This window comes from Alosa sapidissima, chromosome 3 (assembly GCF_018492685.1).
Source record: "Alosa sapidissima isolate fAloSap1 chromosome 3, fAloSap1.pri, whole genome shotgun sequence".
In the NCBI taxonomy this organism is placed as follows: Eukaryota; Metazoa; Chordata; class Actinopteri; order Clupeiformes; family Clupeidae; genus Alosa; species Alosa sapidissima.
This window is the reverse complement of record NC_055959.1, coordinates 18,487,563-18,559,651: the sequence shown is the minus strand read 5'-3', so window position 1 is coordinate 18,559,651 and position 72,089 is coordinate 18,487,563. Positions and strand designations below refer to the sequence as shown.

Genomic DNA, 72,089 nt, shown 5'->3' with positions numbered 1-72,089 from the left:
TATCAGGAATAGACCTAGATTTCATTTGATCAAGAGCCACTTGTGATGCGACACAAACACGCTTTTCATCTAGACAGCACTCACCTTGATCCTCTTTTGTGCGACGTGATCTGTGGCTTGTTCTGTTTTTGAACTGAATGTTGGTTACTATAGAAACAGACGGAGTGGCAGCGGTACTTGCGTCAGAGTTTGGAGGTGGTCGCCAAGGTGATGGAGCTACTTCCCTCTCAGACTTTCTCCACTCTGGTGAGTTCCCATCCTCATCAGTGTATTGTGTCTCGGTCTATGCTTTTGTCAATGTCTTGGTGATGTATTGAAAATACACTTCCCTCATGTGCATGCAGAATTTAAGGCACTTAAAATCAGCACAAGAAAACTTAAATTAAGTGCATCTTTATTTTTTAAGTTAAGTGTCTTGACATTTAGGGCTTAATGTGAATATGTGGGTAGATCTGAGTATTACAATAAATGTTTGCATTTAGTCAAATCTGGTTGTTAGGTCTGACGTCATGGGCCTAATAGCTTTTTCATACAAAAACTTTTACTAGTGCAGCCAGTTTTCACCACCTGTAAAACTTTCACACCTGTCAACATCGCCTCTGTTTAGTGGCGGGGTGGGGGGGTCGCTTAACTCTAACAGAGTAATTAGTGTAGCTATGCAGCCAGATGATATAATCAAGGGTAACATCTAGGCCTCCAAAAAATAGGATTTTGTTAGGTTGAGGGAGCAAGTAATAGATTACAATTTACAATTGTAATAGATGACAATTTTCGTATCAGCTACTCTGAATACTCACATTATTGCATGACAACTTAAAAACTGGAAGTCGCAAAGTGTTGGTTTCCATGAAGAACAGGATGCTCACCAATATGCTAAATCATAAATTATAAAGCCCAGAGCCAACTGCTGTGACTATACTCCTACCTGTTTGATGTAATGATGATGCTATTGCTCTAATGCTGGCATGCACTTTTGTGGTGACCCTCATACATAAGTGTGTCATCACTGTTCTATTTGCATGTGAATAAATATGTTTGTGTTAATTTTTGTGTCTGCAATTTTTTTCTGTGTTAATGGACAGTTCCCAGTGCTTCAAGAAGATTTAGATATCTACCTTGGTCTGCAACAGTTCATTGTGACCAATGGATCAAGTGAGTTAAAACCTTTACAACTGTCATTTCACCATTCATTTTCTTAATTGTGTATTTGTGTTGGTCATCATGAGCATTATTTGTGTGTGTGTGTGTGTGTGTGTTGCGTCACCTCTCCTTCAGGTCGCCGGTTGAACATCACGGCGGAGGCAGACTGCAGGAAGCTGCACTGCGCCCTACGGGACTTGAGCTCTCTGCTGCAGGCCGTGGGGCGACTCGCTGAGTTCTTCACTGGAGATGTTTTCACTGCCCGCTTCTCTGATGCCCTGGCCATTGTGCAGAGGTGTGTGATCTGCACCAGCACTGTTTATGTAGAATACCGTACCACAGCATGTTATCATTGATCTCAATTATGAATTGTATGAAAAGAATCCAGAGCAGCTATTTATCATGTTTTCATCAAAGTTTGTTAGCATATTTTGACCTAAATAATAACCTACCCTGTGTCTTGGTACATGTGCAATGTTGATTTGACTTGTTATACAAAGCGTGTTGATGTTTGTCCTTTTAGGCTGGTGGAGGTCACATGCTATGGTTCCCAGATCAGTTTGTATGATGTGGAGACAGCTGTTCCCTCTGTGTTAAAACCAGACCTCATCGATGTGTAAGTAACAAACTCTCACATCTATGCAAATCAGCATGTACTCACATATACCTTTCTTTGTCTGTCCACTGCCTACACACACCTCTGCAACCCACACAAAGTGTGAGTGTGAGAGAGACTGGGTGCTGTCACTATAGTTGGGTATGCACTCTGACTGTCTAACGCTGCTATAGGTGTGTTACTCTGTAGACTCGGGGTTGAGGGCCAGTTGGGGTGCCTATTCTCTCCCGTCTCTATAGTGCATCTGTTTGCTTCTTTATATAGCCATGCCCAGTCCTTGGCGGCTCTGCAGGCCTATTCCCATTGGCTGGCTCAGTTCTGCAGTGAAGTGCAGCGACAGCAGGACCAAACACGATTTGCCAACTTGATCACATCCAGCATGGCCGCCACCACTCCCCTCATCAGTGCCAAGGTATTGCCTTGTAGAACTCAACAGGTTTGTGGCTACAGCCTCACTATCATTTTACTTCCGTGCAATCTAGGTTTTATCCAGCTTGTCCAGTAGATGGTGCTGTGGCACAGATGATAGCCTTTCTTTTATTTATTTAATTTTTTAAGGATATTTCAGTCTGAATTTGTCTGTCAATTTCCTCATACTTTTAGGTGCCAGAGAAGCTTTTGCTATCGGCATGCCACCTCCTTGTGTCCATGGCAACCACGGTGCGGCCAGTGTTCTTGGTGTCTCTGCCACCAGTGCAGAACATCTTCAACCTGATCACTGAGAACCACAACCACCAGTTGCCCCATGAGGTAGGCGGATGTGGTGTGTGCGTTTGCCTGCGTGATTTTATATTCTCATGTGACAAAGATAAGTTTGATATGATATAAGTAGTTACTTATGTGCAGTAAATATTGCCTAATGCCTGTTCTATTTTACATTATTACTAGTACATGTTGACTACAGGAACCAATGTTGAAACACAAGTGAATTGAATTTGTTTATTTTAAAAAAGAAAATAGGTTGCTGCCTAGTTATAAACTATAAGCAACTGAGGAAGGGTGTTTAAATGTTTTAGGAGTTGTTTTGGAAGTAATAATTTCCTTTGGTAGTTTTTGTTTTCCTGACCTATCTTTTTTTATACACTTGTCTGTGTGTTTGTTCCCAGGCCCATGTGCTGGTGTGCAGAGCTCTGTCCAACATGCTGCTGCTGCCCTGGCCTTGCCTGCCTGAGTCGGAGCAGCAGTGGCCCAGCCGCTCGTCCAGCCATGGCCGCCTGGTCAGCACACTCACACAGCAGTACCGCCTGCTGCCCCGACCGCCTGCCTACCACCACAACAGTAAGCCCAGAATGCTCTCCTACCACCACACTGTTGCCCTCCATTACACATTAATATATGGGGTTGTGTCCTAGGCTGGTTTGCACAAAATAACCAAAACAAAAGTAAGCAGTACAGGGAATGGAGAGGCAGAAAGTGCAATGGGCTTATTCGAAGCTGCCACCTACATAATAATCCTATCCTATCCTCTCTCTCTCTCCACCATCATTCGCAATTGCCCCCCTAAAACTCGGTGTGTTACAAGCTTTGTTTCTTTGTTTACCCTCTCGCAGACAAAACGGTCATGCAGCAGACCCTGTCAGTATTACGTGACCTGGTCCAAAGTATTTCTGGGGAGTCCACAAAATCTCGACAGATCTGTTACCAGAGTCTGCAGGAGTCCGTGCAGGTCTCCCTGGCGCTGTTTCCCCACTACATCCAGCAACCAGGTCAGAATCTCATCCACATCCACTCAATTCAGTTGCACCTCACACTCATAAAACGAATGTGTTGAAAACAACACAACTTGCGTTGTTTTTAAACACATCTATGTCCAGATAGGAACAACACAGTTTGGGTTTGTTTCCAACACATTGCTTTTGTTTTTTTGTTTCAAGATTGTACACAGTATTAGTTGAAAATAACACAACTTGAGTAGTTTTTAACATATCTCTACATCCAGATAGGGACAAACACAATTTGTTTCAGTATCAATCTGATGGAGAAGCATTGGGCTTCTTCTCTTTTGGGTGGGGGGGGGGGGGGGGGGGTGGGGGGTGGGGGTGTCTTTGAAGTGACCACAGCCATTGTGGGCCAAATAGGAGCCTGATCCTGTGCTTATTTCTAGGACAGTTGTGGGTTTTTATCCACCTCTTGCATATAACTTCCTGCTTCCTGCTTATGTAGTGAGACTATTGCAGAGGATTCAAAATGCAGTGGCACATCTGGTCTTTAATCAGCCAAAGAAGACACATGTAACTCCTCTATTAGTCACTCTTCATTGGCTTCCTACTGCAGACATGATTAAATTCATATCCCTCACCTTGGCTTACAGGACACTTACTGGATGTGCTTGGACCTTGTTATTGTGATTCTATGATCCAGCTTTATTTATGTCCTTTCTTGCCCACTGCAGTCCTTTGATGCGCGTATGTTGTGTCAGCCTTCCATCAACACAATGGTCTGTGCAGATTAAACGAATTCAGGCGGATTTTGTCAAGGATTTGTCAAATTTCCATAGTTGTGTCTGAATATGAATGTCGGGAATGACCCCGAAGGAGGAACGTGTCTTGTAATGTGACATAGCCTGACTTGTCGCTGGTCGTTGTCGCTATCATTAAAGACAGGCTATGATGGGCTACATGATCTTGTAATGTGGTTAGGGGTCAAAGGACTTAGTGAAAAGAAATGTTTTGAGGTGCTTTTTGAACATGGGCAGGGACGGGGCAGAGCAGACATGGAGTGGTAGAGTATTCCAGAGTGTGGGAGCATTGACAGAGAAAGCCCGGTCCCCAAAAGTCCGCAACCTGGTGCGGGGGGTGGCCAGCAGGTCCTTGTCAGAGGACCGCAGGGAACGCGACTGAGTCTAGGGGTGGAGGAGGTCTGTGAGAGCAAAGAAGAACAAAATTGAATCCGCACACTGAGCACACCAAAAAGTAACGTTTCGGGCTTCTGCCCTTCTTTAGACTTGAAGGGGCAGTAGAAGAAGGGCAGAAGCCCGAAACGTTACTTCTTGGTGATTTAAATAGTCAACGTGGAGCTCAGTGTGTGGATTCAATTTTGTTCTTCTATGTTCTAAACCTTTGGAATTCGGCACCTGCCAGTTTTCGGATGTGCACGCCTCCTAACTTAGTATTGTGGTGAGAGTACATGGAGAGATTTGTAGGTGAGCAGGAGGATCTTGTAGGCGATGCGTGACTTGACTGGCAACCAGTGGAGCTGTTGGAGGATGGGAGTGATATGCTGCCAGGGCTTTGTGTGGGTTAAAACCCTGGCAGCTGAGTTCTGGACATACTGGAGTCTGCTAAGGGCCTTAGTGGGCAGTCCAGATAGGACACCATTGCAGTAGTCCAGACGGAAGGTGATTAAGGCATGGATGAGTGTTTCAGTTACTGAATGTGTGAGTGAAGGCCGGAGTCGTGAGATGTTTCTGAGGTGGTAGATGGTGGACTTGGTGACCTTGATGTGAGATCGGTAGGAGAGAGTGGAGTCCAGGATAACACCCAGGTTACGCACCTCACGAGATGGGGAAATGGAGCAGTGCTATGGTGGGTTCTGAAACCAGATTGGAGAGGTTCAAAGAGCTCATGGTGGGACATGTGATGTTGAAGCTGGGCAGCCACTGCTCTTTCCAGGATTTTGCTGATGAAAGGGAGGTTGGAAATTGGACGATAGTTGTTTGGGTCATCTGGGTCTGAGCCTGGCTTTTTGAGAGTGGGGATGACTGCTGCCATTTTGAAGCTGGATGGTACCACACAAGAGGCAAGAGATGCATTTATGATGTTTTCCACTGGATGGCAGCGAATGGGAAGACAGGCCTTGACCAGGGTGGTAGGCATTGGGTCAAGACTGCTGGTTGAAGTCTTAGGTAAGGTGACCAGTTTTTTTACTTGGTCGGCATCCAGTGGAGAGAAGGCGGATAGGCAGCACTGAGGTGAGCGGGCAGCTAAAAATCTTGTTGGGACAGTGTGGGGCAGGGGGAGAGCCCAGGAGACTGGAGCTGCCGGTGGATGTGTCCACTTTCTGCTGGAAGAAATCCAGGATCCAGCAGAGCTCAGCTGCATCTGAGGGTTTAGCGGCATCAGGAGGGTGAAGGAAGACGGTTGATGGTGGAGAAGAGCAATGTGGGGTGTTTTTTTGGTTACTGATTAGTGTGGAGTAATACCTTGTTTTTGCCTGAGAAAGGGCTTCTTTGTAGTTTGACCAAGAATAGGATGGCATAGTGGTCAAAGACAGCCAGGTCAGTGCACTGCAGGTTGGAGGGGGTTATGCCAGCACAGCACACCAGGTCCAGGGTGTGCCCTTTGTCATGCGTGGGGCCATGTACATGAAAAATTGAAGCAGTCAAGCAGTGATAGAAAATCAGTAGCAAGAGAACAATTACTGAAATCCACATGAATGTTAATCACCCAGCAGGATGGTAGACGGGGATTTCGGGCAAACAGTGGCAAGCAGTTCAGTGAGCTCAGATAGGAAGCAGGCAGAGGTTTTGGGGGGGCAGTAGATTAGGACGACCTGTAGCTGTGTGGACCTAGTCAACATAAAGTGAACACATTCAAAGGAGGTAGTATTCACTGGGATCTCTTTGACCAAGATGTCAGCACGATGGATAACCACAAGCCCGCCACCACGGCCAAGACTGCGAGGCTTCTGAATATATTCATAACCGGGGGGAGTGGCTTGGTTGAGAGTTATGAACTCTTGCTGGTTCTGCCATGTCTCAGTAAGACATACAAAATCCAGTGATTTTTCTGAGATGAGGTCCTGGATAAGGAGGGCTTACATATAGTGTGTGTGTGTGTGTGTGTGTGTGTATGTATGTATGTATGTATGTATATATATGTATGTATATATATGTGTGTATGTATGTATGTATGTATATATATGTGTGTATATATGTGTGTATGTGTATATATATATATATATATATATATGTGTGTGTGTATATACTCTTTTGATCCTGTGAGTGAAATTCGGTCTGCATTTATCCCAATCCGTGAATTAGTGAAACACACTCAGCACACAGTGAACACACAGAACTCTTGCTGTGTTAATGCAGTGTCAGGGGTGACCGTGTTGTCCACACAGACCAAGTATCACAGATTTACATGTGATGGGTGTGGAAGCTTGGCACCAAACAGCTGGGACAGACAACGTTTCGTGAGCGTAAACAAACTTATGACGGGCAGCCCTATGGACATATGGGGGAACGACGCAGGAGCTGGAGAGATTTTATCACCTCAAGGCAACTCTGACATGTTTTTGAGCTGAGTGAGTTCCACTGCGGTGTATTTGATGAAAGTTGTGGCCGAGGGGCAGCAAGTAGTTGCTAGCATCCTTGCTCGGTTTGCTAATTCCATAACGGTGACAGGAGGACAGGAAGACCACAGCGAAGCGATTTATGCTCAACATCAAAAAACGGAGTATGGATAGAAGGCTCCAACTTTATCTGTGTTCATTTCATTTTTGTATGAAATGGCGCATACACTAGCCTTTATACAGAATTCTACAGTGTAGAGATGCTGCTGTGCTCTTGACTGCTGTTCATTTGTACTGACTTCTCTCTTCCTTTCTCCCTTTGTCCCCCTCAGAGATCACAGATGAGATGCTGAGTTTCTTCCTCACGCTCTTCCAGGCTCTGCGTGTGCAGATGGGGGTGGCCTTCACGGAGCAGATCATACAGACCTTCCTCAACATGTTCACAAGGTTAGACACACACACACACACACACACACACACACACACACACTTACTCACATGTACAATTCTATTTACTTTTTAGTTAAATTAGTGTTCAGAACTAATTGACCACTTGATGTATGACATGCATTAAGGTATCCAGTACTGAGACCCTGTGTCCAGGCAACCAGTCATTCACTACACCGAGCACTATATTTTGAGTAGCCACTATATAGTTTTTCACTATAGAGTGCACTGTGTAGTTAATAAGTTGATGTTCAAAACAGAATCAGTCTCTATGACTACACTATAAAAGAATAATTGTCTTTGAATTTAGGGGGTTTAAAGAACCATGCATTGTAAGATCTGATTACCACTCTTAGATGATACTGTTAGAGTCAGTTTCATATTAAATTGGATGAAATGTGACTGACTAACTGACTGGGGTCACATGTCCCGGTAAGGGAAGTCATGTGATTGGTCGTTGGTGGTGGTTATTGATGTGGTTTGTTGTGTCATGTGATGCAGGGAGCAGCTGGCCATCAGCATCCTACAGGAGGGCAGCGCTGGGTCAAAAGTGGTCCAGAAGTTTCTCAAGATTTTACAGGTACAATATACTGTAACCACACATTCCTGATGTTCAACATTTAATATCATGTTGTCGTGTCAGCTTTTATGCAGTTCCCCACAAAGTCATAAAGTAGCTTGTACTACCAGTATCAGTTCAAGAGGGTGTATGCATTTTGTTTCCCTGTAGGTGGTGGTTCAGGAGCCTGGACAGACGTTTAAACCACTGCTGCCCAGCATTCTCAGCCTCTGCATGGAGCAAGTCTATCCTATTGTGGCAGAGGTGAGACCTGCCAAGATACTCACTGAAAATCAGAATTATTGAATTGGAGCTGTATGTGTGGGGGGGTGGGAGTTTTTTTGTTTGTATCCTGTACATTTCTTATACAATTGTGTTTTTGTGTGCGTATTTTGTAGCGCTCCTGCCCTGATGTGAAGGCAGAGATGTTTGAGCTGCTGTTCCAGATTCTCCATCAGAACTGGAGGTTCTTCTTCAAGAGCTCAGTCCTGAGCAGCGTGCAGCGGGATGGAGCCGGGGAGCTGATGGAGAACGAGGCCCAGTTCACCGCCGCCATGCAGGTACACTGACTGCACACGGTGTTTACAGCTTGGTTTCCATCCAGCTTTTCGATGCGTATTTTGACCATTCTCAAATAAGACACTCCAGTGATGCCATTATTTTCTGAATGGTTGCTCTCCAGCTGGATGACTCATTAGGACTATTTTAAAAGTTGGGCAAAGTGCAAAATCTATCAACAAGCACATTTTTTTTTATGGACTAGATGGCACATTTTATGGACTAGATGGCACATTTGTTATTTGTTAGATTTTTTATGGATTATAAATGTGGTAGCAATTGAGCTGCCTCCTCAGTCAGGTCTTGCCCATGGTGTTAAATTACCCCATGCCTCTGATCGTCCATATGTACCTGTTGCAGATACTCCTCTATGTCACTCCTTTAAACCCTCAAACTTCCTGTTTTCTTCTTAGTGAATAATGACTTCCACTGCTTCTTCGGTTGCCTCCTCTCCCAAACCAATCTTTTTAGTTCAACCTGATGTTGTCATTTGAGTTAACTTTGCCTCATTGCATGCAGTGTGTACTCCGCTGTCCCTTTCAATCCTTTCAAAACTCTTTTTGCACATTGATGAAAATCTATTTCTTGTACTCCAGAGTTATTGTATTCAAACACAAAGTAAAGACTGATACTAAATTTGTATCAAAAATGTTTATAAGACCTTCAATGTCACTCTTTTTGCGTTTTTTTACTCCAATCTAGGGCTGTATAGAAAATCAATGAGCATGTCGTACAAACTTTTTGTGATTTCAGTCATACTGACAACATATTTGTCTTCCAACTTGCAAACTTTGGGCTGGCTATGAAAAATACTTTTCAACATATTAATGGCCAAACATGGCTTCCCAGATCATGTGTTTTTCAGGCTGTAAAGGCTAAATGAAGACATAAGATTTGAACAGGAATATTTTACACTCTTTGGTTTTGGGACCTATTCATGATTTAGACAAGGTTTGAACAGAATCTGAATCATGTCACATGTATGATCGCTTTGAGAAGTTAAATATCAAGGCACCCATTTTTAGAACTACCTAACAGGTGGTAAATGCAGCTAATTTGCATTCAGCTGTACACAGCTCACATGTGCATGTTTGTAAAGGTTAAGTTACTCCAAAGGCAAGGTAATTTGTCCTGATTTTTTTGTTCTGCCCTTGTATGGTTCAAGGTTTTTTTTTTTTTACATGGATCCCCATGCCAACAGTGCCTTTCTTGGTTTCTCTGTATTTTGTGATATTTCCGTCCATGTGTAATTTGCTTTTCTTTTTTTTTTGTGGTAGGCTTTTGGCCAGTCTTTCCTGCAGCCAGATATCCACATCTTCAAGCAGAACCTGAGCTACCTGGAGGTTCTCAACACCAAGCACAAACTATACCACAAGGTGTGTTTTGAAGGCTTCAGAAACACATACTATTCCATGAAAACAAAACAAAAAATAAAAATCTGTTTAAACATGGACATAAAGGACCTAAACCGAAAACACTCACACATGTTTTTTTCATGTGTGTTTGTGTGTGTGTTGACTTTCCAGAAGCTGTTTCAGAGCTCCATGCTGTTCCATTTCATCAACGTGCTGCTGCAGGTGCTCTTGCACAAAAGCCACGACTTGCTGCAGGACGACATCACGGTGGCTGTCTACAACATGGCCGCTGTCAACTTCCACACCTTCTACTCTTCCTTCCTGCCCGAGTTCCTGAACGGTTGCCAGGGCCTCGACCACCACCAGCGTGCTACTCTCGCCCGCAACTTCACTCCTGAGAGGGTAAGAGATTGTCACTAGCAACATGGCGATAGACTGCATGTCAGTTATGGTATTGGAGGGGGTACTAAATGAAGGCTCTGTGCCAGTCCTCTATATTTGTTTATTAATCAACTGTTTGTCCTTGCAGGATTTGCCATCATTTACACAAAGTGTCTACCGGCTGGTAAATGACCTGCGCTATTACAGACTGTGTAATGGAAGCCTGCCACCAGGCACGCTGAAGCTATAGCAACACGCCCCACCCACGCCACTGAAACTATAGCAACAGCTTGCATAGACTCCGCCTTAAATGTGGCTATGCCCCTCCCCTCCCACAGCCCAGCCCCTCTTAGTGAGCTCAGCGCAGTGGCAGACCAAGAGTAGGAGCTGTCTGGGGAGGGTGTGTCCAAAGAGGGCGTGTCTGGACTGTTTTTATCTGTGAGCCACACCCCTTTTGCTGCAGGGGACTTTGTTTTAGACTTTATTTGTCTCCTGTGTTTTTTCACATGTTGCCAATGATCATGTGGCCAAAGCCCGATGACACTTTGCTGCCCCAAGCTGGACTGGTGTGTTGCTGTGAGACGCGGACTGATAATGGTTCTAGTAGCGGTTCCTGGTCTGCTATTGTGTGATGTGTGGACTGACGCAGGCTCCATGAGGTGTTAAGGGGCTGAGCCATGTTTTTTTAATTTTCAGAAATCACTTCACTTCATCTCCATGGAGACGGGCTCACATGCTTACATATCATTCCATTCCTGATGCATCAGGAAAAATAGGCCCAAATAAAGTTCTTTTGTAAAAGTTGCAAGATTCACTGCGTGATCACTTTGTGCATGAAGGATTTTGAACTATTTTATGTTATAATTTTTATTGGATAATGTTAGTATTTACTCACACTTACTAAACAGTCTTAAAGACCTTACTCCAACCCCAGAGAACCCCTGTTTGTTCCTCAAATTACATATTCATAAAACATTATCATGGCCATTAAATGGCTTGTATGTATCTCTACACCTAAGCCCATCTGCTCACTGGAGCTGCAACTAAGTTGTCAGTGTTTCCTATAACCCAAGATCATTTCCTGAAAAGCCTTGTTATGTCCGCACACCAAAGATATTTAGTTTGCCGGAGAGGAGTAAGTTTAGCGGAACATATTCAAGTTTAAGAAGTTGCAACAGTGCTTTGACAGCACATCAGACTTTGTGCATCCCAAGACTGGCAGTGATATAACATGTCAAATTTGGTAAACTTTCACATCACACAAGATATTGGCACAGGCTTGTTTTGGCTGCTGAATGTATGTTGGCCATTTGGCGGCCTTTTTATTGAGAGAATCAAATTAAACTTTAAGAGATGTGATCAAATTAATATAAACAAACCAAATTCCACAGTTAAGGCTTAAGCGATTCTTCAGATATTGATGGTTTCGCAATCAGGGTAAGTGCTTGACATCGATAAAGCTACATACATGTTTGTGTACCTCAGAATATGTGACTATGTTGGATAATTGTATATTATTAGACTTGGCACCTGAGCGCAGCACCTGACAATTGGAAAAAGGTTTTATGTTAATATGACTTCTCTATTTGGAGTTGCTATGAAACATTCCCATCAGCGTTTTATTGGCAAAACCATGAATTTACTGATTTTAAATGTAGCCTATGACAAACCAAAAACCTGTACTGTGTGTGTGTGTGTGTGTGTGAGAGAGAGAGTGGTTTGTAGTGTGGGACAATCCTGGGTTATTTCCCCATGGTTACCCACTGACCCTATCTAATACTAACACACATGCACGCTGAACTGTCATCCCACTGGTAGTGACATACTGATTGGCTGATTAGCCTGACCCTTGGGGTAAATGACCTGTTGTTTGCACATGTACTATTTGAGATAAATACATGTGGGGACTGCTGATGATTCTGAAGAAATTGACTGATGAACAGGGAGTTCTGTTATTTTCAATCATTTGTTTCAGCTTGTTTTCTGTCTCGTGCCCTTGTCAGTCTGAGTTGGTCAGTCTTTTAGTCACATATACACGGCACAGAATTAGTGTATCCGTGGGGTTAAATACCACGAGCTTGTTACGCCCCTATATAATTTGTGCACGCGACTAAAGTTTGTCAAACTAACGGGAAACTGCGTGCTGTAGTGAAGGCGAAATTCACTTCTAGCAAAAACGTTTAGCTGCTTATAGAGCAACACTTTTATTAAACTATTTTTCTAAATGGCACTATTTCCCAGATGTCTGCTTCACGGTGTCATTTTTCCGGTCAAAAAGATGAATGGACTGCGAGTGATCCCCAAATCCATAACTATACACGAGTACGCTCGCTACAACAGTAATTCTGCAGGTAATTGAGTGCTCTTGTTCTTTTTTCTAATGTATCGACTCCTAAAAGTATTGATGTTAAGTTGTCATGTCCACATTGTATCTTGCAGCATTAACATTTTACTGAGTTTGTGTGGTGGGAACTAGGGCCACGCACTGCTTGAGAGCACTTTCCATGGAACACTTTCCATTTAGGAACTCCGATGCCAATGAGCAAAATATTTGAGCCGTCACAAGCGCTTTTCATTCGGCGTCCACTCATTAAACAGGCCACAATCTGGCTACACTTCGCCTCTGTAGTTAGGTCGGTTGTCCCCAGGTGCTCTCAGTGGGTTGTCTTAAGTTTTTTTTAAGGATTTGTTAAGTCTCCTATTATTGTGTCTGCCTGCGCCTGCATGCGTCTGTGATTGCTTGTTGCCTTGAAATATTGTGAAAATATTCTGTTTACATTTGTTGACCCCGCCCCCCAAGCTGTACAATACAGTTTCTACTACATTCCTGGGATTAATGCTGTGGATAGTTGTAGTGGTACCTTTTTAGTGTGTGGGAATGCCTTAGTTTAATTGTGTTACAGAAAGTGTGGGGAGCACATGCATGTCAGGCCCTTTGGAATTACATCAGTAGATTAGTTTTACTCCAGAGAACATCCAAGTGATGTGTGTGTGTGTGTGTGTGTGTGTGTGTATGTAAGAGTGAAATAGAAACATGCTTAGCAGTATCTATGATTGCTTTGTCTGTGTAATGATTTTTCGTGTTTATTGTAGGTATAAGAGAACGCACCCTTATAGCAGTCAAACCTGATGGAGTCCAGAGGCGTCTCATCGGTCAGATCATCCAGCGCTTTGAGATCCGAGGGTTCCAACTTGTTGGTCTGAAAATGCTGCAGGTAAAAAAAAAAAACGTGCACACCTGAGTGTGGAAAACATGTCCTGCCACATTCTCTCCAACCTGTTTTGTGTCTCTCTCAGGTGTCCGATGAGCTGCTGTCACAGCATTACATGTCCCTGTGCAAGAAATCCTTCTATCCCAGTCTGCTACACTACATGACCTCCGGCCCTGTGGTTGCCATGGTGAGCGATCCTTCACTTGTCTTTCAGCCAATACTGTGTACTCTAGGCTAAAAAAGGTACATTTAATGTTGAGCTTAGGTGGCATGCATTGACATGTCAGTGGAATACAGTGGCATGTTTTGAATGTTATGAAGAGATATTGGTTATCAGCAAATTGCTCACTCCTCACACTTGGGTGCTTGTATAATATGGTACTCTTACTTCTGTTACTACTACTAATAATTACATTTATAGTTACATTTATATAGCACCATACATTCACATACCCAAGGTCACTTTACATTCCACCCAAAAATACATTTGCAATCTCATCTTGTTGAAGACAGTTCAGTACAACAATCTGTGGCAGGTAAACTTGTCTGTCTTTGCTTTGTCATATGCTGCAGCTATGAGCTGTCCCATAATCAAAAAATAAATAATTTTACTAATTGGACCTACCTGAGGAGCAATTGTAGTGCTTGGTACATTCTGATGGTTAAAGAAAGTCCTCTCTAAGTCACCTCTAATAAAACATGGGTCCCTTTCAGACATCACTGGGAAAGGTGAGAACTGATTTATCTTACCACGCTTCAGTTGGCAGTCAGGAGGGACAGTCAATCAGAGCTGCACAGCAGAAACTATGTGGCAAGAATCAAGATAATTGTCAGAATATTTCCTATTCCTACAAACATTATGTGAATGTTACTTCCTATCATGGAATTAGGGAATAACCTTACATTTCACAGTATCTGTTCATCTATTGATTTGATGAATTCAGTCTCTCAGACCGTGTAGCTAAAAGATACAGAATTCAAAACAGACAGTAGGTATAGGCAATACATCTGGGGTGGCTAGACTGTTTTAGCTCACAATAGTTTGTAAACCCTCGATCAAGAATAATTTGGCCTAGTAAATTTTAAACCAGGCCACTTCAATCAGTGACCTATGATGCAGGTGAAAGTTGAAAAGCACTTTCAGTTGACATAATGACATGTGTGAATCACATCAACAACAGACCCGTTTTGTCAGATGATGTGTGGAGACAGAGCAGCTGAGCTAAAAGTGGCATAGGTCTGCCTTGAGGGATGCTTTAACGTGACTCATCTCCTATGTTTGGAGATCCCGTCTTTATTGTCTTCTCGGTCATAAAGAGACAGTTAAAATCTATCAATTTCAACATTCAAGAATTACACCAGCTACAAACTGGTTAAATCACTTTCAATATAAGTTTTGCAAGACATATTAATGACCATACCCCTTTCTTAATCCAATCCAATACGACTAAACAAAATGTGTACAATGGCAGAGTCGGCAATTTTATAAATGAGTTAAATTGGTTACTGTGTCGTGTCCTTTCATTTATACCAAAGTCTTCAAATCAGACTCAGTTTTTGAAAAACCTGATTTTCTGTGGAGCATGTTGTATAAATAAACTATTTTCTGCCTGAGCATAACGATGGCAACTACAACCTAATTAGTCTGATGCCACCAAAACAATAACACTGTCATCAGTCTATGTCAACAATACAATCACACTCTAATTAGTATGCTTGATCAAAAAGCGGAGTGAAGAGCTGGTGGAGAAAGAGCAAACTTACTCTCCAGTTTTCTCTCAAGCAGTGTCAGGAAGCATGAAACATCCAACAAATATTGTAATCTGAGTATAATTGCAAAATAATAGAATGGTGTAAAATTGTCTGGAATGTTGTTCTTTTATTAAAGGAAAACAGTACACTACATAAGTAATGAATTATACAGTTCAGCAATTTCTTTTTTTAAAGGGATTAATGATTTGCAATGGTGCTCTCTCAAAAGCTTAACAAATGGTCACCTCGGACATTTTGGCCTTCCTCGGAACATAACATAACTTCCAGTAGTTGCCACTGCACTACACATGTATTTATTGGAGGTTTGTTACATTACTGAGTGCTTGAATTCACTGCTTGAATCTGTTCATGCATTTGGATGTTTGAGCGTGTCATTTATGTGTGTGTGTAGGTTTGGGAGGGGAATAATGTGGTGAGGTCATCCCGAATGCTGGTTGGAAATACAAACCCAGCTGAGGCTCCTCCCGGAACAATTCGAGGAGACTTCTGCATTCACATCAGCAGGTATGTAAACACACACACACAACTTGCCTGTGTGCAACCAACTTGCCTGTGGCTGTGTCACATTGTGTCTGCCCCATGAGACTGTTAACAGTGGTTTGCATGTGTTTGTTCTAGGAATGTGATCCACGCATCTGACTCGGTTGAGATGGCTCAGAAAGAAATCGCTCTCTGGTTCCAAAGCTCAGAGCTGATTGAATGGGAGTGCTGTGACCATGGCAACTTCTATCAGTTGTGAATGGAAAGGTGATGGACCAAAGCAGAGAGAGAATTCACCTTATTCATGCAGTGGCCATTGTAAACCAAAACGAGGCTATGGGGCACACAAACCATAGGATTGTTGTGTTCTATGCATTCACCAGTAGGTGGCAAGAACGCATTAATGATAGTGTTGGGGAAGTAGTGTTTGCTCGTTACTTCTTTACTTTTAAAGTAAGTAACTTTTTACGTTACTTTTATGTTGCTCGACTTTGGGCAGAACCCAATATCTGTTCCTAAATATGTAGGCCTATATAAAGTTCTGCTATGGAGGACATAAGTATTTATTTTGTGCTCTTTATTATAAAAAATGCCACAAACAGAGCACGAAAACATTGGGCTATTATAGGCTTCAACACCACCACTAAACCCATATGAAACAATATCAAATAGCATAGCCTCGATACATCTTATGGGCATATACAGCAGTACAGTAGTAGACACAAAATACATAAGGGCTTATTTTACAGACTTATATTCTTTTATTAAACTGGCTCCTCTGAAATTGGTGCAAAGCTAGTGCAAATCGTATCAATAGGTTGGCAGTTGTGTTAACGGCAGTGGGCAAAAGTTTCTCACCAGGGCACAGTGTACACCTTACACTCACATTCCTCCACCTAATGGGAATACCGGTACCTCCATCCCTCTAAGGTTAGCGTTGGCTGCTTCTCGCATGATTGCTCTTCATGCTTAAAGCCTCTGTCACATACAGTCCATGGGGAGCTTGTGACTATTGTGCAAGCGCGTAGCTGAGAAAGCAGTGTCGCTCTCAAATCTGTCCCTGGGAAAAGTAACGTTTAGTAGTAGCGTGTTACACTATTTTTTACCCAAAAAGTAGTTATGTTCAATACTTTAACGTGCTACTTTGTAACGCGTTACACACAACACTGATGATGCAGTGTTCAAACATGCTATTCCTGTAGACAACCTTTAGCCCAATTACATGGAAATATAAATCAGGTTTATAGGCCAAGTATACTTGCATATACGAGGAATTTGTGTTCTGCATTTTACCCATCAGGGGGTAGTGTACAACACACCCACATACAGTGTACACCCATTCAAACACACACACCCTCAGAGCAGTGAGCACACATACACACCCGGAGCAGTGGGCAGCCATAATCTTGGCGCCCAGGGAGCAGTTGGGGGTTAGGTGCCTTGCTCAAGGGCACCTCATCCGTGGATGTGGGAGAGTGCTGTTCAATCATTTTTCCTATCACCCTTTGGTCAAAAGTCTGATTCACTAACCAGTAGGCCACAGATGCCCCTACATGCCTGCAGGTTTAAAATGCCTGGTTACATGCCTGGTTTAAAACAGGCGTTTTGAGTTAAGTCTATATTTAGCTTATTGAATAACTTGATGTTAGAGAAGACAAACCATTTTGTGGAATGATGCATCATCGTATGATATTTGCAATGATGTGACTCAAAAACAGTTTCAGGTAGCCTATAAGTGACCTCACGCTCTGTCTGCCACTTGATGTCCGTAGCTCATGCTTTGCATGTGTGACATTCTGAAACGTCCTTAAATTCGGGACCATTATTGCTCGTTTTAATTTGGGACCTTGCAGTCGGAATTGTCGTTTATTTATTCAAAGTCTAAAGACAGTCCAAAGTAGCCTGGAGTATTTGAGGTGTCAGCCAACATCTTGCATCTTGACTTTCTACCCAGATTCAGTGTTGCCAAAGCTCTGCTCACCCTCTGTGGTCCTGCGCTGTGTTGTGTGAGAGGGGGAATGGCCAGCAGCTAGAGTGGCAAAGCCAATGTGTGCTTCTTTTACCAATATATTTAATGATATACTTAGCATTTCTTATCCAAAAAACATCACACTTGGCACTGCACTTAGCAAGACACCTGCCAAGTTTGAAATCAATCGGACGAACGGTTCGACAGATATGCGAATAACACACGAACACAGACAGACAGACGTTCTTGTAATTTATAGATAGATAGTCAGTGTACCCCATCACCTCCTTTTGGTTTACACATTGGCCACCACATGAAAAAGGCGAATAGGTGTACCGGAATGTCAGCACAGTGACACGACTTCTACCTCAAGCATAATCAGCATCCCACTGATGACTGCACATATAATCCTAGCAAACCAGAGTTTTTCAGTGAGAGAATGTTGAAATGAAAGAAAATCCACAATGAGATTGTTTATGGATGATCATATGAAGCCCAAGATTACCATTAAACACCTAATACTGTATTGAAACTGTACATAAAACATACCGCCCTTATAACCTCATAATTATATAATCAATAATGCAGCAAAATGGATAACAGCATCTAATGCAAAGCATGCCATTGGCAATGTAATTGGAACAGTGCAACTGGATTTCTTTTTCATATGAGCTTATCTTAATTACAGTGGAATACCAATACCAAGTATAGTGGGTGTTATTGTATTGTTACCAAATGTATCAGTGTTACAAGAGAATAGATGAATAAACGAATGAATCCAATGCTGGTGAAACCACACTTTAAACTATCATCTATGCAAAATATATGTGGAAGACTACTTAGTTGTTTAAAAGGAAATTATTTGCTATTTATAACCAATTTAGGAAAAACAAAACTTTCAAGTTGCACTTTTTGAAATTGTGTTTTGAAGGTAAGATTATTATAACTGCCGCGCAGCGAAGCGGCGGTCATATAGGTTTAGTCAGAGTTTTTTCTTCCACCCCCCCCCCCCCCCCCCCCCAAATGTGCCATTTTCCGTCAAGGATTGCGGGAAGACCGGGGTGCACGAAACTTGGTGGGCATGTAACCCCACAAGGATAGCATGGAACCATTGTTTTTCGCTTTGATCCGTCGCCCCCCCCCCGCCGGACAGTTTTTTGTGAATATCTCGAGAACTGTAGGGCCTAGGAGGACCATCTTTTTTTGCATGTCAACCCATCCCATAACCACTCATTTCATGTATAGCGCCACCTAGTTAAAAATAAAAAAGCAAAAATGAGATGTTGTAATCGCAGGTATCTCTGACCTGACATGGTCAAAACTGCACGAAATTGAAAGTGTAGGATCATTATGATACCCTCTGAATGCATGCCAAGTTTCATGGACTTTCGTTCATGGGGGGCCATACAATAAATACATTTATGTGTACATTTAGTGACTGTACACCAACAGTTTCTGTGAATATCTTGAGAACTGTAGGGCCTAGGATGAGCAATTTGTTGCGTAGGTTTGCCACCAGGGGCCATGTTAACCAATTCCATATGCACACATGTGCATAAACAGATACACACATGCATTCAAAGTAATCATACGTATGACAAATACACACACAGTAGACATATGTACGCATGCATGCATGCACACACACACATAAACATCAACACGTACACATGCACACAATTCAAGAATTTCTCAGAATTGTAAACAGGCAAGATGGGGGTGGGGTTGTATAAAATGTATTTTACATGTGAAATCTATCAACTAATCATGTTTTGGTACTTGTTGTCTAGCAGATACCAGTGAGAATTGAATGTGCATAATGATAGATAGATAGAATCATATATGCCTTTCACCTTTTGTTTTTAGCCAGCAGCCAGACCAGCAGATACCCTGACATTGCTGAATTACTGAAACTAAGCAGGCTCAGTTAGTACCTGGATAAGAGACCTCCTAGAGTAGGTTCCTTCTGGAAGTGGTGACACTGTACTGCAGGAGATGTTTTCCTGGGCATGAATGTTAAATTGAGGTCCTGACTCACCATGGTTGTTAAAGATCCCATGGCACTTATTGCAAAGAGTAGGTAGGTGCCTGATTTGCTGGCTAAATTCCCAACCTGGTTCATTCAATTTGGCTTTGTAATCATCCTCCCAGTGTGTAATTGGTTAATTCACTCCTTCACTCTCCACCTGAAACTAGTGTGGTGAACATTCTGGCACATAATGGCTGTTGTGCATCACTCAGATGGGTGCTACACATTGGTGGTGCTTAGTAAGATTCCGCCTTTCCTGTGAAGCACTTTGAGTGTCAAGAAAAACATGCACACACACAACACGCACACCCTCACACCTACATACACAAACACACACACAAACACACACAACTAACTAACTTACCTGCAGGCACACACACTCAATAAAGACACACAAAAGTAGTGTCAGTACACATACATCACAAAAACAACCACACACTCAATTACAAACACAAAAAAGGAACAAAGTTAATTTCCTAATGAACACAATTTGACAAACGTGACTTATTTTTGTGGAAAAAATGTGCTGGACTGGGCGGCGGTCATATTTTGTACCGCTCTGCGGTATATCTACAGTAGTTATTGAAGACTTAATGAGTAAACAACATTTCCTCTTTCCACACTGGTTCTCAAAATAAAAGACAAAAAAAAAATGTTGTGGTGTACTGTGATTAGATGAACACACACTGACCCACAAAGCCTTCGTAAGAAGAGGCCATGAAAAGAATGATTGTGCTACCATCTAGTGTCCAAGAGAAACACTTGTCAACAGCACTAACAAACCATATTTGAAAAATGGTAGTCATGGTATGTCATAGAGTATTACATGACAAGTAAAAAGTATGACAGAAGCTCCACATTCATTGTTCTTGTTAAGTGGATCAGGAGTCAAGTTTAAAATGGACATTCTCCTAGGGAAGAGTTCTGATCAGCAGTGGGATCAAACATAAGGTCATCAGGGTCACCGTAACAGAAACAAGCAGATAAATACTCAACAAATGCAAATGATGAGTAAAACGATATATATAAAAAAACAATCAAATCCAACAAATGATTCCAGGCAAAGTGATGGTAGCATTTAGCAACTCCAGCCATTTATACTTGTTTTAGATAACAAGAAAGGCTTTCCCATCTGGCATGCCTTTTTCATAATCTGTTATCATGGAGGTCAAGTCTTTAGACTTGGTGACCGCAAGATGCTTTATCTGTATCTCCATCTGTAATTGTTTGCCTCTATAGAGGCAAGATAGCCATGGGTCCTTTTCCAGGCAAGCTAGTTACAGTTCTTACTCCTAGTTCAGTCCATATTTCCTCCCCAGAACTGTTGACTAAGATTGCTTAAAACTTGACTGACACCTGTGTGCCAGACAGGCGTACTCCAGCGGAAAGGCAAAGTTTGTGACTCACTGTTTTTTTGCACCAGAAAAACTGGTTATACTTATCTTGTATATCTTGTCCAGGACATGGAGATAATCAGCCAGCTCTTTCGGACTGCTGAAGTCACCCACATGAATGAAGGTACCTCTGGAGATTAAGCCTTCATATATTTTCCAAGACAGCCCCGAAACCACTGGCACTGCCCCGGTTTAGAGAATTGTAGAGTTTTTCAGGCAAATATTGTACTGTTTTCTCATCAGAATGTTCTGTGCTCTCCAGTGCAAGGTAGAACTTGCAACTTTTAATTGTTGATGTATGCCTCCACACCCAGCCTATTTTGGGTATGTTGTCCAAATACTAATGTGTGCTGTAAGGTTGTTATAGTACTTCAGTTTTTCAGGACTTTCATCCTGATGGCCGTAATCCAGTCTGCAAACAGATTTGGTCTTTGTTGGTAAAAGGATGCTCTCATCAGTATCTTCAGATTTCAATGCCAACTTTCAATGAAAAACTGTCTGCATATTCTTGGTAGCTAATGGTGTAAAATTACCCTGGAAATCCAGAGTTCTCGCGAGAGCTAAATTTGAATTTGCTCAGTGAGTGACTCTGGCGACGAGTATGATGCTCATTACCTATGCCCATGAAACCGAGCTGCACCAATCACATTGGTGTATCTGATAGGTGGGCCAGAGGCGAGCTAAACGGATGACGACAGCGCTGCAACGTTGATGTCCGGAAACATTGGTCGTAGTGTTATCCAATTGCAAGGAGTGTTATTTTCAAATGCATGCTTGATGCCGCCCCTCAAGTTGGGCCATTTTCATTACTCGTAGCCAGACCCTTAATCTTTGGGATTGGGTCTGGTCCTCCAGGCTAGTGTAAAATGCAAAGAGAATGTGATTATATTCATGTCTCGTAAACCCATATAGCAGCAAAAATGACATAGTTTAGAGATTACACTAGCATTTCTGAATTCAGTATCAAACTGTGCTCATAGACAATGGTTATCAGAGGTTTTCCTGGGCCCATACAATGATTTTCTTTGCAGCTGGTTTTAATGCAGTGCCAATATTGTTTTTCAGCACTATCCCTTGTTTGCAAAGATTTTAAAAAATAATATCTACAGATGATGCCCCTTTTCACCCATAAAACAAGCAAATTGTGTCTTTGATCCTACCCACATTTAACTTCACTTAGGTCATGAAGAACCTGGCCACAACTTCAGAGAATGGCATGCTTAATTGTTACGGACGGTTATGAGGGGGTCCTTGGAAAATGTTCTCCCCCAAAAGGGGTCCTTGGAACCAAAAACATTGAGAACCCCTTCTGTCTAGTACACTCTCTTCACAATTACATGTTAAAAAGCATTATGCGGATCAAACCGAAAATCACTGGTTCCGTGTCATCCTTGTGGGGATACATGCCCACCAAGTTTCGTCCAGCCCGGTCTTTTAGTGTCCAGGAAATCTTTGACAATCAATTTACTGAGGGAAAAAAAATCCGGAAGAAAAGAAGCTGACTAAACCTATGACCACTACGCAGCAGTCATAATATCATGCTTTGATAAATTGGTCAGCCCAGACTTTTCTTGTTGGACCCATGCACTACCCATGTTTGTTAAGCCTAGGGCGGTCCTTATTTTTCAACTTTTGAAAGTTCACGCTCTCACCCCACCAATATGTTTGAATAAATAAAAAAAAATAATTGGGCAAAATGTTATCAATATTTAGAGGTTGCTCAAGACCTTTGAAGTTTAACACATACTGTGCAGTGTGCATATTCAGGATTATTTGCGTATTATGTGATACAGTACATTGTGCTAGCATGTATAATTGTTTAATAATATATGCTTATGGCAGCAATGGACTTATTTGACCATGCAGTCAATGATGATGTGTATTGATTATTGGTGACCACATTATAATGGGAATTCCATATTGTCTATGCAAATTTGCAATGCTGATCTCATCTGCTGATTCTGGTATTTCCCAATAATATGCTGTTGTGAGCAATTAATAGCAACTCCTGTTTTAGTTGTGATATGTCTTTCAAGGCATCAATGTGAATGAAGCACAATAGACAATATACACTGAGACAATGGCTGAAGCAACACGAAGCAAATCCGCTATATGGTTACTTGGATCAGAAGAGACTGAAATAATTGAAACAAAGTTACTCTCCAAGAAGCAGGTTTTATGTTTGTCCCCAACATGCCATAAAACAACTGGAAACACTTCATGACAAGTGGCAGAAGCTGAAGAAAAATGCCAAGAGAACTTCTGAGACTCAGCAGTGCAATGTAGAGGTCTTCATAGACCAGTTGGGAGACCTGTTTGATATCGCACATCAAGATGCACTTATTCCAGAAGATAGACATCCAGAAGATAGAGACTTTCTTCTGGCACAAAGAGAAAAAGGACGTCCCGAGTGTACAACTGTACAATATGATAACACAATTTAAATCTCTCACTTTGGCCTTGGACACTGACTGGATCTGCTCCTTTTATTTTAATTATTTTAATTCTAGTTATTTTAATTCAATGATCAAGATATACATCCCCAACCGCCCACTGCGGTCTTCTGATGAGCGCCTGTTGTGTCGACCAGTCATAAATGCTAGGTCAAATTCAAGACGCTTTTCCTCAGTGGTTCCATGTTGGTGGAATGAGTTGCCCAGTGCTCTCCGTTCCTGTGATAGTTTTGGGTCATTTAAGAGGGGTCTAAAGGCATATCTGTTCAACATGCACTTAGTTCATTAAGCGCTTCTTATGCGTTATGGTTTGTAAAATATTGTTTTATTTCCATTAGGCTGTTGATTAATTTGACATTGTTGTTTACTATTGATATTCTCTTTAATGTAGTCTTACCATGTTATTGTTTTTATATTATTGATTGAATGGACATTATTGTTTATTATTGCTTCCCCCCCCCCCCCCCTCATTTTCATTGTTTATTTCATTAGGCTATTGATTTAATTGACATTGTTTATTATTGCTATTCTTATTATAGTCTGACCAACAAATAATGTTGCATATTATTTTGTTGTGCGTTCTTATATGGTACAATTTCTGCAAAAATGAGCGATTCCGGAAATATTCAAAGAATTGAACATTTCAAAAAACATTTTTTTTACCCCATATAAGGACCACCCTTGCGTTGCCCATGTCGGATCCCTGTAGTACCTATAAAGTACCCATGTTTGTTGAACCCATTTTTAGCCCACGTATACAGGGATTAAAGTGGGGGAAAAAAATCGTTTGACTGAACTTTTTTCAGGCCCTAAGTCATACGTTGTTCAACTCTACCTATAGCACCCCTTTTGAGTTTTCCTGATGAAACAAGTGCAATATGAACCGATTTATTTGACAGAAAGCATGTTGTATCATTTACTTAAAGATTGGTCGACAATGGAGTCACCAGAAAAAAAGGTTTTTATTCGTCTGTGAGGAGTAGCCTACATGTTCGTCTGCTACCAGGCAAATGCCAGTGTCATCGCGTATTTGCAGTCAGCACTGCCCCCTGTCGGTAGAAAATTGCAATATTTAAGGTGGAATCGAAACTTGACTACACCGCATTCTGAATGTGCGGCCAACTTCAGCTTCGTGCAAAAGCAAACCCCTGGCACTTTATTTTTTTACACCATGGCTTGTTAGTTCTCCCCCGTTTCCAACAGCCGCCCATCTCCATTTATTTTTTAACCTTTGACACCTGTGTCTTCCTTTAGCAACAACGCATCCATGACAAGCTAGTGGTCTTGCCAAATAGACGCACACAAATCATGCGCTAATATGCGAGGTTGCGAGGTTCTGGTAGGCCTACTGGTTATGGTTTTGTGCTATACATTAATAATAGCAAAGTTTTAAGTTGACTATTTTAATTGCATGGTTATTTTTTGTCAACATACGCTACAACCTACTGTCGTTAAAAGTTAGGCCTAAGCAAAATAGGCTACAAGGCTGTCTGTGCGTCAAACACGACTGACCCCCTTACTCAACAGTTCGCAATATTTATAGCGGTCATATAGGGATTGTCAAGTCCCCCCCCCCCCCCCCCCCCCCCCGTCATCTACTTCCTGAATTTTGGTCAACGATACCCGGGACACCGAACCACCGGGGAACATGAAATTTGGTGGGTATGTAGCCCCACCAGACTTTTACGGAAAAATTTTGTTTGGTCCCCGGGGGCCACTCCCCCACTGCGCTGGGCCCCCCGAAACCCAAAAAATGCAGTTTTTCCTAAATAACTACCTGAACCGTGGCACCGAGGATGAAGAAATTTGTATGTTCGTGTGTGGATATCTCAATTACAAAATTAAACAATATTTCTATCGGGCGCCTACAATGGACTATAGGCTGGGTGAACTCAGCCTGATCTGCCGGTGATTCCTTTTCGATTTCTTAAAAGATTGAGCTTGGTCTGGCGAAAGCCAGACTAACCATGGACCTCATAGTTCCCGGAAGTTAACAATTAATAACAGCAGTTACAGCAGTATAGACTGTTTGTAGCCAACATTTCAGACTCAGATTTACATTCCTTTGCCTCATCCGAATAATAATAACAGTAATAGTAGGCCATCAATAGCCTAATTATAATAATAAACAATTTATGTATCGACTATGATTTTTCTGCTGCTCAGTCTTTATCAGTTCCTCATCAAATAAATGAAGAGGCTAAAAGCCCAATAAATGTGCCACACTTAATAGCCGAATATAAGATAACCCTTGCCTATCCCATTTCAATTAGGCAGCACTACACCACTAACCTGACCCAAGCCAGATGAATTTTGTTCCGTTTAGCTCCGCCTAGCTTCACTCACATCCATCTGGGACCTCTTCCATTGAGAGTGATTTCTGCAACCGACTTTATGGTTCAGCCAATCAGGACGCAGGGCGGGAGTTTCATAGATGTGACGTAGTGGAGAAGTGACCGTGAGACTGTTATCAGCGTCACGGGTTGGCTTCGATGTGAGTGGTTGAAGTAGCACGTCAATAGATGACGGACAAGTGGCTTATTCAATCATATGCAAGCATTTTTTGATTAGGCCCAGCCTTCTGAAACACCATTCCAATGGATCGGTTCCAGATGGATGAGTGGAGCTAGGCGGAGCGAAATTCATCTGGCGAGGGTCAGGTTATTACACCACCACGAACAAGCTGTCATTACGTTTTTGCGTTATAGGCCTACAACTTTTATGACGTGACATTTCTTGGGCATTTAGCTTCACCATCACGTCAAGTTATAATGCATGCGCAATGCTCATCTAGGCTATGGATTTAAGTGGCTTAAAGGCAGCAAAAGTGGGATATAGTGCAACTGCTTCCCCAAAACAATTCCTCCATAACTGTGTATTTAATCGTTTGATATGTGGATAACTTTCAGTGGACTAAACAAAAGGTAAAGATTGTGTTATCACAAGGCTAGCTGGTTCGTGAAGCATATAGAGTGTCCCAGTGACTTCCGTTTTACTCCCGCTACAAGGGACCTATCTTTCAAAAAAATATGAACGGGAGTTAATGGAGAGATAACAATTATTTTTTGGTCCAGTTTGAATTGTGCCACAAATTTCACATATGATGTGTGTGAATTTAAAAGATAATTTTTCACGTCAAGAAAGTACTGTTGTTCGATAGACTTCAAAAGTTATGTTGGTTTTGTGCGAATTCGCTGAGTGGACTACATCTCTTGTCTCGAACGATGTACAGTACGTCACCAATGTAATTAACGATAAGATTAGCTGTTATGCTAGTTAACGGTTGCATCTTGCTGCCTGCTATGTCACTTAACAGTATCTAATGTACAGTCTATGGACGAATACAACTTACCTGATGTGTTTAATCCTCTGACTCATGGTATTTTCATCGGCAAGGAAAGCCCAATTAAGACCTGTTGCTGATACTTGTACAATCTAGTGTGGCTGTGAATGAGCTAACGTCACTAGCACGACTGATGGGTTTGTAGTCGTTGGAATTACGATCTTTCACAATGTTCTAATTCAATAGTCACGAAACAAACTGCAAATGTCTTTACATGAAAAATTGTCTTTAAAATTGACAAACATCATATGGGTAATTCAAGGCACAAGTCAAACGGGACCAGAAAATAACTTATTTTTCGCCATAGACTGGCGTTCAAATTTTTTTGAAAGATAGGTCCCATGGAGGCAAATGAAGTGGCATCACTGGGACACTCTGTAGACCTCTCCAGAATAAGTCCCGCCTCCGTAACTTCCGTATCCATCCAACTTCCGGGCTTCGATTGTCTATGGGAAATAACATGGCGTTTCGAAATATCATACCGGTAAAACATCTGTAGGTAGCAAAGTAGAAAAAAATGGTGGGCCGATTGGCCGACACATTTCTGCCATCTAGTTTCCACTGGGTTTTTTGATTGTCGGTGCCGTTAAAGTAGAAATATATCAGTAAGAAGCAGACATGTGGACTCGAGTCACATGACTTGGACTCGAGTCATGATTTTAATGACTTCAGACTTGACTTGATAAAATTCGGCATGACTTGCGACTCGACTTGGACTTGAATACTATTCACTCGAGACTTGACTCGGACTTTGCCTCTTTGACTTGTGACGACTTGACATGTCTCGAGTCAAAAACTAAATTTCCTGATCGTGGACCAGTCACCCCAGAGATGCTTTCCCTCCGCGACTAAAAAAATAAAAAATAGCGGAGACAAGCGGCCAGTCCAGAGCACAGTTCAGTGCTGCCGCTACCCCCACATGCGTTACGCACTGTGTGTAGGGCACCAAGAGACAGAGAAACGACCAACATTTAGCTAATAACTAGTAGCTTTACTGCAAACTGATTTGCACTCTTGTTAGAGAACGTTTACAATGTCAAAATGCACCAACAGCATGTTACATAAAGATGATACTTTTCGAGTCCTCTCCATTAAGATCCAACTTGAACTTATGCTAGCCTACTCCATTTAATTGAGAACCCCATCTAAGCACGCACGAGAGGGAGAGAAAACGAGTGGCAGGTTCCAGCTGGCTTGTCATTGTTGATGATGATTGATATTTTCTTTTAAATATAAGAAACGTATAAAAGGAAATCATGAAGGCAACAAATACGAGATTAGGGAAATTGCGGATTTATCCGGTTCTCACTACTGTTATAAACTATGAGATCCAGGTCACTATGACATAGGCTGCACTCACTGTGATTTGGAAAGTGGACAAGAATATGAAGAGTTGTCTTTGCCTTTGTTTAATGGAAATGATGAGTCTTGAAGTAGGCCTATTCAATAATTTGTTTACATGAAGCACATTGATATGCCGATTGAAACGCATTCCACTCAGCTAGCTAGGTGGCTACTGGCTACCAGGCTCATAATTCACATTTAATTGCAAACAGAAAATGTCAAGCAAGCATCATGTCATACATGCATCTATTTCCAAAGGAATGAAAGCTGTTTGTGCCAACTTAATATAATGCTTATCATTGTTAATATTGTGCTATTCATGTGGCACAAACAATGTTTGAGTTTGTGGACTAGCCATAGGAATGGAGCTGGTAAAAAAGATCATTATGAGAATGTGTGGACAGTGGCACACAATGGGCTTAAAGTGACAGTGCACCATTTACAAATGAGATAAACAGCATCACATGTGTAGTATTTCTTAAGAAATGAATACTTTAAAACAAAATTACTGTGTCATTATTATCTTTTAAATAATATAAAAGTGTTGACCTTGGCTTTCCTTATGAGTCGCCACTGGCAGACAGCCTAATAAATTGTTTGCAGGCAAATCTGTGGCCTAGCGCAGTGAAATGCCATCAGTCAAATTATTACTCATCCTTACAGTGGGCTCCGAAATTTGGAAAAACAATATTTTTATTTGTCATGTAGCTATCCGTTTTGTACAGATTACTCAGGTATGCACATGTGTATATTGTATGCGCATGCATATATCGTAAAAGATTTCAAGACAGAAACATTGAACATATTTTAATCTGTATTTATAAAAAAAAATTCTGTGGATTAGATGGAAGTGTTAAAATTATGATCGATAGTCTAATAATGCCATTATTAAGTGAAGAGTACCTGATGACTTGTTCAGGACTTGAAAAAGATTGGGACTTGGACTTGGACTCGACTTGGCTTTGATGAGACTTGGACTTGGACTCGACTTGCCCTTCTCTGTATTTACTTGGGACTTGACTTGGACTTGAGTGCTAAGACTTGGGACTTACTTGTGACTTGCCAAACAGTGACTTGGTCCCACCTCTGGTAAGAAGCACTAAGCTAACGCACGCTTCAGACGCCGCGACTCCCCCAGTCAAGGTTGCATAGCAACGGCAATGTTTCATAGTTTGTCTTCACCAAAATAGAGTTCGTGACACCAGAGCCTGTCTACGGAGGTGGCACTAACCCTGCGTGAAATCATCATGTTTGATAGGTTGTTAATACATTCTGAAAACGTTACTGTTCTGATCAAGGTCATGCAAAATAAAGCTATCGACTCAATACGATTCAGCCTCTGATTCCTAGTCTGCTTATCATTATCTGTTATTTGTGGAAAAAAAATCTCATCTCGTCATGTCTTTAGTGTCTTCGTCGGCAATTTCTTTCTTTTTCAAATATCTCAATAACAAGCCAACAAACTCGCACAGTCAAACCAAAGTTAAGTCATGTTGAAAAGAGGCTGAACCTTGCAAACGATTTACATGTATAGACCACTGAAACCACGCATGAATCACACGTGAAAATGACCATCACGTTAGGTTGTGACTGGTTGGTTGCGAGCAAGATCTAACACCCTCCTCCGCCCGCGTACATCGGAACTAGCTCCCGGTTAGCATTAATAATCGTTTACTACTTAAACGGCACCGACAATCAAAAAATCCAGTGGAAAGTAGATGGCAGAAGTGTGTAGGCCAATTGGCCCACCAGCTTTTTCAGAGTTTGACAGGTACGATCTTTCAAAACGCCATGTTATTTCTCATAGACATTTGACGACCGGAAGTTGGATGGATACGGAAGTTACGGAGGCGGGACTTATTCTGGAGAGGTCTATAGCCAACTTTGTTTGCAGCAGTGAAGCTGAGTTTGTTGTTAACATTGTTGGTAACTGTCAGGGAATTTAACCCAACATATAGATACAAGAACCACAACACGTAGTATGTCTTTGCCCACAAACTCTGGTACTAAGAGGAGAGCCTGCTAATGTAAGGAAGAATTCCTCACACCATCAGTCTCTGACTGCAGCCCAAAAGCTGTGTCATTTATTGTACAGATGCACACAGAAAATAGGAAGCAAGACATAGCGACTTCATTGTGACATACTCTTATCTCACCCACACAGGGTGCAGTTCCTGTCTGTCTGGGTGCACACTTAACTTGTACTCTCTGTTCTTAGAACTCAGCACAACAACATTTAACTTGAACTCTCTGTTCTTAGAACTCAGCACAACAATATTTCTGCTTACACAAATGGTTACAATGATAATAATAATTTCCTTACAGTAACGTACATTTTTCTTCAGTTAGGAGCAGTAGCCTACTGTTATGCATTCATTTTCATTGGCAAAGGCTAGCCTTATATGCATGAGAACCTATATAGATTTGTGGGAGCTGCAGCTGTTAGCATTAGCACGGTCATATTAACACAGCAGGCACTAGCCCAGTGAAGGATCGTGTAAACCCCATCCCCAGAAACCAGTTTCAAACCAAGCTTGCGCTGATGCATGATCACTGATCAAATTGCTATTTTGTGACAGGATGAGCACAACCATGCAGGTTCTCTGAATCTCAAGCTGTTTAGCCTAGCATCTTAATGCTGTATTCACAGCACGGTGAATGACAAACGGTGACAAAATGCTGTTGTTTATGAGTTCATAGCCTGGTTATTTATCAAGGACTATCACGTTTTATATGTTATTATGATCACGCATCGCATTACCATGGGGTTACTGTGTAGGTAATGCTACGGTTAACACATGCCCACCATTACACTGGAGAGATGTTAAACTTTTTTTTTATTCTCCCGAGACGCTAGCTACTTAAGGTAGTTCGCTCATTATCGCAGACCAGTGAAGAACTACCAGAGAAAACGTTGGGGAGAAAACTCAACAAGTTAATGTTAGACTTAGACTAGCTGTGTTACAGTTTCTCGTTGCAAAATTAAAATCTCCATGCGCTTTTGTAGGCTACACGCAGTCTCAAAAACACTGTTTACAGCTCGAGTCACGTACTAGGTCATTTTTTTATAACGATAATTTAGATAGGACTAGGCTACACTTATGGGGTGGGTGCTATTGCGTTTTCTAAAGAATCTCCCGTCTTGGTTTTGTACAGAAACTAATATTAAGTGACACATACATAAAAGGGAGAAGAAAAGGTCACCTTCCGATATTTAGCAGGCTACGGTCTGAATTTAATTTAATATTGTTGTAATGGTAGGATAACTACACAGTTTACACAATAATTATACTGTGTTATACATATTGTATATCAATGCATTTATTGTCTGTCAATTGCCCAAAATTGTGGCTCTGTCTCTCATTGAACAGTAGCTTATTTAATGCATTCTAATCCATTGTCAATCACTCCCGGGAACTTTTTGAAGTTTACATGAACCACGTGACCTTAACGAATTTTGAACACCCATTGTCGCAACTCCACCTTGTAAGTCCCGCCCTTTCCGCTATCCCCGCTGGACCTCTAGATTGAAAAATCGTTAATGCAAGTGAATGTGAGAAAATAATTATTTTCTGGTCCCGTTTGAATTTTGCCATGAATGTGAACATGTTGTCTGTGAATTTTTAATATAAATTTTTGTGTAAAGAATGCTACAATTGAGCGGGTAGAAGTTTGATGCGGTTAAACTTTGTGTGAGAGCACTTTGTGGACTACAACTTTACGCTAGACGACAGCTAACTAGTTTCCCATAACAACCATCAGTTGGTCGAGATGTAGAGGGTTATTAAGAACGACTTTGAACACAGTGAACCATACAACTTTACAATCACACTGTATCATAGTGTAGCGTCGGCGCAAAAAGACAGTGGTAGCGTTCTCCCGCGAAAGGCATGCTGGGATACGAGAGCGAACATTTGGGGGGTTTATGTCGTTATTCTCTTAAGTTATAAGTGTAAAGTTAGTGTCTTTAGTGTAACATGTTTCCCTTTTAGTTTTCCCTCATGTGTGATCCTTCTTGTGGGGGGGGGGGGGGGGGCTGCGACCTCCCCTGTGTGTGTGTGTCTTCTTGACCTGCCCTGTGTGCATTGTGTTCTGTGTGTGTGTCCCTGCCCTCGTTCTCAGCAAATAAAGCAAGGGGGGAAAACAAACAACCCCTCTCATTAACTCCAACGCAAATTAGGGTCAATAAACGTAATTCGTACAGAAATCGCAGGAGTAAATAATAACAAAAAATACCACAAATCAATATGACCACTCCATACATAACCACTTTGCCGGTCGTTGACCGTGAAAGATACCTACAAAAGCTTAATTCAATCAATATAAAAACATGTCCCTTCAGTCTCCCGAGTAGGCTACGAAGTGGTGCAACAACCCCACTCAGTGACCAGAAGTGTCATACGGTCTTCTCTTCTTATGGCTTGTAGCCATAATTTTCTTCTGTCAGGATGTTTTTTGAGGACATGGTAGGCAAAAGAAACTCAGGGAGGGGTTCTTAGCTGTGTGGTTGGTACATGTCTACCGGTTCACTCTGGCTTGTTCTGAGGGAATGTTTTCCCCTCAAAAGGGGCATGGCGCAAACAACCTGCTCTGTGTGACGCGGGTCCGGTTGTAAGTATAGAGCATCACAGTTCCGCCCACAGGAGTTTCCGGAAGTAAGAATTCAATGCAATTTCTCCATTGACAATTCGGGTATAAGATACAAAACTTAACTGCACATGGTAGACTCAAAACCAGCTACGGCTGTACTAAGCGATTGTGTATGCTCATATAGACGCCAAAAGTTCATGGGGCACTAACCTCGTTTTGAGATAAATGTATTTTATTCGCGATGTCTTGGATAAGTACTTCATTACCCACAATCCTGAACAATCCCACAGTGATGCCTCTGATTGGTGGAAAGGCTGTTAAAGGAGAATTCCGGTGTGATATTGACCTAAAGTGTATTGAAACATGATACCGAGTGTGAACGTATGTCTCATAGCCCATCTCGACTTGTCCCCTGCACTCCAAAATCTGGCGCTAGTTAGCCGATGCTACCAACAACTTTTTCAGTAGTGGTGCTTCGGCATCGGGCTAGCCATGCAAATAAATCACTGTTTTACACCCATTTACGAGGCTCAATGTATCTCCACACTTCATTGGTAGACTTCCTAGGGCCCTGACATTTAAAACGAGACATTGAGAACTTTGAAAAAGCACTGGTAGTTTACTTACAAGACGATTTATACAGACAGTATCTTCACGAAGTTTAACGTTTGCAGCCATCTTGAATTTAGTCACGATAAGTCGAGCAATGAGTAAGAATGAACAGGTATGATAAGGGATCAGATTCCAAAAATAATTCAGTGGAAATGCATGGATTCCAGTTTCTTCCAGTAGCAGCAACTGGAATCCATGCATTTCCACTGAATTATTTTTGGAATCTGATCCCTTATCATAGCTGTTCATTCTTACTCGTTGCTCGACTTATCGTGACTAAATTCAAGATGGCTGCAAACGCTAAACTTTGTGAAGATACTGTCTTTATAAATCGTCTTGTAAGTAAACTACCAGTGCTTTTTCAAAGTTCTCAATGTCTCGTTTTAAATGTCAGGGCCCTCGGAAGTCTACCAATGAAGTGTGGAGATACATTGAGCCTCGTAAATGGGTGTAAAACAGTGATTTATTTGCATGGCTAGCCCGATGCCGAAGCACCACTATTGAAAAAGATGTTGGTAGCATCGGCTAACTAGCGCCAGATTTTGGAGTGCAGGGGACAAGCCGAGATGGGCTATGAGACATACGTTCACACTCGGTATCATGTTTCGATACACTTTAGGTCAATATCACACCGGAATTCTCCTTTAAGATCATAGTTTGAAACTTTATCAGCGAAAATTATTGACAAAGATGGCGGAGTCTTTTACTGCCTAGGGCGAAAATCTTAATGTGAATAAAAACTTTCTAGACCAACATTGGTACTTGTTTTAACAAGGATTGTGGTTTATATATCTCACGAACTTAGTCAGGGCCAATACACCATCAAATAGAACACTGTAAATGCTAGTTTGAACACTTAACTTTTCAGGTAGCCGATAGGCTAATTATTAGCCTTTCAGACATTAGAATGTCATTATAATGCTGCTAACATTAGCCTAGCTATATGCTGCAACACAGCCACAGGTATGAAATATATTATGTTTTAGTGACCTTGTTGTTTCTATGAACATGAATTGTTGTTTATAGGAAACATCAACTTAGACGAGGCATAAAAAGCCCTGTATATCCCAATTAAGTACAAACCTTTGAACTAGCTAGCTACAGGGTTCCCGCGGATCCTTAAAAAGTCTTAAATACAACTTTCGGTTTGTAAGGCCTAAAAAATTCTTAAATTGTCTGCATGGGATGTCTTGAATTTTCAAAAGGGAGGTGTTAAATTTGCGTATGGGACCGCCAGCGAGTGAGCGAGTGCAAGAGAGCGAGTAAAATGTTTCCATCAGTTTCGTGTATTTAAAACGCAATTGTATAAGTGACTATAAGGCTACGGGAGGAAGTGTAGTGGCTGCAGAGTGAAGATGTTTTTCACGGGTGTGGTTAAAGGTGTGAAAACGGTAATAATACAGTACGTACAAATACTGTATGCCTGATGTTTTCGTGGTGTAGCCGAGGTCTGAGACATACGCAGGTAGCCTACGTGAGCGGTAGATTGAGCAGGAGAAAGAGTTGGTAAGTCCATAGACTGTATATATAGAACTGGACAGTGTGGCTGCATTCTACAGTGTTCTATGGAATTGAAGCCGCCGAGGCGACGCCATCTTGGAAAATTTGGAGCCAATTTGAAGTGCGGCTGCGCAGCAAAAGTTGAAGCATGCGCAGTGAAGAGGAGTCGCGGTCAGGCACGCCCACTCAGTTGCCACTCAGCGAGTTAAACACGCCCCTTGTCAAGTGAAACCTGCCCCCTTCTCCTTTCCACAACGCAGGTCGACTCGGCGCAGAAGGCTAGCTGGCTGGATGAATTTTGCGGCTGTGAGTTAGCTAAACAGTACAAACAACAATCGGTTTGTTCTTGTCTGGTAAGTGTTGCTTATCAATTGAAAAGTTTTTTTTTGTCTATTGGTGTTCTTAAATACGTCTAAGAGAGCTTATTATGTTGATTATAGACTGTGACAATTTAGTATGGTGAATACTAATGAGCTAACAACAGAAATACGGACAGCGAATTAGATGCTAACGTTAGCAGCTACATTAACGTTACCGTTAACGGGAGGCTAAGTTAGTCGTTGAAGTGAAGATTAGCACACAGCTCCCGTAACAGTCGATGCATGATATACTTGGTTTTATTAGTTGTTGCTGTTTTAATATCTCAATCTTAATGTATGCCATCTCAACATGGAGTAACCATTGACTGTACATGGGGATTAATAACACTAGACAGTCAGTACAGTATATGATGTGATAAAGCAACGGTATGATGTGATAAAGCAACGCAAGTTAACGTAATGTGAAGCATGGACCTCATCAACCCGTCATGTTAATGTAACTACTAGCCAGTTTGCCAGCGTTGCATTTTTTCTAACGTTAACGACAGACACCTGTTAGAGCTACTTCTGTGATGGTAGGTCGGTAGCATAGACTGTAAAAAAAATAGATCGGTAGGTCGGTAGTTGTAGACCGCATAAGTGAATGATCGATAAATGAAACGCCTGCATTAAACACTACGCCAAGAACCAGTCACTTCCCAGGGATATCGGTGAACATTTGAGAAAGACCTTAGTTTGTCATCTAACGTCCATGATCAGTCATACTGATAACGTTATTTTTCAAGCTGACGCAAGTTAATAACATTCACACCGCATATTTAAATGTGTAGTTAACATTAGGTAGGCTGTAAAGTTTATTGCACACACATATTTAATTAATTGGTATTACTAGTGGTGTTGAGTGCCTGATTAGATGCTTTGTAATGTTGTAAAATTGTCTGACTAACTTTATTGTAACTTTCCTTTTTGCAGGTAAGATATGGGTGATGGCTGAATGTACTGGAGGTGGCGGCAAGGTGGTCTCCATGATCTACATTAGTCTGCAAGCAAGGGAATGCCTACGTGAAGTGGTTTGGCTGGAGTGGTCTGAGGTGGCATGTCCTCCCCCTTTCTCCAAGTCCCCTGACATCCATCTCACTGACATCATCACCCACCGTCACTGGATCAACATGAAGCCCCTTGTACATGGGACATGGCACAGCACCACCACGTTCTGAAAACACATGACTTTCAATAACTTGCGTGGCACCAAGAAAAGTCTGCCGCTGCTCTGAACCTTCTGTTAATGTGACATCATTCATACTTGAGTCTGTACACATCCCTTTGTTTCTATTTTCTTTATTCTTCTTCAACTTTCTGTATGCCCCTGAACTCACACAAATTGTAAATTGCAATGCGCCATTTAACCAGTGGTGTAGTCTAGTTAGTTAGTTGTAGTGGTGGGTATACTGTGAGCAACCCCAAATGTTATTAAATACGTATCCTTGCCTATTTTAAATGGGTATACTGAGATGATTATGCTTTTTAAATGGGTTTACTGTGTAGTCCTGTGTATCACATAGACTATACCATACCACGGTCATTTAACTGCCTTGGTATTTAAGTCAGAGGCCATTGCTTAGTATTTAACTGTAGCCTACACAAAGATGTAGACGTTACTAAAATAATAATTATTTGTTGATACTAAATCAATATTGAATGTTTTTTTTTAATTTCTTTTGTGTGATATATCATTCAGAATGCTGTAACATGACTGGTCTTCAATCAGCCAAAGAGGACACATCGTAACTCCTCTCCTAGTTACTCTCCATTGGCTCCCTACAGTAGCCAGAATTAAATTTAAATCTCTCACTTTGGCCTATAGGACACTGACTGGATCTGCTCCTTGTTATTTTAATTCAATGATCAAGATATACATCCCCAACCGCCCACTGCGGTCTTCTGATGAGCTTCAGTCTTAAACGCTAGGTCAAATTCAAGACTCTTTTCCTCAGTGGTTCCATGTTGGTGGAATGAGTTGCCCAGTGCTCTTCGTTCTTGTGATAGTTTTTGGTCTTTTAAGCACTTCTTATACATTATGGTTTGTATGCAGTAGTACTGTTTTATTTTCATTATAGGCTGTTGATTAATTTTACATTTTTTATTATTGATATTCTCAAAAGTGAAGAGGCTTCATGTTGATCCAGTATGAATGATGTCACATTAACAGAAGGTTCAGAGCAGCGGCAGACTTTTCTTGGTGCCACGCAAGTTATTGAAAGTCATGTGTTTTCAGAACGTGGTGGTGCTGTGCCATGTCCCATGTACAAGGGGCTTCATGTTGATCCAGTGACGGTGGGTGATGATGTCAGTGAGATGGATGTCAGGGGACTTGGAGAAAGGGGGAGGACATGCCACCTCAGACCACTCCAGCCAAACCACTTCACGTAGGCATTCCCTTGCTTGCAGACTAATGTAGATCATGGAGACCACCTTGCCGCCACCTCCAGTACATTCAGCCATCACCCATATCTTACCTGCAAAAAGGAAAGTTACAATAAAGTTAGTCAGACAATTTTACAACATTACAAAGCATCTAATCAGGCACTCAACACCACTAGTAATACCAATTAATTAAATATGTGTGTGCAATAAACTTTACAGCCTACCTAATGTTAACTACACATTTAAATATGCGGTGTGAATGTTATTAACTTGCGTCAGCTTGAAAAATAACGTTATCAGTATGACTGATCATGGACGTTAGATGACAAACTAAGGTCTTTCTCAAATGTTCACCGATATCCCTGGGAAGTGACTGGTTCTTGGCGTAGTGTTTAATGCAGGCGTTTCATTTATCGATCATTCACTTATGCGGTCTACAACTACCGACCTACCGATCTATTTTTTTTACAGTCTATGCTACCGACCTACCATCACAGAAGTAGCTCTAACAGGTGTCTGTCGTTAACGTTAGAAAAAATGCAACGCTGGCAAACTGGCTAGTAGTTACATTAACATGACGGGTTGATGAGGTCCATGCTTCACATTACGTTAACTTGCGTTGCTTTATCACATCATACCGTTGCTTTATCACATCATATACTGTACTGACTGTCTAGTGTTATTAATCCCCATGTACAGTCAATGGTTACTCCATGTTGAGATGGCATACATTAAGATTGAGATATTAAAACAGCAACAACTAATAAAACCAAGTATATCATGCATCGACTGTTACGGGAGCTGTGTGCTAATCTTCACTTCAACGACTAACTTAGCCTCCCGTTAACGGTAACGTTAATGTAGCTGCTAACGTTAGCATCTAATTCGCTGTCCGTATTTCTGTTGTTAGCTCATTAGTATTCACCATACTAAATTGTCACAGTCTATAATCAACATAATAAGCTCTCTTAGACGTATTTAAGAACACCAATAGACAAAAAAAAACTTTTCAATTGATAAGCAACACTTACCAGACAAGAACAAACCGATTGTTGTTTGTACTGTTTAGCTAACTCACAGCCGCAAAATTCATCCAGCCAGCTAGCCTTCTCCGCATTAAAGAGAATATCCATGTTTTTGATATTATTGATTGAATGGGCATTATTATTTATTATTGCTTTCCCCCCTCATTGTTTATTTCATTAGGCTATTGATTGATCCCTGTTTTAAGTATTATATTGTTTTGTATTTGTTAAGGGTAACCATAACCATCATCATCATAATGTGGTATTTTCTTATGCACTTGAAACAAAGAATAAAAATGTTTCTTTAAACGTAGTACCACTTTAAACACATCACACACTGAACAGCAAAGTAGCTTCCTGATTATGTGTAAAATGTTTACAGAGTATCCTGATGTAGTAGGTCCATGTTCTCATATTTTTACAGCTGACATGAAGGCTGCAGCATTACATTTTTTATTTATAATGGAGCACCCTCTCTGGTGAAAGACTAGCAAGCCTGTGGTAGAGGCATACGATTACAGACATATTGAGAGAGCCTATCAATGAGTTGTCACAGTTTTCAATTTAGACGTATTATTTTGAAATGGGATACGTCTATGGGAGGATTTACACATCACTGGGAATACCTGATCAAATCATACCAATGCAAAATGCTTCTCCAGCAGTGCAATCGCAGGTAACAACGATACCTTAACTCAGCATTTTCAGATACCGCTGTTATGAGCATTCTAAGCAAATTGTCCATTTGTAACTTTGAATCCTACCTCACGTTAAGCTATGGTCCAATAATGTGTTCACTAAAACACAAGTAAAGTTATTTGTCGGGCTGATTCATAAATGGGCATACCGAGGTTGTCGACCTAGCAGGCTAGGTGGCGTTTATTGCCATTCGCAAAACTAAGCAAGAGTTAACGTTAATGAAACTTAACATCGCCTTCTCCAGTGACAAAGTGTATTCAAATGAAGTTGCAACGATGATGGCGGCAATCACTGGTTACGTTAAACCATTTGAAACAAGTAGGACTGTAAATTATGGGGACTATGGCTAACGTCACTTCGGATCAATATAGCAGAGCCCTTTTACTTTACCTATCAACTGGCTAATGCTAGCATGATGTAGCATGCTATGAGCTAATATACTTAGCATCTACGAAAGAACAGCACATATCTTTTTTCACAAAGAATCTGTAACAACTAACAACGATGTCTCTTACAAACAACTACACAATGTATGACTATCAATATGTATTTAGTCAGACTGTGATAAGATATAGCCTAATGATAATGACAGCAACACTTATTTAGGTTAGATTATGTGTCGAAATCAGGTGTCGTTAAAATAAGTGAGCGATGGCGTGGTAGTGTCTGCAGCCTAGACGGTAAAACATAATGGACAAAGCGTCGTGTCTGCAGCCAGCCAGGTGTCAATCATAGGTGTAAACACGCCCTTTTTAGATTTGTTAATATAACATTAAAAAAAATAATTTCAGCGAGAAAAGAAAAATTGTGTGTATTGAAGCATCTTCAAAACTATTTTTTCGAATAAAAAGTTGTTGATACAAAAATAGTTTTAGGTGAGAAAAGTGACACGGAAAGTTGGCTACTTGGCCATTGAAATACAGGGGGATGGGCGGAGTTACACATTGTACTGCAGCCAGCCACCAGGGGGCTCTGGACTAACGCTCGCATCACTCTTAACAGACGGCACACTGTCCAGTTCTATATATACAGTCTATGGGTAAGTCAGTTAGCAATAGAGTGGCCCAACGTTCGAATTTAGGCCGGACATTTGGATTTTAAAAGTCACGTCCGGCGCAGCTCATTTGTCCTCCTTTTTGGAGTTGCGCTGGCCATCTAGAATCTTTGCTTGGACGCAGCATCGTTGGACGCGAAGACTGCTGGTCAAATTATGCGCAGTGCTTCTGTCACTTGTCTGATAATTTGCTGCGCAATTTATGAAGGAACCACGGACTGACAGAAAAAGAAAACGTTTTCGCAATCAGGAGGAAATACTGTCCATGTTAAGTTGATCTGTTTGCATCTTTCCAGTGTGTGTTGCTGGCCTAGCCTAGGGAAGAAAATATCTGTCTAAGTTATAATACCTGTAATATCTGTCAGCAGCTTGATGGCAGCGTTTCCCAGTAGGCATACTTCGCTAAAGTTGTGAAATATAACCGCATATTTTTTTAATTTTGGCGACTGGCTACATAAAAAAAAAAAACGTGCGTTCATAATATGTGCGTGCTTGAGATGAGCTTTCTGCAGGATCATGCGAGGAGGATCTGTCTCTTAATTAATTTAAAACAAGTCAATGGTTTTACAATGTTTCAGTCAAGCTTTGGTTGGTTTAGATACAACTGCTATGCAAAATGTAAAGCAGTGGATTAACTTTAATTTGCTGTGCTGCATATGGGACAATATATGATCGTAAATTATATAAAGTAGGCCTATTGAAATATTTAAATAGCTTAGTCTAACTTTGAAAAAAATATTGAAGGGAATCCAGTCCAATGCACATGTCTTTGGCAAGTAGCCTAGGCTACTACAGACACAGGTGAAGAACAGTCAGCCTCAGCCAGTAAGCACAACCAAATATGTACAGCCAGCTTCAAAAGCAAGCAGCTCAGACCCTAAAATTGGGCATTCATATTCACACACAATTATTTTTCTTTCGCCAAAATATATTTGGTAACTTCTGTAGACATCTAACATGGGGTGGGGGTTAAAATTAGTAGGAAAAAAAACTATTGCATGAAACAGTTTTAAGGTGTCGCATGTATCTTTTTGCCGTGGTATAGTCTTAATTTTTCCATTTAGATGTCATGAAAAGGTCTTAAAAGTCTTTAAATTTGCACTTGGAAAATGTGCAGATACCCTGTAGCTAGCTGATAGCACCGGCTAGACACTGCAGTAAAATGGTTAGCAAACCGTCCATGCCCCTGTGAACATTTCACTGTTTCAAGGACGAAATCAAGAGTGTCCAAAGGGGTGAAAACTACTTTAAATCGGGTCACATTATTGACTGTTGTGTGTCGAGGGTCAGCTTGTGGGTTTTGTAAGGGCCAGCATGAGGGACAAGACCTATCAAACCTAAGAAGTTGTGTGGTGAGTTTTGCAGGGAGGTTGGTAATGCTAGTTAACATTAGCTAGGCTACTGTAGCCTTAATACTATACGAGTCATATCATCAATCATTAACCTAGAAATACTTCTTCGTACATTTAATGAACATGTGTAATAATTCACAGCAAGTTAATAAACTGAATATGGTGGTCCAAGAGGGTCCATGCATCAGGATGGCAGTCAGATACGAAGCACTGCACAATGTTGCTAACGTTAACGTTAACCGCTTTCACACACACACACGATATAAAATACACGATGGTAAATATAACATTCAATACCAAAACACTATTATTTACACGATTACTCCTGAAATAACTGCTATTAACTATATAATAATCACTGTTTGGAGGAAAGGGTTCGCGTGCTGTTGCCAGTTGGAAATGATTTCGCGCTGGTTCGTGCTGCTTATATATTTTTCAGTGAGGCGTTGGTGGTTTATGGGATGAGTAGTTCCTTCGCTCGGAAATGAAAATATGTACAGTCTTGACTTTTTTTGGACTTTCTCTTCGTTTTTCACTCGAAATGATATGTTGTATGCTTATGAGTTACGCCGTAGCTGATTAGCCTAAGACATGCTCTAAAACTCTTTAGATACGGATTTTTCCAAAACGTCAATGGAAGAAATGAATGGGAAATTTACTTCCGGAAACTAAGCTCTCTTGGAGGAGGGGCGGGACTGTGATGCTCTATATGGCTCTGGTGCTGTCCCATTTCGTGGGCTCCTTCGAATTTGGCCAACAAACCCACCCTTCTTTTCCCCGAAACGAAGTGCGCATCGGGTGTATGCTTCGCGGCCTACCTGTCCCCAACATTCCGAAATACCATTGAACGCGCTTGTGACGTTTCATTCAAGAAGATAATGGCGGGACGCAAATTTTTTTTTGTAGGGTGGTAGCAGAAGACTGTCTGTGATTGGCCAATACCGCCCTACTCTGTCTGTGATTGGCTGGGATATGCATGAGACTACGCTCTACAATGGAGCGTGCCTTGGAATGATGCCTGTTGAAACGCTGAGCTCCCACACCTTGTACCGGCCTTTTGTAGGGAGTGATGAGGGGGAGTGGGTGTTGGAGGCACGGGTACCCACCAGGGATGGAAATTAAATATTTTTTCCACCTGCTACTGTGGCTGATGGATTCCAAAATCTACCAGCCACTTAACTTTTTTACCAGCCACTAGAGAAATGGCATTAAAATGTGATGATATGATTATAGTAGGCTACTTAAAATGATCACGGTTATCGGCATTATTGCGATACGACTAAAATGTGCTGAATTTTGCAACAAAACTAAAAGCCAACAGAACCACAATAATATGCCATAGTGTCATGTCATAAAAGTGGTGTAGCTCCTTTAAGACTCCATTTGTGTGAGTTCTGGAGCATCCTATAATCGACTCTCCAACTTGATCTAACTATACTGTACATCATCTGATTTACAGGCATCAAGGCTATATTTAACATTTAGTATTTATTTTCTGTTTGGCCTGTTATGAAATCATGCACTGAACAATAAATGCACAGCTCAGCTTTAGGAAACTTAATGCTTAGCATTTTGTGAAACTATATTGGAAAAACTCTGGTTTTAATATTTACAGTTATCTAGGCGATATTGTTAACATTTATTTTGTATTTGGCCGTATTGTGTATTACAACAGTCCAAAGTTAGACCTTGTAGACATTTGCTTCAATTTCAAAACCGGATTACTCTGGAACGGCTAATTGCATAACGGAATGTTTTACACCTTTGTGTTCGGTAAGTTCTGCTGTTTATTCTGATATGTTTGTAATTTCTTGAATGAAAAGTTTGTGTGATATTCCACCATGATGAATGGGTGTGGAGATGTCCGCCTGTTTGCCTCATAGGTCTAAATAGTAGCATGTCATCTTGTTTCCGTGAAGGTGTCGCGGGCCGGATTAAAATAGCTACGGGCCACTTCAAAAGACAAATTCGCGTGAGAATATTAGTCTGTTTAGATACAACGCAGATCCACAGATCTCACTAGATTTGTTTATGCAGTCATCCTGAAATAAGCTAGCAGTGGTACATGAAAGCATAGCGACAGTTTCTTAATAGTAATGGCAAAAAGTGAAGCACTGCACCAGTGACTATAGGCTATGCTGCAGGTGGCGGCTCACTGGTAGTTGTTGTAGAACTTCAAATCAGCGCGATTTACGGCTGGTAACGTTTCATGATCCCTACAGACACTTTCTTATTTTAAACCGTCAATAACTATGAAAATTAGATCGGATCTGACTATTTGTGGTAGCCTATGCTAGCTCTATTTATCAAATTCACCCGCCAGCGCACAAAACTACCCGCATTTGGGGGGGGGGGGGGGGTTTAATTTCCATCCCTGGTACCCACCGTCTGGTTTGGGGGGGGGGGGGGGGGTTAATTTCCATCCCTGGTACCCACCGTCAGCCAAAATGAAGTGCCCTGGAGGAGGATACACTGACTGCCTATACAGCGGGCTATACCGGAGCACTCGTGAGTCGTGGACCGACCCCGGCCAGCCCACATAGGTGTCAATGAAGCGGCCCTGATGGTCACACACGGCCTGCAGGATAATGGATGGGAACACTTTCCTGTTCCTGTAGCACTGACCATCACGGCCGCTTGGTGCCTTGATGTGTACATGGCAGCCGTCGATTTTCCAGCAAGCTGCTGGAGCAACTCTGTGTCGAGCCAGCCCTGCAAATCCCCGAGTCACTGCCTCCAGCTCCTCTGGGGTCTTCGGGAGGTGGATGACCTTGTGGCAAATGGCCACCATCTCCTCAGTGACTCGGTGGACGATGCGGTGGACAGTTGATCGTGGCATTGCAAATGCTCTGGCGACCACCCTGTACAATGTCCCACAGGCAATCCAAAACAAAAAAACAAGGGTCTCAATTGTGGCACCCCATCCGTGTCTTCGCTCTTGTTGAAGGAGGTCCAGCAGCACTGCCAGGGCCTCCCTGCTCAGCCGAATGTCTGGTTTGGTGTCTTCCCCATTGAAAAATTTCTGCAGGACAGGGACGCTTCGGTTTATCCTGCAGAACATGATTGGTCCGATCTGTTTTAGGGAACAGAGGGAAAAGTGTTAATCAAACAAGTTTATTAACAACTTGTCTTACACAGGCCTACATCAAACCATCCTGTTGATTACTTTTATTTTACCAGCAAGGTAAGAGTGTTACTGACAATAGGCCAACATTAAATTATGTTGCTTAAATATGTTTCATAGTAGCACTAGGCAGTGCCTGTAGTAGGCTAGGCCTAATGAAGGTGCAGTAAACCTACTTTTTTCCAATAGGCTACTGAATAAGGTTACAGTTTTTAAACATTTGACAGTAGGCCTAGGCAACAGTGGCGTCGTTAGACCTGGGCATTCGGGGCTATAGCCCCGGATCCTCTGGGGATAGCCCCGGATCTATGGGCCGTCAACAACAACAAAAACTCTAATCGTGAATGAAATAAATAGCCCCGTAGAAGAGACTTTTGTGTTTTGTGTCCATTGTGTGCATTAACAGCAGCGCAAGACAATCTGACGTGATCTGGGCAGGTTTAGAATCATTTGTTGCAAAATGTTGCAATTTCAATTCTCCTCTACGCTATTACGCATTGCTGTTTCGTGCTTCTACTAACTAGCCTTAGCGAAATAAGTGTATAAGGACAAATGGATATTAGAAGTTTATTTAGAGAAAAAAAAAGGGCAGAGCAGGGACAAGAAGTGGAAACTCTTCAGTGTGTCATCATCTCCCGCAACCCAGGAGGACATTTCGATCAGCTCAGTTTCAATATATCGTGATTTACTATTGTATCACATGCGCAGTAAATAAACCTGACCTCGTTTGAGGGGGCTTCCAAGCAATGCATGTTGGGCTTGATTTTGACAGAATGGAACTTTTTCTTTGGGCAAAAGTTTGTGATATACAACCCAAATGCATTGCTTTCAAGGCACCCATAGCCCATTAATTGAAGGGGATGACGTCCGAAATGTTTATCCCGAGACGAACGCTCACACCTGTCAAGTGCACGACAGAGGTGCATGACGATGTTTATTCTACAGGCTATTTTAATGTGATATTTGGGGTGTTGTATGTGGTGCACTTTGGCAGAAGAGACGTTCTCCTCAGGGGCGCCTGCAGGAATTAATGCTATGGTACGCACACCCATCCCCCCCCCCGCAAAATAAATAATTCACTCGTGAACAATATTTGTCCGTTTTAGGTCCGTGCATTGGTCAGTCAGCAAAAAAGTAGCCTACATAGCATAACAACATCCACATGCAATAATACAACGACAACGTCTACAATGACCTATTCATTTGGACAACTTGATACAGCCCTATACAGGCTAAAGTTACCTTTAGTTTTGTTCTAGCGTAACGTGACGTCTGGCTTTAGTGCAGTCTAACGTTCTGACAAGCACACCAATTGCCTACCTTGTTCTTGTATAACTCCTAGCGTTGCTGCCTCCACCCTTTCTGTTTTCGTTGTTTAAAACTTGTGATATCCATGATGAGTATTGAGTGAATTAGCTCAACATTGTGTGCTGATAACCATATAGATAGCCGAGTAAAAGAAAACAACAAGTAGCCTATTGCGTGGCTGCATGCGTATTCTCTCTCCTGCTCAAAACATAATGTGTTCACTAACTTTACGTAATAGAAAATGGTAAATAGCCTGATGGCATGCGGCTAATGGGATACTGTACATAGTTGGGAAGGTATGGTAGGCCGATTTGGTGTGAATACACACACACACAAGGGAAATTTTCTCTCGCTGTTGAGTAGCCTGATGGTACGCACAGTGTGTACGGACGTACACCTGCAGGCGCGCCTGGTTCTCCTTACACGGTCTTTAAACATCAAAATATTCAGAATGCCGTGACGTGAGTCATTACGATTGGCCTTCCTTTTCATTCTCAAAGTAGGTTAAAATTGCATGTTCATCAGCACGATTTTCAAAATCTCTAGGGGGAGAAATCCCCGAACCCCCGGACAAAAAAGAACTCTAACTTCTGGGCTCTAGCCCCGAATGTTTTAAATAGCTAGCGACGCCCCTGCTAGGCAACGTTAATAGTTAGGCCTAACGATAACGGTAACCTGCACGTTAGCTTACTATCACTAACTGTAACGTTATACATAACCTTATTCTGATTTCTAGACGTTAACATCGACTGTTACAGTTGGCTATAAGTAGCCTACAGTACATCTTCACCAGTTATTAAGTAGCCTACATACCGTATTTTCCGGACTATAAGTCGCATTTTTTTTCATAGTTTGGCTGGTCCTGCGACTTATAGTCAGGTGCGACTTATAAATGAAAAAAATATATAATTGAACATGTTTTTAAATGTTAATTTATATTAACTGACATGAACCCTACGTGAAACATTACGTCTACAGCCGCGAGAGAGTGCTCTCAAATGCACAAGTCCTGTGCACTTTCAGTCAGAGATTAGTGCTTTTGCACTATGCCTGAAACACACGTGCATACCTAAATCGTCAAATTATGGCCGGGATTCTATTTATAGCCGGGCCTCAGATTTGGACAAATAAAAGCCAGTATAATTTTGTTTCAATTTAACTCATAAAAGAGCTCTTCTTAATATTTTATATTGTTGGTTGGTATTGTTGCCAATGAAAAGTCATTGTCCTACACCATGAGTCTCCAACACGTTGCTCTCAAGCTACCAGTCGCATGCCGCCCCCTTCTGAGCTAAAGGCTGAAGCAGGAACCTACATTTAAACACAATTGTTGCTGCCAGGCATCAGCCAATGAATTTTATAAAAAGTAAATCATGCATAATTTAAAAAATAACTACATTTAGGCAGTCCAAACGTAAATGAAATCTCAAATTGAACATCTGCTTTTGATACCCATGCCGCTCCAAACGAAAAGTAGGCCTATGTCTCACAATAAAACGCAAGAAATAAAGGACTATATAGCTGACTCGAATACAAGCCATGGCCAAATAAAAGTGCTGTGCTTTGCGCAGCCTAAATTTGAGGATTTACGAGTCTCCTAAACATTCCTCACTTGTTATCTAGACATGCATGAAAACATTTGAAAACAAAACGCACTGCCATGTAATATTTGATCGCTGTTTTGCTACTAATTATCTTTCACGTAATGAATACGCACAGAAAGTGAAAGTAGGCCTAATGTGCGCTCCGTGTCTGTAGCTGTCTGTTCACGTCCGCAATCGAACGTCAAATAAAGAAGTCATCCATGTTCTCTCGCGTTATAGGCGGTCATGCTTCGGTGTTTGCAAAATTCCTGATGGTTCCTGATCGCTAAATGTTTGTTTTCCTTTCCTGTCGATAGCGGTTGATGTTGAAGCATCTAGGCTATAATTTGACTTCAGCGGTGACAAATCCTGCTGAGAGAGAGAGAGCAACGAAAGAGAGGCACCCACAAAGTGGTCCTGGTTCAATTGAAGTCAGAGTTGGTCCGTCAATAGTCCCGCATTCAGGCCATTCCATTATTATATTAATGTCAGACAGGCTGTAAAATGTGTGGGAATCTCTCGCATTATGATGGCTAGATTTGCGGGACTTTTATTATTATGCTCAATACTAAGTAATAATTTATTCGCAATACCCGCAATTCCGCACTGGAATTTAGACCCTGGTTTTAAATGTGCATCTTTTTTTCTCTCGCTCTCTCGGAGGTGGCCAGCCAAGCAATTGTTCTGCTGCCAGCTTGTGCCAATATATCATACAAAATGATTGATTGCATTGCATTCTCCACATTTTTAGCTAAATATTCATGTACCACATCAGCATTTGTGTTCAGTGATTTTTTTGTAAATTGCTTTACAATTAGCGTCGGGCCTTGTCAGCAGCCTTCGGCTTGCCTCTTGCCACTATTCACTCCTTCGTCTTCATTAACATTCCCTGTAGAATTCTCAATATTTTTGGCCTCAATGTGTACAGTTACATAGTCTGTCTGTTCTTAGTCTTGGATTTTGTGAAATACATTTCTAAATATCACCTGCTTGCTGCAGCTTCGGTCTGTACGTCAATTTAAACCCGCATCTTTTTCTCTCTCGAGCATTTAATCTGCTGCCAGCTTGTATCTCCACATCGTCCAAAATGCTTGATTGCATTGTATTCTCCACATTTTTAGCTACATTTTGATGATGTACCACATCAGCATTTTTGTTCTGTGAATCTTGTAAATTGCTTTACAAATACCGGCGGGCCTATATAGGCCTATTGCCATGGCTTGCCTCAGCTTCGGTCACGTCCTTTTAAAACCGTCTTTTTCTCTATCGTGAGCATTTAATCTGCTGCCAGCTTATGACTCCACATCGCCCAAAATGCTTGATTGCATTGTATTCTCCACATTTTAGATACATTTTGGTGTACCTCATGGCATTCTTTCAGTGAATCTTTTGCTTTGCAATTACCTTCCTGCCCTCCTCTTGGCTTCCTTCACTCCTTCATCTTCATTAATCTTTTTGGCCTCAATAATCCAGTTACATAGTCTCTGTTTTTGGTTTTGGATTTTGTGAAATACATTTCTAAATACTTATATATTTAATACGACTTATGTTTTTTTCCTGCTCATGACATTTTTTGACTGATGCGACTTATACTCAGGAGCGACTTATAGTCCAGAAAATACGGTATTCACATATTTTACCTGATTATCGTTGTCCTCTCTTAGGCGAAGAAAAATTGTTCTTCGTCTCCGGCGCTGTTCATTCCCCATTTCCTCGATAATTAAATGTAATAAAATAAACAACAGGACAATCTCTGGATCCATGACTACGATATTAAAATAAGTTGGTGCTGGGCTGGTGCCTGGTGGGTGCCTATTTCCAACCTTTCTCATGGCACATCAATGGTAAGACTGAGAATTCTCGTCGCAAATCAAAATTCCACTGGAGCTCCAAGCGGATTTGTACACGCAGCCTTACAACACTGTTCACAGCTCTTCAAGTCACGGTAAAATGTAATTTTTGGTACATAGCTAATTTAGATACACTTGCGGTAGGGTACTAGGGCACTTGCGTTTCTTTAGGAATCCGTCGTCTTGGTTTGTATAGAAATGAATACTAAGTGACACATACACGTAAGAGGTTGGAAATACGGAACGGTTGGTAATAGGTGACGTTCCTATACTTACTTGACAATATCAGTACTCCTTAGCAGTCTTCCTCCACCAATGTACCAAGCCTCAGCACAGCAGCAGAGTGGCGGGTAGCCTATTCATCACGCTGCAGAGTTGAAATTTTCACTGCATGTGATTTTTACACTTACTTTTAGCTTCATTGTTATATCCCGGTTTAGGGCATAACAATGATTTTAAATAGAGAAAAACGGGTAGACAACGGCACGTAACATTAACGTGTATTTATTTGTACAAAAATAGATTAATAGAAAAAGAAATGTGAAAATCAGACTAAGGGTTATACAAAGGAGCAACAAACAAAAACAAGGCTCATTCCTAGTATACCTCACCCTGGTGAGTGCAAAAAGCGAAGGTGGTGGCACGGGCAGGGCCCGAGGCTGGCCCTAGCAGCAGCGGAAAGTGTGATCCAAAGAGAGCAAGAGATCTTGAATGACGTCTGCCACTTTTAAATTGGATCACACCACCAATCAGCTACCAACGTTCCACACAGACACAGCTAAGCTAGCTGGCATCCGTTACACTCATCCCCCTAAACCTCACTCCCGATCCGGGTCACGGCACCAATGTATCTTGGAGCGATTCAGCCCTGCACATGCACAGACTTGAAACTGTGAACAGCAGCATCTCGGATCAGGAGTCGAGCGTGCTGACAATCGAGCTAAAAATCCAGGCTGCTAGCTTTCATGCCAGCACTACTCTTGAGAATGGGGTTTACCAACGTTCCACACGCACAGCTAAGCTAGCTGGCATCCGTTACACTTGTGTGTGTGTGCTTGCATGCATGTATGTATGTATGCCTGTGTGTGCTTGTGTGCGTGCATCTTTATGTGTGTGTGTGTGTGTTTATGTGTGTTTGCTTGTGCAAGAACTAACTCAGAGGACAGGCAAACCCAGAGCCGCAACGTTATATAGTAGCCAAAATTGAAACAAAGACGCAAGGTGCTTGAAAATGGTGAACTTTTGTTTTGTTCTGTGTATGGTTGTTCTAATCGTTCCAGTCGTGATAACAAGAAGTTGCTTTGTTTATCTTCCATTCCTGCAAAACGATTCACCCAGGCAAGGCAAGACTTAAAACGAAGAGGTAAGTGGTTAAGATAAGTCGTGATAAGAGTGTCCTCACTTTTTCTGTTACTAAGCGCTTTCAGATATAACCTCCGGAGTATATGCGGAGGTTTGTCAAACGGAGGTCCTACCCTTCGGATGATTCAGATATGACGCTAACCTGCGGACCTTATACCGACCTATGTGTGAACGACATACATGCACATTACAGAATCTCCGTGTGGTTGAGTGAGGGGTGGGGGCTTGACGTATGACGTAGGGCCCAAGTTCGCAAGAGGCATGTGACGCAGAATATATGCGGCCGCTGTCACAGGAGGGCTAGTAATAGGCTACAGCATGGAGGGTGAATACATCGCGCTCGTTTCGAATGTTGTTGCAACAATGCAGCATGTTTTCCGTTACATCCACAACATCCGCAGCATCGATGAAAGATTGGAGCGTGACCTACAGTCAATTCGAGCAGATTACGACAATGAATGTCGTCGTGAACGAATCCGTTACAGGAGAAAGAGAGCTGCAGTCAGGCATGAATACTCCTCACCTTTCGGCGAAATTCGCCGTTTTGAATCCAAAATAGGGGACTTACGTGGTTCGCGCAGATCCGATGAGAAAATATTGTGGTGGGGGGTATGGGGTTACAACTGAGTTTACAAATCACGCGCAGACGCGAACGCATCTTGATGCGTTGTAAGACAAGAGCCCAATTAAAAACTTGTCTGATCCAGCAACGACTATGTGAATGCAGCCCCTATGCATTTAGCCTATTAAACAGTGGAAGCTAAATTTTGCCGCGGATGCAACGCAAACAGAACGCTTGCACTGGAATAGCCTCCCTGTCTGTGTGACTACAGATTAGAGGTGGGTCGGTCGCGAACTGAACGGGTCTTTAAAATGAACGACCTGAACTGGTTCGCCTTTCCAGTTCTTGTTCGTTCTTTCGTTCGTCACTGAATCACACTGACCTAGTGCTGCTGTGAATGCCTATGGCCCAGCTTCCTAAGGCGAGAGCCAAACCAATCGTATGCTGTTGTCTGTATTGTTTCTAAAACGTTCTCATCGAATTAGCCAATGAGAGGCATGAAAGCATAGCAACCGTTTCCATGAAAAAAAATGGGCTAGTGGGAGAGCATACGATAAAACATAATGATAATGGTTTACATTAACAACTCCATTTTGCATTTCAATATTGGCATTTACATTTAAATATCTGTCTAATGGTAAATGCATGCTGTCTTTGTATTTTCTGTGTCATGCCAGGTTAATAAATGTCTCTTCAATCTGTCTCGTTCGTTCGTTCTCACGCCAAGACCCCCCACCTTGTTTCACTTCGGTCTGTCGTTCTTGTTAGGTCAGTCACTCGTTCTTGGCAGAGTGAAGCAGAAGAAGCAGAGTGATTAGATCTGTAGCCTAGGCAAAATGGGGACTTGAAACCTTTTCATCAATATAATCTTTCTGCCAAACATGTTTGTTGGCATAGCCTACTGGGTCTTTGTTCCTTTATGAATGAACACATTTTTAAAAAAGAAATTAGCTGATCTAGCCGTAGTCTACTCTATTTACCTTCAATATGTAATGTCAAGGTGAATGAACACATTAGCTACTGCTGTTTTGTCTAAAAGTACACATAATCATGAAGTTGCAGCTATATTTGCGCTACAATTACAGTGTTGTGTTGACCGTTTTCACAAACGAGGAGCTGAGAACCTGCATTCCATGATTCACTGCTGAACTACGTTGTAGGCTACCGGAAATGCGAATGAACTAAAGAACGAACGATTCAGAACGAATCATCTTGGCGAACTGAACGACGTGAACTGTGTCATGAGAACGAACGACAAAATCCACCTCTACTACAGATGCCTCTGAAATGTCAGCTGGAATGTGAGCCCGGCGAGGAGAGATGCTTATTGATGTCACAGGTGGGCTAGTTGAAACGTTCAACTTCTGTCAGAAAAAGACGTTGAGATTGGTGTAGCAACGTAGCATAGGCTGTTGTTAAAGTTAGCGATATTGGACAGAAATTATAGACATAACGAGTTAATTTGATGAAGAATATGTGCAGTTTGAGCCATGTAGATCGACAAAAGGCGAAGCAAATAGGCATACTTTATCAGTACAGCAAAGGCTAATGTGAATAACTAATTAGTTTAATTAAATGCTCCTAAACTGGGCTGGTGGCGTTTTGTCGAGTTCAGAGACAAACACAGTGTTTGACATGGTAATGGCGTCTTTTAAGAAACGCTCAGTGGCCTGACACACTAGCACAATGCCGCAATCTGTAAGTAGCCTAGCTGCAGGTTAAAACATTTCAAACCAATTTTACAAATTAAAGCCTAGTCTACCCTACCCAAGTTTATTTATTACCTGGTTTGGTCCAACAAATATTCAGACTTATTCTAATAGTCTACTATGAAGTGTCCATTAGGCCTATGAAATCTTCAGAAATGTCTGATAACTTCAGGCACAAAGAAAGAAAGAAAACTCATGTAGTGAGGAGGAGAGGAGGGCCAGGCTGAAGCATGTTGCCAAACAGCGCAAGTGGGCCCAAGCCAAAAAGAAGAAATAATAAGTATTTTTTTGTAAAAATTAGTCATTTTGTAGTTTGTTTTCTTTATAAATCTCTGGTTTTAGGCAACTTCATACTCTATGGAAGCTATGCACTATTGGCAACAATGTCACTCGCGCCTGTTTTGCTATGAAACGGCCATTTCCCACTTTGCGCGCCCTTCTCACCTTTTTCACCCCTGACCCGTTTTCATGCCTGGTGGTGGATATTCCTTTATTCACCATATTCACACGGCGGCCATCTTGTTTTGACGTCATGCTCAGGGTGGGAAGTTCGAGTTCTGTACGGTTGTGTGTGTTGTGGATTGTATCAGTTACGAATATGTCTGCTGTGTGCCTTGGTGTAATTCCTACTACAAAAGACGGGAAAAAGACAAAACACGTTCGTTCCACCGGTTCCTGACAGACACCAGATTGAAGAGAGAGTGGATTTCAAAAAATAGAAGAGACATCGGTACATTTTTCCAGTTAAGTGCATAATTGTCTAGCTAGCCAACCGGTTAGCTTAACCCCAGGCTAATGTTAATTATAAAGATAGCCACTGTGTAACGTTATCATGCTACTTGTTAGATCAAACGCAAACATGATGTCGTTTTATTTATGTAAGGTAACGTTATGATGATGCCTTGATAGAAATGCTACGTCTCAAGCAGTAAGCTTGTCTTTTGCTGACTTCAGGGAAAGCCCTGGTCACTGTATGTAGGCTAACTGCAGCTAACAGGCAGGCTGTTTGTTGTTCGTGGAGATTAACGTTACGTCCAACACAAAAGTTTGTGCCAAACATTTCACTGAGCAGTGTTTTATGCACCATGATGAGACTGGAAAAACGTGCCTCCTGCCAGGAAGTATCCTGTTCGCTTGAACAAAAACGACTCATAAAAGACCAATGCGAAATAGAGGGAGAGAGGTCAGTTAGTGAAAATTGTTTCACACGTCTCCTAATGTCATGTTTAACCTAGGTCTGTCACAAAGAGTTGATTTATTCAGTTGTGCAAGAACTAATGTTTTATTATTACATACACAGCAATGAACCTGCTGGAGAGACAGAAGATGCCAGTGTACTCCTTAGACCTGGCTGGAGTTGACACTGGGTAAGACACTTATAAAGTATTTCCTATGTCCATCTTGTAAAATATCACACAGCTGCTGCATAAGACATAGGCTATGTGTAGCAGCAGGGTATAACATTTAATCTCCATTAATGAAACAAATTCACTGTAGTAGGTTACATGGTATACTATACAACTTACGTGATACACATGCAGTTGGAACTGAACGTTTTTGATTTGTTATTGTCTCCTATAGTGCAGACCAAGTTGTTAAGCCAGCACCCCACTCTGACCATGACTATGCTGAACTCTCGGTCACTGCAAGAGCAGCTAGAAGCAGCACGGAAGGAGATTGCCCGCCTTACGCAGGAGAATACCATCCTCAAGGCATCCTGTTTCAACTTGAAGCAAAAATATTTTTGAGATACATCAATAGGCTCTCAAAACAATTGGCCTGTCGCTAAGCGCCACCCTTAGAACGCTGATGAGCCAATGACAGTCCAGCCTCAACGGGACTCGGACATCAGCTCGGACAACTCCATAGGAAACAACAGGGATGAGGCATAAAATTACAAATTAATGGTTATTTATGGAGTTTATTAACTCAATTTATTAACTTAACCCGACGGATAACCATGGTCAAACGTTTTGCAGGGGGACGTGTAATACTGATAGCCGGTATCCCGAGAGGCTAGAAAACGGGTATATTTTCATCAACAGTAGCCTATAGGACGTCTCTCGCGTTTGCAACAGCTCGACGTAATGTAGGCTACTAAGCCAACAACGTGGGCACAGGTTCCCTGTTAAATCCCAAGATGAAAATGCTCATTAACCAACTAATATATTATTACTACATCAAATATTAACGTAACCTAACATATCTTCAGTATCAATCTTCCGCTAGCTAGCTAGCATTAACGTCTGGTTTTTGCACAGTGATTTGCACGACTACTCGCCACAACTGCTTGTCACCTTGTATGTATTCTAAAGTTTTGAATACACCCCTCCATAGCATAATTAAGTCTCTTTTGATAGCTTCTGGAGGAAAGTGAATCCTTTTTCGACCAAAACGTCCTCAAAGCCTGCTTTCATATACTGTCAGCTGCCATTGTCCACAATGTATTTCTAATCAAGTCTGGTTTGTTTGTCCGAGTTTTCACACGGTAACAATGGGGGGGGCGGGGCTTAGCGACAGGTCAATTCCAAACAGACATAAGGTGCTTATAGAGCAGGTCCAGATTATTTGTGAAATAAACCAGTAAAACAGTGTCATGGGATGGAATATATAACATGGATACCCAACTTCTGGGCTCATATAGCTCATATTTTTAAAAGAAGCCAGTGAAAACTATCCTGACAAACAATAAGCAGCATTTTAATGCCTCAATCAAGTGATGGGCTAACTATCATTAACATCCAACTTCAGTCATATTTCATATTTGTAAAACAAACCACAGTGAAACAACTGACAAACAATAAGCAGCATTGTAATTTATAATGCCTCAATCAGGTGCTATATGCATTCTTTGTGAAAGGGCCTTGGTAAAAGGTATCTTACTCCTTTGCCACTTAACAGTAGGCTATATCATTACCGAAATGCATTCATTGCACAGTAAACACTTAGGTTTATGACTTGATGTTGACAGCAATGTAAACAGTCAGTCCTTTCTGACTAGAACAGCCGTTTTCATCATCAATTTTGTGTTTCAAAGACAAACATAGATAACAAATCTTTAACATTTAGGATTACTGCTGCCAACACTGGAATTCCTGTAGGGCTCTACACTAACATTTATTTTCAGGAGCACTTGTGCGCCCAAGTTAAAAAATTTAGGAGCACAGACAAAATTTGGGCGCAGAGTCAGTTCTGTACTTAACTTACACATAATGTAACATTATACTGCAGCTAACAGTTAAACATGCCAGTGCACCAATTGCAAATATTAAGAATGACTGACAACATTTAGGCTACAGGAAACAGGATTTCAAAGATCAATGCCTACTTTATATTCAGTCTGTTCCATTTTCCTACATTTTGTTAATGTAAAATAATATAATACATTGCCATATTTGCATTTAGCCTGTTTATTAAGTATCCTGCCAAATGTAGGCTAATTTATTTATTTGTGAATCCATCTATAGCTAATCCAAATATGCCCATGGTGACCTATCTGATAGCATACTGCCTAACACTACTACTAAAACAGTCCATTTTGTCAGACACCAAACAGGACGAGGACCACAATTGCGTCACGTTCAAAAGTTTATTTAAGGGTTGGGGGTTTCAGGGGTTCCGGGGGGGGTACAGGAGTTCCAAGAGTCTGCGTGTGTGTGTTCCCCCAGTAGCCGAACAGCGAAGGCAGGAGCTGGATGATCCGGGAAGTCCTGGGGGAAACACACACACAACAGCAATTGAAACGAAGCAGCAGTACAGTCAAGGACTAGGCGGTATTCGTAGAAGAGGGACGGAAGGCAGGTCAAGATTACCGGGGCTGGAGAACACAGAAGTAGTCGAGCGGGTCCGGGATCACAGGCAAAGAGTCAGAGGCGTTTTCAATAAACAGGCAGGTAACTGGTGCTGGTTGCAGACGATCTGACAAGTGTGGACTGAAAAGCAAGGCTTTATATAGAGGGCATGATGAGTGGTGAATGCAGTGCAGCTGGTAGGTAACGAGGGTGAGGCAGAGCAGAGCAGGAACAGGTGGAGGTCATCAGACTTCAATCAGCACGTGTTACCAGGCAGAGAGAGAGCTCATGACACCATTTTCTCTTCCACAAAACCCAACATAGGCTAATCAAGGATATATGTTTTATACTTTTAGTTTTTATTTGAAATATCTGCATTGATGGGGGCAGTAGGTAAACGTTATGCCTACTTTCGTTTTGCACTCCAGCTTGTATTCGGTGTAAACAAACAAGCATGCGTGGAAGCCTGGAGTTGTCAGTAGCGTTCTACCTTTGAATAAAATGGGAGTATTACGGGAGGCTACTTTTGTGCCGGTTCGCTACAGCTATATTTTGCATATTGCAGCCAATACATCAACTGGGCTAAAAGGCATGTTAGGTTACCTTTCCTTCTCTCACTGCATTCTCAGAATCTCATCCTGTTCCTCCTATATCCAATGAATTCGGTGGATAGAAGAACTAATTTCTTCAATCTTTGTATCTTGGCTGGCTAGTCTAACTTTCCGTTTTTTCTGCGCGCTCTTGGATTTGATAGAAGCGACTACTAGCGAGTCACAACGCGAAACTGCTAACGTTGATGGGAGGTGTAGTTCTTATGCTGCATTCGCGACGTGATTCTATGGTTTGCACCAGTAATGTTTCTCGATGTTGCGGTGTATTTTATAGACAAACATTGACATGGTTAGAAGTCATTCGCACCAGTGCGCCTAAATATTTTTTTTCACTGTAGAGCCCTGTCCTGTGTTATGGGTGAGTTCGTAAATTGTCACACCGAGCGCTCCGAGCACACTGAAACTTTTTAATCGTGCGTTAGCCTATTCTATTTTGTGTTAGATTGAATTTACGAACGCACCCTATATCTGACAGCCCAGTGTGACAGGTGCGAGGCACGCGACATTGTTTACTTTTGTAGCCAATCACTGCTTATTTTATTGATTATAGCATAGTCATGAAAGCCAGAGTTGAAGGCAGTTTGCGGGCGGGCCGCAGGTAAAATTCAACGGGCCGCTAGTTGAATACAGTCACAGCCGATTCCGGAAGTAAGAATTCAATACAATTTCTCCATTGACAATTGGGGTATAAGCCATAAAAACGTAACCATACATGGTAGACTTAAAACCAGCTACGGCTGTACTAAGCGATTGTATATGCTCATATAGAGGGTGAAAATTCAAAAAACCTTGTTTTGAGATAAATGTCTCTTATTCGCGATGTCTTGGATAAGTACTTCATTACCCATAATCCTGAACAATCCTACAGTGATGCCTCTGATTGGTTGAAAGTGCATAAACTTTCACAGCGAAAATCCCTAACCAAGATGGCGGAGTCTTTTACTGCCTATGGCGAAAATCTTAATGTGAATAAAATCTTTCTAGACAAACATTGTGTAGAATTCTGGGGTATTCTTACTGTATTCTGATGTGTTCATATGTTACTTCTGTGTGTAGTATACAACAGGGAGAGGTCCATATTATTGTACATAACTGTGCCTTAGGCCTGTGTACCAGCAGGAAGGTCATACAGGCCGATGTTTAGGAACATCCGAGGAACATCAGTGATAACATGGGCCGAGGGAGACAGCATGTCTGCCTATTCAGGCTAGTATCTCCATCTGGCCAGGGCCGGGTTTTGTACACTGGTTGGCACCTGCCACGTTGGCATGATTGACGTTTGTATGTTTTAGTATAACAGGCTTTGTCTTAGGTTTTGACACGGAGACGGATCGAGGAAGCAACCCAAGGAGCATCTTCTGTCGGAAGGCTCAGCAGCCGCTTCTAATAACAACCACAACTGTTAGACTCTGCACAGTTTTACTGTTTGAGACTTAGCCTGTGTTCTGTTATTCATTGTTGTACCATCTACAATAAATCATCATCTAATCGCCGATCCTGATCCCGCCGTCAAGCTTTATTGACCATCTTCAATACAGACATTAGAACTAAAACACAACGCAACAACCAGAGAATCCAACATTTGGTGCCGTGACCCTTCTCGCAAAAGGAGAAGAAAGACGACAACATTTGGTTATTGTGACCCGACCGCAAGAGGAGAGGCAAGACGAGAACATCCAACGGGTTCAAAGAGACTTCGGGGGCAGATTTTGGATTTTGAACATCTGTAAGAAGAGTCCATCTTGGCACCCTGATTGACGTGACTGAATCCCAGCTGGAAGCCTGCCAAGAGGGGAAACACTGCTGCACTGCGCACCCTGCATGCAGTGAAGACATTCTGACCAGGTGAAAGCAAAAAATCTTTACTCCTTTATGCGGGAAAAAGAACCAAAGTAAAGCTAATTTATTAGATAAATTAGAAATTAAAAGCTGCACATTAATGAGCGTATTGAAGTTTGTGTCATTAAGTGTTTTGACAAGTAACGTACCTATATCAATGATTGATGAGCTCTAGATGTCATTTGATATAAGAAGTTTTCTGGAAAAAAGTAAAAGGTCAAAGTGTACACATATTTTGGGTAATTGGATAGATTCGTGAACGAATTAAAAGAAGTAATCGATTAACTACGGACAAGCTTGGGGGATTAAATCTTTTCTTTTTCTGTACTGCCATTACATGTTAAGCTGTGTGAGTTTTATGAGATAAATGCTGTGCATGTGCCAATGAGAAAACAGGAGTCATTATTTTGCTGAGTGAACTGTGTGGTTGTTTCTCAACGGTCTTTGTTTAGTTTAATGGCCTAGGACTAAACTTAGTGCTACAGTGATACGGAAAGGAGACGAAATCACCAGAGTGGGGTGCTTTGGTTGTGCAGTATTTGAAAAGTGGGATAGGGTTTCCCCCTATGTTTTTTTGTTGACTTGGTCAACTGGGAATTTAACGAAAGATCGTTAAAAGTGTGAGTGAGACATTAATTTGTATCATTGTCCAGCCGTTTTGGGAGAAAAGAAACAGTCTGAGTTAAGTGGAACTGACACTGGTGAAATTTATTGTTGTGGCATCATGCTGTGAGTAAAATAACTGGTACTTGTATCAACAAGGATTGTGGTGTATATATCACACAAACTTAGTCAGGGCCAATACACCATCAAATAGAACACTGTAAATGCTAATTTAAACACTTAACTTTTCAGGTAGCCGATAGGCTAATCATTAGCCTTTCAGACATTAGAATGTCATTATAATGCTGCTTACATTAGCCTACATGCTGCAACACAGGTATGAAATATATTGTTTTAGTGACCTTGTTGTTTCTATGAACATGAATTGTTGTTTATAGGCAACATCAACTTAGTCGAGGCATAAAAGCCCTGTATATCCTCATTAATTACTTAAACTTTTGAACTAGCTGCTAGCCCAAGTTGGGTTCTACCACCACTGCAGTAAAATGGTTAGCAAACCCCGTGAATATTTCACTGTTTCAACTAAACGAAATCAAGAGTGTTCAAAGGGGTGAAAACCACTTTAAATCGGGTCACATTATTGACTGTTGTGTGTCCGAGGGTCAGCTTGTGGGTTTTGTAAGGGCCAGCATGAGGGACAAGACCTACAAAGTTGTGTGGTGAGTTTTGAAGGGAGGTTGGTAATGCTACAGTAGTTAACATTAGCTAGGCTACTGTAGCCTTCATACTGTACGAGTCATATCATCAATCATTAACCTAGAAATACTTCTTCGTATATTTAATGAACATTTTGTGTAATAAGTCACAGCAAGTTAATAAACTGAATATGGTGGTCCAAGAGCAGACCATGCACCGGTCCATGCATCAGGATGGCAGTCAGATACGAAGCACTGCACCATGTTGCTAACGTTAACCGTTTTCACAAACACACGATACTAAGCTCTCTCGGAGGAGGGGCGGGACTGTGATGCAGTTGTGGCTAGAAGGGATACAGCTAAGAACGGAAGTTACGTAACTTCCGCCATGTTACGTTGCTCAACCAGCATGGTACGACGCAACTTGCGACCAAACAACGACACTGTTACACCTGTTTCCAGAAAGCATCGTACCTGTGTCGCAATTCGCTACCTCCGACGTTCGAACACCGTAGTTCCAACAACGTTGTTGATGATGCAGCGATACATATCATTGGTGGAAACAGTGGAAACGTGTAATACTCCACCCCCTAGAAATGTTCTGTCACGGCCAATGTTGATATTTTTCTAATCTAAACCGAGTGATTAATGCTGGCATTGTCATTACCATCAGCCAAAACCTAAACCTATTATTGCAAGCATATAAAGCAACTTAAGCAGACCAATATGAGTCATTATTATGACCGCCGCGCAGCGAAGCGGCGGTCATATAGGTTTAGTCAGATTTTTTTTTCTTTTTCGCATGCCCAAATTTCCGTCAATGATTCCCGGGACACTGAAAGACCGGGGTACACGAAACTTGGTGGGCATGTAACCCCACATGGATAGCATGGAACCATCGTTTTTCGTTTTGATCTGTAGCCCCCCCGCTGGACTGGACCCCCCGAAAGGAGGGTAGGGCAGACACAGTTTTCTGTGAATATCTCGAAAACCGTAGGGTTTAGGAGGACCATTTTTTTTTTGTATGTTGATCTCAAGGGGTCATGTCAACCCATTCCATAACCACTCATTTCATGTTTAGCGCCACCTAGTTAAACACAAAAAAGTAAAAATGAGGTGTTGTAATTGAAGGTATCTGTGACCTAACATAGTCAAAACTGCACGAAATTGGAAGTGTAGGATCATTAACATCGTCAAGGAAAATGGTTAATTATTGCAGTGTTTTAGGTTGTACCAATAGGTCAGACTGAGAAAAACATCTGGTGTAGGTATTGACTTCCAAAAGTTGTTAAAAAACCAGGGAGAAAGGAGAATAATGCCAGAAGTTATCAGAGGAAGGGAGGCGCTTGTGGTTGAACTTGGTACTTCGTCTCCCTCACCCAACTCATATGGATCTGCGCTGCCAATAATCCATAATGTCTTGAAATAGTCCAATAGGTCCAAGTCTTGCCCTATATGCCTTTGCATCTTAGACGCATTTTGATTAGCTTTTCTGTTGTTTAGACACGGCTACAATCATGTAAGATATCCAAAGTGCATAATACTCCATTGCACTTCATTCACTGAGTATCGCCAATATGGCCGCGCCTGCTGGGTTACCATGGTTACCGGCCAGAACGTGACCTCCGTGCAAACCCCTAATTAATGACAGAAAAGTCTGTCTGTGTGTGTGTGTGTGTTATTCACATACATGGCTGGATCTAGAATGGGACTGGGTGTGTCTTCTGCCCCACCTAGTAGACCTCTCCGGAATAAGTCCCGCCTCCGAAACATCCGGATCGGGGGGGGGGGGGCACTCAGGACCCTACTCTAGTGATGGGGACGAGACCGCCTATGCCGAGTCCGAGACAAGACCGAGTCTTTGAAGGGTCGAGACCGAGTCCGTTGGTTTTCAAATACAGTCGAGTCCGAGTCGAGTCTTTGAGGAAGCAAGTCTGAGTCGAGACCGAGTTGAGACCAAGACCATAAAAACATGTCAGTTTTCATATTCATGATTTAATATCACCCCAATTAATAATCAACAGTTAGGCCCAGGCTTGGAATTTCACCATTTTAGGGGCAAGGCCACTTGGCCTTCAGTTGGGCATATTTGGTGGGGGGCACAAAGGCCACATGTCAGGGCACCAAGGCCAAAGTTAACTATACAGTAGTAGGCTATAAAAATAATCAAAGTTGTATTTAGCCTATTCACAGCAGTAGACCTGAATCACTGTATGAAACATTACAAAAACATGAAACATGACATATTACATAGAACTGTAAATCATCTGATCAGCTAATATTTAGATGTCTAGGCTATATTTAATATTTATATTTATTTTATATTTGGCCTGTTATGGAATGATGTTTTGAACAATTTAAGCACAGCTCAGCCTTAAGAAACTGATGCAACCTAGATGCATGCTTAGCATTTTTTGATCATTAAGACTCCTTTCACAAACTCTTACTCAGCTGTATATCCTCTGATTTTAATATTTACCTATATCTAGGCAATATTTGTAACATTTATTTTGTATTTGGCCTGTTATGAAATCATGAAGAACGATTTAAACACATTTTGAAACCTAAAGACCAAAGTTGGAGACATGAATGTAGACCTTGCTGCAGATTACATTTTTAATTTAACCGGAATACTCTGGAACGCCTTACTGTACAGGGGACTGCTTTACACCTCTGTGTTCGGTAAGGTCTGCTGTTTATTCTGATATATGGTGTCATGTGTTGAACGAAGGGTTCGTGAAGTATTCCACCAAGATGAATGGGTAGGGAGATGGGTGTAGCACCTTATGTTGACGTTATGATTAAATTTAATTATATTATTTACTTTTCTCGCGAACCGTTCACCACAGCAATTAGCGGCTAACATTGTTTAAAAGATGAGAAAAAGCTCTTTCATGTGATGTGATACATGTGCCTGTGTGATGAGTAGGCTTAGCGATTGCGAGTATATCAACTGAGAAGAATGAGTGAATTTGGACGCACTTTCTGTCTTGCCATGTGCTGTCATTTTCTCCACTGTGTAAGACTGAATTAGTTTGCGCTGTGATGCTAAGATTATTTTGACAGGCTATAGGCTAAATAAAAATCGCTATTAAACGGACGTAAAGCAGAATATTGAAAGAAGGGGGCACCAAGGCCAACAAGGGGCAAAGACGTGGCTGCCGTGAAATTTCATTTTGATTTTTTTTTATATGAACATATATGCTATTTTATATGAACATAAATGCTTTGGTCTCGAGGACTCGGTTTGAAATTACGAGTCCTTCTCCTCCCACTGTGGTCCGAGACTGAGTCAAGACCGAGTCTTTGAAGGAACAAGTCCGAGTCGAGTCCGAGAAAGCAGAAATCGGTCTCGAGACCGGACTCGAGTCCGAGACCGGACTCGAGTACTACATCACTGCCCTACTCCACACACTCAGGACCCTACTCCACACAACCTCCACACAACATGCACACAGCAGAAATGGTAAATATAAGTATAAACATATAACCAAACTCCACTGTACAATAGAGACCGTAGAAGATAAGAAAAACTAACAAAACTAAATACTAAATATACTATATAAATTAAATTTAAAAAATCCACAGTGTGCTTGAGGGTGATAAAGCATGAGATGCTTGCAGTGACAGGGCCGGGACTGGCCTGTAGTTCTGTGTGCATGGTAAGGTGCTCAAGAGAGTGAGTGTCATGGTGAAGGTGCAAAAAGTAGTCCAACGGTGGTCCTGTAGTTATGTGTGCATGGTAAGGTGCACAAGAGAGTGAGTGTCATGGTGAAGGTGCAAAAAGTAGTCCAACAGTGCAAGAATAAGGTCTAGAGACCAGCATAAATAATATGGACAAATAGGAGAGTAAAGTATAATGTAGACAAGGTAATATAAAAAACTATGTCAGTGCAAGAACAGGTTGAGATAATAGGGTTACAGCCATTCAGTATTGTAGCAGAAGCCATTGGTCATGTGTGCTAATGTGTCATGTGTGTAAAGTGTAGCAGTAAAACAGTAGTGGGCAGTCAGTACTCAAACATGGAGAGGGTGGAGAGGCAGACAGACTAAGCAGAGAAGTCTATCTCTCCTCTTCCCTTTAGTGAAGCATTGAACAGTTCAATGGCCCTGGGGACAAATGACTTCCTCAGCCTTTCAGTTGTGCATGGCAGTGAGCGAAGTCTCCAGCTGATCAAGCTCTTTTGCTTTTTAATAGTGCTGTAGAGTGGATGACATTCATTGTCCAAGATGTTGATCAGTTTGTTCAGGGTCCTTTTGTCAGACATCGAAGTGATGCACTCCAGTTCAGCTCCCACTACAGAACCAGCTTTCCTTACCAGCCTGTCAAGTCGCCCAGCATCCTTCTTCTTTGTGCTTCCTCCCCAGCATACCACTGCATAGAAGAGGACGCTGACAACAACAGACTGGTAGAACATCCTGAGGAGCTTGCTGCACACATTGAAGGACCGCAGCCTCCTCAGGAAGTACAGCCTGCTCTGCCCTTTCTTGTAGAGTGCGTCAGTGTTGGCTGACCAGTCCAGTTTATTGTCCAGGTGGAGACCCAGATACTTGTAGGTGCTTACCACCTCCACATTGACCCCATCAATGGAGACTGGTAGCAGAGCGGGCTTAGAACTGCGGAAATCCACCACCATCTCCTTGGTCTTTGACTTGAAGGTGATTGAGTTTGCACCATTGCACAAAGTGCTCCCTGTACTGGCTCCTGTACTCCTCATCTTGCTCGTCCCTGATACACCCCACAATTGCAGTATCGTAGCCAAAGTCAGATTTCTACAGGGTGAACAGGACTGGAGAGAGCACAGTTCCCTGTGGCGCTCTGGTGCTGCTGATCACAGTGTCAGAGAGACAGTTCTTCAGTCTGATGAACTGTGGTCGCTCGGTCAGGTAATCTGTAATCCAGGTTACCAGGTGAGCGTCCACACCCATCTGCAAGAGTTTGTCTCCCAGTCTGAGGGGTTGGATGGTGTTAAAAGCACTTGAGAAATCAAAGAACATGATTCTTTTCCCCTTGTCTAGGTGAGAATGTGTCCTGTGTAGAAGATAAGTGATGGCATAGTCCACGCCCACTTTCTCCTAGTATGCAAACTGTAACAGGTCTAGTGCATGGCGTACCTGGGGTCTGAGCATACCTAAGACCAGTCGCTCAATTGTCTTCATCACATGTGATGTTAGAGCGACAGGCCTGTAGTCATTAAGCTCACTGGGGTGTGGCTTCTTAGGGACGGGGGTGAGACATGATGTCTTCCACACACAACTGGGCTATTCACAACCCTGTTACATAACAACAAAAACATGTTGCTCACGTGCCCAGAAAACATGGCCGACATTCGTTTTTCGTCAGCAGAAAGTGAAGAATTCTGAACAGTTTCAGCCCTAATATCTGTTCAAATTCAATTTGAGATGGAAAAGTTGTGTTTTATTTTCATAATCTTTGTTCAGTGAACACATACAACCGTCAGTTTGTTAGCTAACAGAAATTCCGTGAATATGACGTTCAGGCCTATAAACTATAAGTTTACCTGCAACCCTAGACTCCTTGTGGAAGCAGATAGTGCAGTGGTCACAGGCACAGGGCTGCCAACTTTTCAAAAAACCTTGGAGTGAGATTTGGTGGGGCCAACCAAAATTTTGCTGCGGAAATTTTTGTTTGGCTCATTCAGCATTATTACCGTACAGTAAAAAAAACGTACATCAGTGGTTCTCAGGTGTAGTTACCAGGCATGGACGGATTATGAACTTTCGGGCCCCTGGGCCCAGATGTATTAAGGGCTCCCCACTAATTGTCGCATATGTGGAAGGGGGGGGGTTTGGGGTCCTCCCCCAAACATTTTTTAATTTGTTTGATGTGATTTCCTGTATTCTGGTGCATTTTGGGGATGGCCAATACTAAATTCAATCAGATTCATAGCCTACATCCTGATGTGTTGATATTGAGGCAATGATTCCATGCAAAGGCTTGGGCTTCAGGACCCCCTGACACCTTGGGGGCCTGGGACCAGGGGGGTATGGGGGTCCTCCCCCAGAATTTTCTTTTTGGACTAGATGCAATTTCCTGAATTCTGGTACATTTCAACAGGTTATTTAGATACTTCTATATAGCAAAATAAAGCCAGCCTACGAAATTAATAAAACGTAAATCTTGCATAATTGTATGCATAATTTAAAAATGACTCAATATATAGGCTACTTGGCTACGCAATAAGGTTTCCATTACAGCACCGCGGGCATTCAATGAACGCATGAAAGCGGATGGTTTGTTTGAAATCCCAACACTCTTTCAACTACATGGAACGTAATAGTGATCATCAAATACCTCCCCAGATTTCAGTGCTCATCAGTCCCAACATTTTACAATATAATCAAACAGTCCAAAAGTAAATTAAATATCAAACTAAACCGAAAATGTCATGCTTTTGAAGCCCTACCAGTATGCCACTCCAAGAAACGCATGTCTCAAAATAAAACTCGCATAAGAAATAAAGGGCTGTCTCGCATACAATCCTGCCCCTAAAGGCCTGTACTTTGTCTTAAGACCCCGGCCATAATTTGAGGATTTACAGTTTCTAAGTAGACAAACTGGCTTCAGATATCCAACAGAGTGAATACGAGATTGTGCAGTCTTAGCTGTGGTTAGTGACGTGATGCTGTTAATGAGGAGTTTTACATAGCCTAGCGTAAACCTATAGGTTATTATTTATTTGGCGTACCTTTAAGGCTTTTTTCCTTATCAAAAGTGAGGGGGACGACTGATCTCTTCAACACTGCGGGGGATTTGGCGCTTGTCGCTGCATTTCACAGTTCAGAAATGTTAAAAAATGTGTGTACATTTCAGCACTCCATGAAATTATGCAGAAGTGGTCACCTGTGTTATTCAGCTAGTTCATTTAAGATAATATATTGGTCATTGTAATTAGGCCATAGCCTAGCCTATGCTCTTCCTTCTTCAGGATGTACCCATATCTGGGAACGTATGATGTGAATGTTTGCATATGCTTTATATCAATATTTGTGTCTCATTATTTGATTTTCTTCATATTTTGCATTAATGTCACTAGGAAGCATGCTAATATAAATATATTCATTTATCTGTGTAAGTGGGATTGGCTGGAACCTGACAATATAAGAACCATGATAGTGGGATAATCTATGGCTGAGCAATTTACAAAAATGTATGTACTGACAAATAGTTTACATTAGAATACATTATAATTTCGCCCCAATGAGGCTATGTAGAAATGTGTTGCAATTTCAAAACCGGATTACTCAGGAACCACTTATTCCACAGAGGCAAGCTTTATATCCTCGTATTCGGTACCGTTTGCTGTTTATTGTGATATTGGGTTTGCCACGTGTCATGTGAAGGGCAGTGGTGGAGGAAGTACTGAATCTCAGTACTTAAGTAAAAGTACAAATACACAGAGAAATATTTACTTTAGTAAAACTAAAAGTACCACAATGACAACCCTATAAGTAAAAGTAAAAAGTACCTGCTTTTAAATGTACTTTAAGTATTAAAAGTAAAAGTATTTGCATAATGATTTATTCTCTTAATATCTATATCTAAAAGAAAAATTAGTATGGGCTGTGGCATTTTAATTAGTTTTAGGTTATACTCGACTAGATAGTTTTAAGCTAATGCAATTGTGCTTACCATCTGTGGCCCGGTTTATTTCTGGAAAATGCTACGTTTTTTTCGGCCAGCGGTTCTATAATAGTCTACCATTCATTTGTGCCGCAAATGATCAGATGTGTGAGAAGCATGGGCGCCTGTAACTTCGCTGATCCGGGGATAGCAATCTCATCGGAGAGGAGGCCCTGTTGGTCTGACGCTGCAGATAACACAGGGCACAGAACACAGTTGCATGTCCAGTGTAGCCATGGGTCTGGTGAATATAGCCTACCGAATGCAGATGGCTACAAGCTCACGCTTTGCCTGGTCTAGACTATAAGCTTATGTTTCAAAGATTTAGAAGCTGGGCACGTAGCGCTCCAGAATCTTATAGCCTAGCAACCCCGCCCCCTGGTAAAACAAACGTGTTTGTCAGAGAGAAAAAAAATCTGATCATAAAATGTATCGTAAAAAGGAATGATGGTGTTGTAGAAATGTAGCGGAGTAAAAGTACAGATAATTGCTGTAAAATGTAACGAAGAAAAAGTCAAAAGTATGCACTATAAATTCTACTTAAGTACCAATACGCGGAAAATTTACTTAAGTACAGTAACGAAGTATTTGTAGGCCTACTTCGTTACATTCCACCACTGGTGAAGGGTTAGTGAGATATTTAACCGAGAGAAATGGGTGTGCACTGTGTGCAAAATGCAAATATGATTAGCCTATCATTGGGAAGCTTAGATTCCGCTCGTTCACATGATGTGTGATATCATATGTATAGGTTTAGTTTAGTTGAACCTCATCTGTCAGGTATTTGAACCTACCAGGTTGACACAATTTAAAAAATTACACAGACGGGGTGCTCTTGAACCCTCTCACCGTCTCTGAAAGCATAACTACAGTAGTCGATCAGTGGCTCAACAGGTAGATCTATAGATAGGCTAAACTCATTTTTCAGGCATCTGACCAACCGGGTTGACACTTAACAACGAAGCCCGTAGGTTCCATGTTTTTGTCGCAAATAGGGTACAGAGAATCAGGGAAAAAAACTGATCCTTCCCAGTGGTACTACGTCAGCACTGATCAAAATCCAGCTGACCACTCCTCCAGAGGCCTCAGTGTGACTGAGCTGATGCGTGAGAAATCGGGGGTGTGGCACGTGAGCGTGTAAAATTAATCAAATGCGTGTGTCTCACGGCCAATGCGTGAGAGTTGGCAGCTCTGAGGCAAGGGTTGGCATGCGGGAGACCGGGGTTTGATTCCCGTGTGATGCGTTTGAGTGAGTGTGCATGTGTACCAACGTCTCTGGAGAGAAGGCGCGCAATTTGAACAAGAAATCGGTTCTCAAACGGAAGTTTTGATTGCAACAATTAGCTAGTTCATGCACCAGGGTGTAAATAGCATGCAGTACTATAAACACCAGGGTACGAATAGCATCCAATTCTAACTGTACATTGATGCAAACAGCATACCTTATTCAGAGTGTCTATTACACAGCTGAGCTATTCACACTCTGTTGTGTAACAAAAAAAAACATGTTGCTTGTTTTAAAAAAATAAATAAAATATTATTACATTGTGTGATCAATATGCCAGATTAAATGCACAGGGGTGCAAATAGCATACACTGATATTTGTACCAGACGAGGTACTAATAGAACACATTGCTGTGTGCACCGGGGTACGAACAACATACATTGATATTTGTACCTGACGGGGTACTAATAGGACACATTGCTGTGTGCACCGGGGTACGAATAGCATACACTGCTAATTGTACCAGGGGTGCAAATAGCCTTACCCTAAACTTTTTCTATTGCTTCTCTGACGGTGAAATCTCTTGCAGCATAGGGGCATTTAATTTCAATGAGTCCACTCTGCCCATTCTTGCATACAACTCCATCTGGAGATACTTCTAGGAATGGGCAGAGTGGATTCACAACCAATCCAATTGAATGCAAGTGGCAGCCTCTCTTTTTCATGTAGATGGTGTTTGCTACCTTTTCGTTGACTTGGCCATATGATGTAGGTTTTGATTAGAAAATTTGAGTTTTTGAAGGTGTTTTTGCAGAAAACCTTAATTACAATCTTTTTTCCTGTTCATAATTGTTCCAAAATTAGATGCTGTTACTTGTTTTTGTCTTTCTTTGTGCCAAATATTACATTAATTTTGTAATCTGGTGTTGCTTTCCAGTTGATTTGCCTCAGCCTTAGTTATGGCGGTCCACTCACTGCTGTATTTACTCGGCTCAATGTGTTCCTCTGTTGGATAATCAAAATCCCCACAGGTCTCTGCATCTAAAGGCTGATTTATTGCTTCAATAAGTGGTCCCTGAAAATAGAAATAATTAAGATGGTCTGTTATCTTAACTTTTAGACATTTAGATTTCACCATATGTTGGACATGCTTGCATTGGCTGCTGAAAATGACACTGACTGTATAAAGATGCAGGTGGCCAAATTGATAATTGAAGATGAGGCACTTCTGCGTGAACAAACAACACAAACAAAGAAGGAAGAAGAAAGAAGAGAAGATTTGGGTGTGTCGTTCCTACAACATAACAAGGATAGGTTCTCAGAGTAGGAGATCAATAGAAGATCAGCTTCTTTTGATTTTGATCAAATTAAGACAGTTTTGATTTCATGCACATAAGCAACTTATTTGAAATTTCACACCCAGACGCAAGTTCTCTTTTTAACAATTGGATAAACTATATGTTTTTTAGATGCTTCTCCATCATCATGTGGCCACATCACGATACAATTATTGAAATGATGCCAGACATTTTTTTAAAAGAATTCCCAAACACTTTACTCATACTTGATGCAACAGAGATTAAAATTCAGCGCCCCAGCTCCATGACTCGTCAGAGTCAGTGTTACAGTGAAGTCTCAGTTAGTGCAACACACTAAGGACTGGTTGGGATAGAAGCAAGGGGTGGAGTCATCTTTGCTTCGATGCTTTTTACAGGAGGAATATCAGACAAGGATCTCACTCGTCAAAGTGGGCTTCTAGAAACATTAAAAGATTTGATTGCAGAGGAGAAGATTAATGTAGGGGATGGTCTCATGGCTGACAAAGGATTTAGGATAGAGGAGGAAGTGGGAAAAATTGGACTTCACCTGAATATCCCTCCCTTTGCACGCAGTACTGGTCAGATGATCAACGCAGAAATTAAAGTCACAGAGAAAATTGCTCGCCACCGCGTTCACGTAGAAAGAGCTATAGCGCGAATTAAATCTTTCAAAATTTTAAGCAACAGAATTGGCCTTTCATTGTTTGGATGCGTAAACCAAATATGGTTTGTATGTTGCTTTTTAACCAACGTCTTCAACTTCTTAATTAAATAAAAGTATACAGGGGATGCTGTGGTCCAGTGCCTCATGGACTTTACTTACAGTACATGGTAGGATAAAGGTGATCCAACAGGTGCTGGTCCAAATGGTGTCACAATTAACTTTGTAGTGGCTGTGTTGTCTTCCACCAGATAAGATATCGAGCTAGTCTTTAGTCTTTCAATAGATTTATGTCTTCGCTCTCAACAGTAATTTTTCTGAAAATAGATAAGAACTGTGCTCTTTAAAGGGACACCAGGCAACGTTTTCGTATTAA

General features: G+C 41.7%; 3 protein-coding genes across 5 annotated transcripts in view; 2 read left to right on the top strand and 1 right to left on the bottom strand.

Annotated features, from left to right (window-relative positions):
• xpo6 (exportin 6) overlaps positions 1-11,095 on the top strand; it is a 28,083-nt gene extending 16,988 nt beyond the window's left edge. For 2 of the 3 annotated variants that reach the window (XM_042085063.1, XM_042085065.1), the window contains 15 exons: positions 154-246; positions 1,083-1,152; positions 1,276-1,435; positions 1,664-1,756; positions 2,021-2,192; positions 2,360-2,506; positions 2,863-3,034; positions 3,307-3,462; positions 7,324-7,438; positions 7,940-8,018; positions 8,169-8,261; positions 8,396-8,557; positions 9,833-9,931; positions 10,082-10,312; positions 10,440-11,095. In XM_042085063.1, the coding sequence (XP_041940997.1) occupies positions 154-246; positions 1,083-1,152; positions 1,276-1,435; positions 1,664-1,756; positions 2,021-2,192; positions 2,360-2,506; positions 2,863-3,034; positions 3,307-3,462; positions 7,324-7,438; positions 7,940-8,018; positions 8,169-8,261; positions 8,396-8,557; positions 9,833-9,931; positions 10,082-10,312; positions 10,440-10,541 (1,944 nt within the window). In that variant the 3' untranslated portion in view covers positions 10,542-11,095. The remainder of the gene's footprint in view (positions 1-153; positions 247-1,082; positions 1,153-1,275; positions 1,436-1,663; positions 1,757-2,020; positions 2,193-2,359; positions 2,507-2,862; positions 3,035-3,306; positions 3,463-7,323; positions 7,439-7,939; positions 8,019-8,168; positions 8,262-8,395; positions 8,558-9,832; positions 9,932-10,081; positions 10,313-10,439) is intronic. The other variant, XM_042085064.1, reaches the window with a different exon arrangement.
• Positions 11,096-12,224: 1,129 nt separating this feature from the next.
• On the top strand, positions 12,225-17,498 carry nme4 (NME/NM23 nucleoside diphosphate kinase 4). Its single transcript, XM_042085073.1, has 5 exons — positions 12,225-12,642; positions 13,385-13,506; positions 13,589-13,690; positions 15,668-15,780; positions 15,895-17,498. The coding sequence occupies exons 1-5, from the start codon at positions 12,516-12,518 to the stop codon at positions 16,013-16,015; spliced, it is 585 nt and encodes a 194-aa protein (XP_041941007.1). The 5' UTR covers positions 12,225-12,515; the 3' UTR covers positions 16,016-17,498.
• A 25,233-nt stretch (positions 17,499-42,731) lies between these two features.
• Positions 42,732-44,922, bottom strand: LOC121704929 (putative nuclease HARBI1). Its single transcript, XM_042085496.1, has 2 exons — positions 44,301-44,922; positions 42,732-42,970 (listed from the first exon to the last, which is right to left on the bottom strand). Exons 1-2 carry the CDS (start codon positions 44,701-44,703, stop codon positions 42,732-42,734), a joined length of 642 nt encoding a protein of 213 aa, XP_041941430.1. The 5' UTR covers positions 44,704-44,922.
• Between the last annotated feature and the right edge of the window lie 27,167 nt (positions 44,923-72,089).

Bases quoted from the DNA above. Each gene is read 5' to 3' on its own strand.
- nme4 (XM_042085073.1), top strand. From the start codon at position 12,516: ATGGCACTATTTCCCAGATGTCTGCTTCACGGTGTCATTTTTCCGGTC. The intron at 13,691-15,667 runs GTGAGCGATCCT...GTGTGTGTGTAG, and splicing joins CCGGCCCTGTGGTTGCCATG to GTTTGGGAGGGGAATAATGT. The intron at 15,781-15,894 runs GTATGTAAACAC...TGTTTGTTCTAG, and splicing joins TTCTGCATTCACATCAGCAG to GAATGTGATCCACGCATCTG.
- LOC121704929 (XM_042085496.1), bottom strand. From the start codon at position 44,703: ATGCCACGATCAACTGTCCACCGCATCGTCCACCGAGTCACTGAGGAG. The intron at 42,971-44,300 runs GTGGGTACCAGG...TTTCCATCCCTG, and splicing joins GCACTTCATTTTGGCTGACG to GTGGGTACCCGTGCCTCCAA.